The 72,089-nt window shown below is 36.9% G+C and overlaps 3 protein-coding genes across 3 annotated transcripts; 1 reads left to right on the top strand and 2 right to left on the bottom strand.

Moving 5' to 3' along the window:
* Positions 1-10,387: 10,387 nt before the first annotated feature.
* Positions 10,388-22,314, bottom strand: LOC120344562 (uncharacterized). The gene is made up of 7 exons (XM_039413884.2): positions 22,031-22,314; positions 21,244-21,456; positions 19,916-20,029; positions 19,082-19,118; positions 18,136-18,291; positions 17,575-17,621; positions 10,388-12,897 (listed from the first exon to the last, which is right to left on the bottom strand). The coding sequence occupies exons 1-6, from the start codon at positions 22,257-22,259 to the stop codon at positions 17,612-17,614; spliced, it is 759 nt and encodes a 252-aa protein (XP_039269818.2). The 5' UTR covers positions 22,260-22,314; the 3' UTR covers positions 10,388-12,897; positions 17,575-17,611.
* A 15,094-nt stretch (positions 22,315-37,408) lies between these two features.
* Positions 37,409-46,623, bottom strand: LOC120344735 (pyridoxal kinase-like). Its single transcript, XM_078116741.1, has 8 exons — positions 46,460-46,623; positions 45,474-45,633; positions 45,070-45,153; positions 44,116-44,259; positions 42,728-42,865; positions 41,784-41,972; positions 39,344-39,466; positions 37,409-38,693 (listed from the first exon to the last, which is right to left on the bottom strand). The coding sequence occupies exons 1-7, from the start codon at positions 46,541-46,543 to the stop codon at positions 39,348-39,350; spliced, it is 918 nt and encodes a 305-aa protein (XP_077972867.1). The 5' UTR covers positions 46,544-46,623; the 3' UTR covers positions 37,409-38,693; positions 39,344-39,347.
* A 4,574-nt stretch (positions 46,624-51,197) lies between these two features.
* LOC120337250 (uncharacterized) lies at positions 51,198-71,872 on the top strand. The gene is made up of 11 exons (XM_078116740.1): positions 51,198-51,508; positions 52,414-52,556; positions 53,073-53,176; positions 54,486-54,600; positions 55,497-55,660; positions 59,771-59,818; positions 61,158-61,261; positions 62,139-62,282; positions 63,149-63,252; positions 64,231-64,271; positions 65,462-71,872. The coding sequence occupies exons 1-11, from the start codon at positions 51,427-51,429 to the stop codon at positions 65,598-65,600; spliced, it is 1,188 nt and encodes a 395-aa protein (XP_077972866.1). The 5' UTR covers positions 51,198-51,426; the 3' UTR covers positions 65,601-71,872.
* The last annotated feature ends 217 nt before the right edge of the window (positions 71,873-72,089 follow it).

The raw sequence follows: 72,089 nt of genomic DNA, 5'->3' as shown, positions 1-72,089 counted from the left end.
TGAAAACAATTTAAAAAATGTAGCATGTTGTCTGGAGTGACAAACAACAGGTCAACAGGCATCATGACAGTCACGCACGCTTTTCCAAGAACTTACATAATTATGTTGAAATGTGGCAACGCCTTTTGATCACAAAGCAGTACATAGATTTAAACAAGATAAGGTTTTTCAACACAGAAGCATTAAGCAAATACGATCCTAGATGACAAAACATGTAAAAAAACGTTTCGGAATGTCAAGAACAAGCTTGTTCAATATTTAAAAGTTGAATATTCAGTGATGTGTAGATTGTAAAATTTAGTAAATGAAAGACAGATCTTTAAATACGGAATAGGAATGGCCTAATTCCCCAATCAAACCCGGAAACACTAAAGCACGCTCTCATTTCTGAATTATATTTTACCATCACAAACAATGTTCCAATCCCCAAATCAAGCTGCAGTATTTATTATGTATAGTTTCGGCGCGTGATGTTGCCCAATTCAGAAGCGGAGAGTGGCTTTGAAAACCTATGTTTTCCGGCCCGTTAACTGTTACGATCTAACCTGGCAATTAGAAATTAGAACCCCCCTTTGAAAACTACGCTCCTATTTTAGCAGTTAGATCTTCAATGTCAAAGAAGGGAAGTTGCTTTCGTATATATTGATGTGTTTGCACGTCACCCCATTTAGTGAAACGTAGTAAGTGAAAGATAGTGGACAAAAACAGGAAATAGCAGGAGAATCACTCTATTTTTCATTTTAACCTTTTCACATTATTCTCACAATCCAGACGGCTACCAGAGAAAGATGGGGATGAGTAAAAATATTTTTGGAATAAAACTTGTATTTTTTAAATTTGTTTCTAAACATTAAGGAACAGACTGCCGGAACATGTTTAAAAGTTTTTCCCAAAAGTCATTCATAAATTTTGGAAACCTTCTCTAAAATTGTCAAAAAATTGTTAAAAATATTTTTGTAAAAACGGAGCCTGTTGTTTAGATCATGAAATTTTGTCTGAAGGTCATAATGTCATTGAATTGTTTTTGTGCTTAGTCACGATGTCTACCTATTTAACCAAAATAAGGTACCGCCTTACTCTTAAACTATTTTATCATTCCTGATTGGCGTAAAAGTAATTGTAAAGAAATGTAGAAAAGTGCGGATGTTTGGATTGACTCTTATAAATGGCATGTTATTAATGTGACATCGAGTATCGGTTGCCAACCGATAGGAAAACGAAAAAATATAAGATGAAAAAGGGCGGTGTCTGGGCGTGGTTCAGAAAGCCTTCAATAAGACAAAAATCACGCTTGTAACTTTATTATCTGTACTAATCTGCTAAATTTGATCAGTGTTTTTGTGTCAATTTCTCAAGAAAATTTGTTTTTTTTCATCTAATAGTATTGCTAATCTCTGCTGCTTTAATTTTCTGTTTGATTAACGAAAACGTCTGCGTTTTGTGACCTTGAATTAACATTTGTGTCCAAACTTTCAATAATTGTTCATTCAGGGTTGTTTAAGATATTAAATCCTGCCATTTCCGCCGTCAGAATATTTTTTAGCGCTTGGCGATCGTCTGATTTATTATGTTCATATCACATATTAATTATTGCAACATAAAATAAGTCCCATGCAACAGCAGTTTCAAAACGAGGGGCCCGTGGCATCCTTAAGGAGGAGGGGGCTGAGCCACATTTGAAGGGGCCGCAATGCTAGGCGCAAAACTGAGGCATTACATTTTACTGCAGGAAGAAGAAAAAAACATTTTTCTAGTATCATTGCATGATAAGATTATTTTACAGGGTATTTTCTTTGATGAGCATGGATGTTTGCACATAATAGGATTTGGAATCTACCACTCAGTATAACACTATAAATACCACTGAAATGATAAACGGGGGGCCATGAGCCATAGAAGGGTGGAAACCACTGCTATACCACAATGCGGTATTCCTTTTACTTCTCTTTATATTCTGCAATGAAGTGTATATTGCAAATCCACGATTTGCCGTATTTACCAAACTGCCTTGATAACAATCAGAAGTTGCATTCAAATTTATGTCAGACAATCGAAACAGGTCGCAAGATTCGGTATCGATTGTGACGCAAATATGAGGTAACAATAGCGTTGACAGTAAACATTGTAAAAGAATTTTGTGACAAAAACAATTACACGCCTGTCGCCATCTAAATTTAATTCGGTTTTTAAAGCGAATTTTTGAAGAAAATTATTTTATTTATCAGACGTTATTGTTACGCTGAGTCATTTTGATTTCCTGCGCATGATGTGACCTTCAAATAACCTGTGTCAAAAATGCTGGAACGCGCTATTGTTTACCCGACTGTGGTTTGGATCTTTTTCATTGACTTGAGATATATTGAAACTAACTAGTGACGTTACAATTTTCATAAATCTATAGCGCCACCTATGTCGAATAAATAAAACCTAGTATTACGATTCCAGAAAAAACGATCTCCTAATTCTGGAATATCTGATCACCACACAGTTAAAACTAGCAGGTTACTAACACATTTAAAACTATTACTTTAGTCAGATTAAGAATAACCTTCTGACAAATCTTCCGTTTATTTATTTTATATATACAAATAATGTTTAGATAGAAAGCAGAAATTGACAGATCAAACGCTAAACCCAAATTATGTTCAATTAATAACAGTCATTCAAATATTTCATTATTGAATCAATTGCCACGTTGTATACTTATCCATTCACAGACTTTTTTGTTTCATTAAACACTGGGGCACCCCATCTATGGTGTATGCAAATATCTGTGACGCTGATCCGAAGAAGGAAAACATTGCCATGACGTGACAAAGTCTTTTATAGCGATTAAAAAATAAACTTCTGTTAAATCTTCCGCGATCACCTGTTTTCTATAAACAAGTGATGTTTAAATAGAAAGCAGAAAGTGTACCATCAACTTATCCATTCACAAACGAAACTTGAATACGATTTGTATATTTTTAACTTGAACGATTTAAGAAGTAGAATTGTTACCGGCTGTCAATCAAGATTATCTTCAGAAGTTCGTGAAAGTCGTTCATTTCAAAATGAAGTATTTACGAAGTTTTGCATCATTTTCAACATAGAACTGAGGGACCATTGAAGAAATTGTACAATTTCACAAATTGCAAAACATTACTACAAGTCGTACAAGTACTGCAAGTCAGGCATGTGACATTATAAATGATACAAAGAGGGTAAATGGTGTACAGTACACAGTAGTATTGGCACCAATGGAAAATCGTCTATGGAAATTGCTTTGACGCTAATCTCAAGATGAAAACATTGACATCCCGTGAAATAGGTATAAACTTATTTATACTGATTAAGAATGAACTTCTGACACTTCTTTCGTGTTCATCTATTTTATATAAACAAACGATATTTGAATAGAAACTAGAAAGCGGCAGATCACCGCTGGACCGAAATAATGCCCAATTAATTACAACTAATCGTAACTATGGTACCGGTTGCCAATCAAGATTATCTTCAGAAGTCCGTAACTAACTAAACTATTTGTAAAAAGTCGCGTTATCATTTAGAAGTGAGTCTTGATTGTCGAGAAAGCACTGAGGTTATGAGTAAAATGTAAATACAGAAGATGATGTCACAATAGTATGACGTCATATGAGTTACAGCTAATCGCGATGCCGTAAACACGTATCCAACTTATCCATTTATAAACGAAACATGAACACTAATTGTATATTTTCAATTTGAACGATTTAAAAGGTAGAATTGTTACTGGTTGTGACTCAAGATTATCCCAAGGAATCGGTGTGAGGTCGTTCATTTTAAACTATTTAGGAAATGTTACATCATCTTCGGAAGCGAATACAAACGATCACTTTTATGAGTTAACTAAGAGAGCATTGAAATAAAAGAGTGAAATTTAAAATCTTCAAAATGATGTCACAAAAAAGAACGTCATACAAATTTGTTTATAAAAAAGAGAAAGATCATATGTCTTTCAATTCCTACCACTATACACATGGTTTCGAGCCTGGCATTCATAGATTCTGTCGAAAATACCAGAAATACGGTTGAAAGCCACAAGCGGTCAAATAACTTGGATCGCATAATTATGACAATATTTGTACAAATAGTAAAACTTTGGGGAAAATGAATCTACTACAAGTGTAATCATATTACAAGTACAATGCAAATTTAAACCCAATATTAAAATAATGTGCTGTAAGTAAGGCTGGGGATTTCGAAATTTATTCGAATTGGTTCAGGCCGGAATTTCGATTCGGAGCCATCCTTGGTATTTGGATGCGCGCAGGTCGAGATGAATCCCTTTTTTTTTTTAATTCGTGTCAAATTTTTCAAATACAATTTTGACATATGGACGTTTTCTTCCTTGTAAGTTATTGATGAAACATGTTACTTACTGTATGAACACTGAGCAAACTGTCTAAGTGATAGATTACGTGTTTTCACTGAGTTATGTATCTGAAAGACCCATTACAATAAAACAGTCAATACAACTACAAATCTTCCAAGTCGAATATCTTCCGAGATTCGATTCAAAAAAATATTCGATTTGATTCTGGAATCATCAGATATTCGAATATAACCAGCCTTAACTGTAATATCGGAGAAAAATCATGAGTCTCCCAATAGATTAAATCACTTCATGCTTGCTTATTAACACATTGTTTCAACAGGTATTCATTGATTGGGTATCAGACATTCAGCGGTATATTTCCCAAATGATAAATATACACTTGTTTTATAATCAAAGTACGCTAATACCAATATGGTAAACATCACTACGACGTGTAATTAGTATCTTAATTATATACCTTCAAGGTGACTCGAAGGTCAAACTAAGCCTTAATATTGTGACGTAAAGAGGAAGGCATTGTTTGAAAACAATTAGAAAAATGTAACATGTTGTCTGGAGTGAGATATAACAGTTCAACAGGGATCACGCCAGTCACGCACGCTCTTCCAATAACTTACATAACTCTGTGTTAAAATGTGGCAACGCCTTTTGTCACAAAACAGTAAATAGATTAGAACGAGATAAGATTTTGAACACAGGAGCATTATGTAAGTATGGATTTAGACATTAGTGTTGCCAGTTTTGTATAAATAGTAAAACATTACGCATTACGGAAGCATACGTTCCATGTCCCCATCTTAAAATAATATATTTTTCACCACTCTGCAGTATTCAGTACCGTTAGTCACGCACTTAGAAGAATGATTGTCAAACTCTGTATATGATGAGTATAGTGGGAATGTTCTGGGTACTCCAGTAGTATTCGTACTAGGTTAGGGTTGGGCCATACTTTCCGAGTTTCCCTATTTTAGTTCTATTACGAGCTCGGGGACTGTCTGTGTTAACAAAGTGAATATACTCCCTGCCCATAGGTTTCAGTCTCTTTATAAAAATTGATGTAAAGTAGGCGAACAAAATTAGTTACCTCCGTGTTGGTACACACTTCTGGAGTGCCGTGTTCTGAATATAAAGATGGTTCCCGATTCCCAAATGAAATAAAAACGGACATCACAACGTTTCTTTTCTATGAATTAATTCACAGTATCATCCAAGGGCGTTAAAGAACAACGCTGCAAATTTGAGAATAAATGGGAAGCCAGAGTTTGGCAACTAGGTGTAAATAAAGATCCCGAATAATACTTGCAATAAATAAATAAAAAACGCCTCCAAGTGTCAAACATGTTTAAAAATTACTTGAGAAAGTTTCAAATAATATTGAAAAACTTTGTTGTTTTTTGAAAACGAAGCCTGTTGTTTAGATCATAAAAAGTCGCCGGACGTCATAAGGTCTAAAGTCATTGAAGTGTTTTCATGTTAGTCACAATGTCTACCTACATAACTGTACTATAATAAGGCACAGCCTCACTCCTAAACTATTTTATTATTCATAATTGGCGTAAAAGTAATTGTAAAGAAATGTAGAAACGTGGGATGTTTTTGAACGAGTCTCATAAATGGAATGTGTGTAATCTGGAAAACGAGTTTCGGTCTCAAACCGAGATATGAAAACGAGGAAAATATATAAGAGATGGAATAGGCGGAGTAATATAATCCGGCCCGCTATATTCACTGAATTATATTAAAAAAAAAAAAAGTTGTTCTGACGATTATATCTTTACGTAGCAGAGTTTATTGCGAGACACGTGTATACTAAATGATATTCTAATCTAAAGTATAAAGTTCACAATAACACGCGTTTAATGAGCCTATAGTTCAATAATAATTAGACAAATGGCAACAAAACGCAGAAAAGTTGATGTGTTGTGGGTTCAAAGTGCAAAGGGTTCAATGGCGCCCAAAATATTCAAATGGGATTTTTTTGAGATGCATTGTAATGAGGAAATGAATCTATATTCTATTCGAGAGATGTATCACTGCTCCATTTTTATTATGAACAGTATCATCCGTTCGGTTTTCAAATTTCTAAAAATATGTGCGGCCCGCCAATGACTTGCAAGTTGCAACCCTTAATTTTGGCCCGCGAGTGATAAAAAGTTGCCGACCACTGCATAGGATGAATGTACATACTCATCAAGGCTGGTCAATAAATGTGACTCATTCACTGTAATGGTTCCACCAGACACATCGGTTTTCGAAAACGTAGAATTAATCACTCTCTTAGTTTGCTGAGCATTCAAACACAATGAGCAACATGTTTCAACGATAACTAACTACGAAAAGCCTTGATAAGGAAAATTGTATAATTCACCTCGACCCTTGGCGGACAGTAAAAAAAAGATGGCGGCGATTCGAAATTTATTACTGAACCGATTTCAATAATTCACTATTCGATTCGAAATACCCACCCCTAATACCATGGCTACTCAACTGTTTTACCGAAGATCCGCATACAAAACTTCAAAACTATTTTGGGTCTGGTCTTTCCAGAAATTATATTTCGGCATCCTTAAACGCTAACTTCTTCGGCCGGATAATGATTGTTAGCAAATCAAGATTGTTTATTATGGTGTTATAGTTATTTTCATTTGAATTCGAAACTATAAAAGTCATTTTATAAAAAGAAACTTAAAAAGTGGGGCCATTGATCAAAAATAAAGAATTAGGTACGATCCGAATCCAACATTCGAAATTTCCGTATTCGGACCATGGTCTGACAATACATAGCCCTGCTATATACTATCATATGAAAACCTGACGAACTATCAAATTTTCTCTCCTCAGGAGAATAAAAATAGCTCCGAATCCGAATATTTGAAATTTTCGTATTCGGACCACGGTCTGACAATACATAGCCCTGCTATATACTATCATATGAAAACTAGACGAACTATCAAATATTCTCTCTTCAGGAGAATAAAAATAGATCGTATCCACCACTTCTGTGTTATTTTCTAAGTCTCTATATTCTCTGCCACATAAGAAAATATCCATATCCATTGCCGTATTTAGTGAACAGTACTGATCATTATCAGAAGTAGCATTCAAACCTATGTCACGCAATTAACACAGGTTACAAGATCCGGTGGTGAGATTGTGACGCAAGTATGAGGTAACAATAGCGTTGATAGTAAACATTGTAAAAGAATTTTTGTCAAAAACAATTACACGTGCGTCGCAATAAAGCCAACTAATTTGGATTTGTGTTTTTCAATCTAATTTATTAAAAAGGTCTTATCTGACATTATCGTCACGTCGTGTCATTTTAGTTTCCTGTTTACACAATGAATGCTTCCGCATGCTGTGACCTTCGAATAACCTATGTGTCAAGAATGTCTGTCCTACCACAGGATTGTTGTTTACCCGACTGTGGTTTGTAGCTTTTTAAAATAGCATGAGATATAAAAAAAAAGGCTAGGGGTAAGCTACAAGTGTTGTAGCCCAACAGTTTTATAGCTCTGTAGCGCCACATTGACTTTACGTCTTCGTAGTTTGTAAACGAAGTACAGCAATAGTTAAATTTATTGGATAGTGTTCGAAAAAGTCGAGTTAACTTGTACTTGTGACGTTATTGTGCTCTGATAACATTCTATATCGGACGAGGCTAGAATCCAACAGTTTTATAGCTCCGTAGCGCCATACTGGTTTTGAGTTGTCGTAGTTAGTAAACGAAATCGAGTAATGCTAAAATTTATTGAAATACCATTCCAGAAAGTCAAGTTAACTTGTACTCAGATGTTTTTGTGCTCTGATGACATGTTATGTCGGACAAGGCTGTAACTTTTGTTATTTACATTCGAAACAGTAATAACGTAATAAACAGTAATTTGGTAAATTGATCAAACGCAATTATGTTATTGGTGTGTGTTATCATCTTATCAGATCAAAATTCAGTTGCTAATCTACAGAGATTCTAAACTCCAATTATATTTTTATCTATTGTTGTTCTCATTGCGCAAACGGTATTGATAAGTTAAAACAATCACGTAAAAATAATGGCTTCATCCCGAAACTAATTCATATAAATAACTCAGTTATTCTGCAAGATTTTATTGCGAATGCAGAACAATAGCAAGATCTACAAACGAAATCCTACCGACATCCTTTCCAAGATCATCCGAATGCTCAATTTTAAGATTTAAAGAAAAAAATGACACAAGAAGAGGAAATTTCCATCAGATGTAAGTTCGGGTTTCATGAAAGCCGCAGTTGTAAAGAAAGAAACCCAAAATGCAAAATTCTCGACTCTTCGAAGAATTACGAACAAATGGCAAAAATTAGTAAACGACAAAAAAGACGAAAACTACTCGTTTTACGATGACGCATTACTGAAACATACGACCGAAAGTTCGAGTAAAAAGAGAAAACTTCAGCTGATCAGCCTCCGGGAGAAATATTCAGAACCGATGTTCAGAATTTTCTGGCAACCTAAAAAAGATGGCGTGTGTTCCAGCTCTGAGTAAAAATGATGAACATTGATTATCATTTCCACCATCAATTGCTATGGCACACTGTTTTCGTTACGCTATAACTTAATCAAACAGCGTATGTTAAAACCACGCAATGATCTATGCCTAACTATATATGAAAAAATGCTAGTTGATAATCTTAAAAGATTTTTTTTTAGATGAATCGAACAAAAGATTTCCAAGTAAAATTCATTCCCAAAAAAATACAAATGAGAGGATTGAATATTCCCATTCGACTGTGCGCTCTCATCCGTTTGCTGTCAATGTACCAAAGAACAAAAAAAACTTTCTCCAAAATCTCCAGTCTTATCAATTTATCACTTCGAGCTGGTTGCGAGTATTATCTCTCAGAGATCAATCAGAGTTTTAACAGTACTACCATTTCTCAAAAGTTTTATTTGTTAAAGCTACACTCTAGCCAAGTTCTATTTCCACTCGAATATTTCAGTAAATGCGGTCACGATAAGGTTTTAGCATGAAAGATACCAGCACACCGTTTCTAGTTCCAACGCTAAATTCATATTCCCAGTACCGGTACTGCCTTTCATTTTCTAATATGCAGGCCATAGGTTAGGTTTATCACAAGCATAACTAATTGACTTGTGATAAATTCTAGGCAAGAATATATAATAACTGAAGCAATTTCACTCACCTTCGAAATTATCTTCCTGTATGAAGAATACTTCTATACAACTCCATATTACACAGATGTCTTGGTCGCTAGTTCTTATCAACATTTTCTATTTAACTGAACCGCATGGAATAATTGATTTATGACGTCACACTCAATCCTATCTTTGTAGGTTACTGATGCCAGTAAAACGTCATTAGCAGTTCGTTCAGCAAAAACCGATTTCATCATAACAATGCAAAATTTAGGTTTTCAATAGAGTACGGTACGATGGTATCGAGCCGTGGCACTTTTACCAGTATCGATGCTCATCTGTGATTAAAATGTATCTTTGCATGGAAATATGAATTGGTTTCCGTGAACACCTAGAAATATCTACGGTGTTGCTTATTCTTCAATGCTGATGTTGGTGATCAGAGGCGTAGCCAGGTCAAGCTCATGAAAACCCAGAAACCCAGACTCACTAAGTGTTCGGGTCTAACTTTCCCTCTTGAAAATTCCTGGATACACCCAGAAATAGAAGGTAATTGGATTTATCATATTTATTCCAGCATTACATGAACGGTGTAAACAGCGACGCTATGGCAAGCGTATATTCTCGCTTCGGAGTCCTGCGCTGACGGCAGCAAAAAAATGATGTTAGGGTCATCGAAAAACGGTATATTCATGTCTAATTAAGGCCAGCTTATGGTTCTAGGAACAGAATCAATGCGGTTCTAGTTGAGCTGATGAAATTCAGTCGTTGTGTGTCCCATTAGGGCCCGTGAAATAGGGTCAAGGCGTGTCTAAGTAGGCTGGCGAAGTAGGTTCAGGGCGTGTATAATTAGGGCTGGCGGAATATGAGCGGGGCCTGTCTGATCAAAGGATCGAGAAATAAGTTCCATGTGTGTCTAATTGGGCTGGCGAAATAGGGCCAGAGCGTGTTCAGTTGGCCTTGCAAAATAGGGTCAGTGCGTGTCCAATTATGCTTTCATTTCTGGGAAATACTTCAAAGCTGAGCCCAGGTTCACCATACATTCTCTTCTGTTTTTTTAACACTACTGAAAGTCCTCACTGCAACATTTTCCGCAAATATGTTTCAGCAGACGAATTTTCGGAGTCGTGAGAAAAGATCTAAATTTTGGAATAGGGAGAGTAAGCTTTCTAATGAATGGTCTGGAGCCATCTTTTCATCGACTCTACATCCTGACCCCGATATTTCTAATGCTAAGAATGACCTTCACTGTACACTGTCACATACCATACTAAGCTGTAATACTGGAACAAGAACAAATATCTCATTTATTTGAGAATAGAAATAAAGTTATTGTTTGAATTAGTATAATTATATATTTTATTAGACGAGATGAAAGCATGATTTGATTTTTTCAACCAATATTAATTCGATCTGACAATAACTTAGGGTTATTCTAAATTATGGGCCGGCTACCCCTTTTACACTAAAAACCGACCGAAAACTTTGAAATCTAACGTTGAAAAATGTTTTAAAGCCTTTAGACTAGTGTTGCTCAAACAACGGGGCGCGCCCCACAAGAAGGGCGTAGACATTTGGGGGGTGGGGGTGCGTGAAGCTAATCAAAAATAAAAATATTTGTTAGACTTGATCTTTTTTTTTCGGATATTTACATTTCATTATTGTTTAGAGATTGCGATTTTATTCACGTATTTTCAAAGTGGGGACCTCATAAAGTATGCACACCAAGATGGCGCACAACCTGAATTCAAAACTGAAGGTTGTGTACCTGGTTAGGGTTCAGGTTAGGCGACATATTGGCGCGCATACTTCAGGAGTACTCGAAGTGGTTTCTGAATTGAACATACCTTTACCTTACCATCACTTCAGTTACCTTCACCTTAGTTATTTTTTAGGTGGGTTGCGAGACTTGACAAATTCTAAAAAATGGGCGCGGCTTAAAAATTCAAGAGCCACTGCTTTAGAGCGAAAATATACGGTCTCGTTATCAATCTTTTATGGGTCGGTTGTCACCGGCCACTGTTTTAAATAAGAGAAACCGTCCCAGAAATAGAAATACTGCTGGAAAATTTAGTGGTTGAACACGTATCGCAAACACAAGTCATCCACAAATGGGCTGGGCATTTCGAATCGAATAGTAAATTTCGAATCGCCGCCTTCTTGTTTTTTTTCTATTCCGCCGATTGTCGAGGTAAATTTATCAATTTTTTTTTATGAAAGTCATATTTTTTCAACGCAATTCTGACATATGACTCTTTTTTGTAGTGAATTATTGATGAAAACGTATTTTTCATTGTGTGTGAACGCTCAGCAATCTGTCTGAGTGCTGTATTTTACTTTTATAGTAATTTATGTGTCTGGAGGACAAATACAAGAAGAAAGTTCATACAATTATTTATCTCCCAAGTATTCGAGATTCAATTCGAAAAAAATATTCGATTCGATTCTGAAATCATCAGGTATTCGAAAATGCCCAGCCCAAGCAACGTAGCAGTAGGTATGAACTACCACCAAAGTGCCCAACTTCGGACGAATTGAATTTATTTTCAATGATAACTCAACCATTCATTGTCCAAATAGCTCAATAACACATGCATATGTACTTTACTTGTTAGTTTGGAGTCCATCGGAACATTTATACTATTAAAACAAACCGTTTTCCCAATTGCGCCCCTAATTATCAATTACTACAAAATATAACAATAATACACCCATTTAATTACACTCAAATGCACGTTGGTACCCATATTAATTCGGTTACAAAAAGTTCATAATCGTTTAGCATTAACAGCTAGAGAGAAATGGACGCCAAATGAATAGCTAATATGGCCTGTAATTCCAGCGTAAATTTAAAAAAAATGTATCGGATGTCATATGAATTGTGAAAAAAATTATGCCAGATTTCATATGATGGTGTGCCCTTGAGTTATAAATAAGGTAAAATTTGATTAAAAACACGATTCAAAGGTATGTTCAATTACCAAAACCTTCGCAATGGGAAGTCACATCAAACTGTTCCGGGTTCAAAGGTCAAGAAATATTGATAGCGGCATTCAGGGTCACTCTGACTTGGCAAATCAGAATACATTTGTGAAAAAAAACTTGGCACAGATTTCGAAATATTTTGCAGTTTTAATTAGTTATATGTAAATAAATATTGCGATTTTTTTTTTAAATATGTTTTCACAAGATTACGCACCAATTCGGTAAAAACAAATGAGATCTGGTCTCGATATTTCATGAATCAAAAATTACGGATTATTTAGAGCAAGTTTTAATTTGACTATATTTAAATATGGCGACTATACAATGCATTCTATCTCGATAGAAACAAATAAAATAATAACAATACGAATAAAATGAAACTTTATTATGAGGAAATTTCTTGACCACTGTCGACGATTTGAATCTGAAAACAAAAGGAGTTATTAAAGCTTTACTAGACACAAACGTTCAGTGCAACATTCCAATTTACAAATTTTCAGTTGTTGGCTATTGTAAAATCGATTAAAAAATGGCTCTTCTGCGTCATCTCGCGGATTAGAACCCAAGCATGCGTATAAATGATTTTTTTAAAACGGAGGTGTGCAACCTAGGAGAGCCAGATACAAATAACTGGGTGAAACCGCGGGCCGCACCGTCATTTAACATAGTCCTTCTAATAGTGGCAGGCACAAAACTTTTGTCATTAATCTTATAACATGCGTTGTTCGCATCCCAAGCTGGCTGTTGGGGCATTGTAACGTCATGGGCATAGATAAAAAAAAAATTAACTCAGGTATAAGCTTGGAAATACTCGCGCGTACCAGATTAAACTAAATTGAAAACCCGTTTTGCGGGCCGCGCAATGTTTCTTCGCGGGCTGCATTTAGCCTGCGGGCCGCAGGTCGCACACCCCTGTTTTAGGACATAATGAATAACGAGTAAAAAAAAACTTTTGAAAGTGACCAATACAAAATGGACTTGGTAAAGCGACCGAAGTGAAGTATTCTTGTTGTCTCCATTCCTCGCAACCAATAAACTAATCGATTTCAAATTCTCTGCCCTTATACAGTATATGGAAGAAGTAGCTATACGACAATTACGTCATTTTTTCAAATTTTTTTCTTTTTTAACGATCATTGTTCTATGGGACCCGATATTTTATTCATAATTCTGCTGTTATTTTAAATTCAGGCCAAGGCTTTTTCGTGACATCTGTTATTTGTATGATTTGTGCTGTTCTCTTATTGAATCGCCCCCCTAATTCCTGATCATATTAACCAGATCAAAATATTGGCACTGGACTACAAAAGGGTTACCCCATATGTAGGATTCTGTTCAATTTGTTTTTTGTTGTGGGGTTTAGAAAGGGGGACAGTAATAGCAGTATGGGGCAATTGTTTTCAACTCGCAAGTCAAGAAGGGGTAAACTAAAAGTTAAAACTGGCAGTTTAATACAGTATCTCAGTACCCTATGGTTAAAAACTCGTTTATACTTGCTAATGAGTTTAGCAAACTAAAGAGCACAAGTGTTACTACCGATGGCCGTTGCTTCATAACAAAAAATAAATAAACTAAAATTCCTTGGAAGCACGGAAATTTATTCTCATAAATTGTGAGGGCGAGGACAAGGCCATTATCTCAAATTACCACCTTATTACAAGACGACATTCTTTACCGCATCAAGACGTTATTTTTATACCTATTTAAAAGATATCAACCCTTTATATCGAGGCAATTTCCTCGTAATGAATAAAAAGATGGCGTAAAGAAGTGCCTGCTCTTGTTGAAACTTCACACCTGCGCATCCAAAAATTTCGCTGTTTCATTTCAGTTTACTGGAACATTTTTTGTGACATTCGGGAACACTTCCATATGGCATTTTGCCGTTTTGTCCGTATATACTAACATTTTTTTTCTTGTTTGTAAATAAATTATTAAGCATAAAGTTTCCCTAGCATGAAAAATTTAATGGGCCACAGGATTTTTGAGCAACAAAAATGGGCCACGAAACAGAAGGGTGAGAAACCACTGGGTTAGTATTTTCATGTTATTGCCCCACCGCCAATTCACGTTCCGTTTTTTTTGAACACGTTTTGGACACGTAGTGGTTTCAATATTATGTTGTTGTTCTTGTTCTTTGACACGTTTTTAAAAAGTCGCTTTTCTCTTCGAATACTGGACCAATTGCTTTGAAATTTTCAGTGGTTAAAGATTAATTTTTTCGCTAGAAGGCTATTACTTTTATTTATTTCAAAATTTTGCGTGAATTCTATGAAATTTGATATTTCGTCTAAAATTTTGCTGTATTATTTTTTATCCATGGGAACACGGATTTTAGTCAGTGTCATGACTGGCTGTACGTTTTGATTCTGCAAAATTCTTGCTACTGGAAATTCAGAACTTTTTTGAGGGTACCGGTAGCGTCAAAGGTACCGGTAAGGACTGATTCGCTCTAGTCTGACGTGTCCATATATTTGTGCGTAGCTCTCTTGTTATTGTTATTATTATTTGTCTCCATCAACACGTTTTGAAGAAATCGCTTTTCTCTTCGAATACTGGACCAATTGCTTTGAAATTTTCAGTGGTTAAAGATAAAAATTTTCTCCAGAAGACTATTACTTTTTTTTGTTGCTATGATGTCATCAAAATTATGTGACTCCCCGTGTCCATATATTTGAGCATAGCTCTCTTGTTTTTTAACTGATTATATTAGCTCATAATAAGTTCGAAACGTGTGGAAATAACCTTACCTAATTTTTTCAAGCCCAAAAAAAGCAAAAAACAAGGCGGTAATCTCAAATTACCACCTTATTACAAAACGACATTCTTTACCGCGTTAAGACGTTATCTTTATACCTATTTAGAAGCTATCAACCCTTCATATCGAGGCAATTTCCTAATAATAAATGAAAAGGTAGCGTCAAGCAGTGCCGGCTCTTATTAAAACTTGACACCCGCGCTCTGACCCCGGGCGCGCGAGGTACAGCGATAGCACAGTTCAAAGGGCTATTATGTTATTATATTGCTCTCTAAATATTCAAATTACTTTCCCAGATAGAAATACTACACGTGCACCCATAGATAGCGCGACCCGTGGATGTCCCCAACTCGCGTATTATTTTTAAATAAGTTCAAAATTATAATTTCTTAGGGGGTAAATAATATTTTAAAATTAAGGTGGGAAGACAAAATTTCTTGCGAGACAAAATGAAATCAAAATGTTACAGTATTGTTTATTATTTAGTTTCAGTTGTTATGTCATTCCAAAGCATTTGAAAATATAGCAAAATGAATAGGCTTTTTGGGAATCCAGCAATGGCGCACCATTTAAAATCACCAAAATAAATTCAAAATGTTTCAAAAATGTACATTATTTAGTATCAATTGTTATGTCATTTTAAGTACGTCAGTTTTAATGTATTCCAAAAATAAATGAGCATTTTTTGGTGCGTTGCACCATTATGGAGTTGTAATTTAGTAACAGTGCTTTAGATTTCAGACTGAACTAGAGAATATTGCAGGCTATGAGACTTGCTTTTTTATCTAAATTTTGCTGTTTTGTTTCAACTCACTTGAAAAAAAAACTTCTTGTGACATTTTATAGCATTTTTACGCGGGAAATAATATCTCGTTGATCCCCAAGTGACGTTATAGTTACTCGATGGCTTCCAACTAACGAATTGTACAAAAAACGTATTAAAATTTTCGGAAAAAAAAATTGGGAAAACGCCCACTCCTAATTCAATCTAACAATAAATATACTGAAATATTCGACAGCAATTTTCTAATTTATACATTAAATAAACCGTTTTCATAATATTTCAGTGACTAAAATTAGTTAACGCACGTCAATTCAGAAAAACAATAGTTTACTGAGAGACGCCTCAGCAGGTTTCTGACTATTTAAACTATGACCTACATTCTTTATTTTCACCATGAAAAGAATAATCTGTGATTCAAGCTGAGATATCTTTTTTTTCATATATTGAAAAACAACCAAATTATGGGTGAAACATCGCGCCACGTAAGACACAGAAAAAATATTAAAGAATGTCGAAAGATTTATGTTTACCAAAAAATTACGGTTAGAAAAGCACCCAGTTTTCTATTTTTCAAGATAAAAAATAATTCGTGATCCAGTCAGCAAATGATAATGTGCCCACACATTAAAAAAAAAAGATTTTCAGGAAATATCGCGCCACGCAGGGCACCAAAATTCAAATAAAAGTCGAATGATTAATGTTACCAAAGAATTACAGTTTGCAAAGCATCCTGATTTTTTCGGTGTTGCCCGTTTCAACGAAAATACTTTGACAGCTCACAAGCGAGGTAAAAGTAAAAAGAAATCAAATTAAATACACCAGAATTACCGAGCTTCAAAGCTGTTGATTTGGCCTATTTCTCAGCGTTGACGTAGTTTAAGTGTGATAAAGCGCTGTACCTGTCATTTTTTGTCTTATTCGGTTTCAATTTAAATATTCTACATTGAGTCCATGCATTTAAAACTTGGATAACTAATCCCATATCCGACATGGAGTGGTAACCAGACAAAGGGCCGCGGCTCGCCATGTAATAAAGCCGTCTTATCGAATTTCCTTTCCCCAAGATAAATATGAGATCTTATTCATTATCTCCGTAAAGAAAACAACAAAACTGTTTCCGAATGTCGCCTCAGATAGTCCAGAAATTGGTACTCTCGAAGTATGTGAACCAAGATTGCGGACACTGGAACTTAGTATGTGTACCAGGTTAGGGTTAGGCCATGATTTCAGGTATAAATACTACGGGAGTCACTTGGCTAGTCCCCGAACTCGTAATAGAACTAAAATAAGGAAAATTGGAATAAAATTATGGCCTAACCTGGTACACATATACTACGTTCCGGTGTCCGCCTTCTTGGTTCACATACTTCGGGGATACACAGAAATTATCTCAGATTGGCCCAGAAAATTTGCCTAGAACGGCACCCGGGTGTAATAAGTACGAGAAGACATAACATACCGATATTGCCGTACTTTAGATACGTGAAACTTATTTGGGAAAATCGAAATCAAAAAGTGAACACAGAGTATGACATCGTGTAAATATTCGTCCAACTTACCAAATATTTCGTAAAAGTGTGAGTTTCATTCTTGTTTTCACCAATTACTGTAAAAAAATAAAGAAAGCAAGTTAAAATTCCGAAACAGAAAATAAAAAACAACTTCACAATAATAAATAAATTTTAAGGAGGCTTTCGGACCCCTAAGACACAAAGACCGTTCACAATTTTAATGAACCATCATTAGCGAGTCTAATGCTGACATGAGCAAACCAGGGCCCGCGGGCCAAATGGGTAATTCGATCTGGCCGTCTGATGCTGCCACAACCACACTAAAACCAAATTTTGATGTTTTAGCTCAAAAAAATAGCTAAAGGAATTTGTTACGATTGCGATTAAATTTAGTTTTGTCACGAGGCTTATTGTTTTTCACTTTTGCTTTCGTAACACTGAAAATATTGTTCATAAAATGTAAATTTTTACGTCACAATTACATGGCCCGCCAGTCCAGGTGGGCAAAATGTTTGGCCCCTGGTCATAATAAATATTCAATGTTCTATCAAACGACGTATTTAAACCAAAGCTCTCACTCGGGGTTCGAACCCACGGCCTACAACTTACAAAATAGAAGCAAGTCCTGTATTATCTTCTTCCTTTTCATTTGCCTCCAGTTCTTTCAGTTCCACAAATCTCTTCTTTCTAGTAGAACCGTTTGTAGAATTGGTCTTGCATCGGTCAAGAAATGAGAATAAATCGCAAATGTCGAAATCTCCTCCGCTGTGATAAAACAAAGTTATTTTTATAAAAGTTGTACTGTGACACATCATTATTGTTAAACAAAAATATGGCGTTCAGAGAAACATTATGACCTAAACACAAAATCATGCAACGATTGATTTCCCTACATACCCCCATCTAAAATTCTCACCCCCAACCGCTCATATATATGCCGGTGAAGATGATCACTCAAATACATAAAATATTTTTATGAGTCACAAATAGTTTAATTACACTTAACAAAATATCTACAATCCCCTAAATTTGAAAACACTCCCACCCCCCCGTGATATAATACTCGTGACATCTAGTAAATAATGCAATACGACGTATATAGTCCAATACCACTTGACTATAATCAGAGATTACAACACAAAAGCGCGGCGGTGTGTCTCATCGTGCTAAGCGTTAGGAAAACGCTCGCCATCGCACCTCTAATTACTCTGCGTGGGTTCGCAGGTTCAAGTCCCATGCGGTGATGATTATGTGCGGGAGGATTGCTGAACTTCTCCCCGCCGTAGTGTGGTTCATGTAACCGCTGGTCGGTTACGGCTTTCTCCACCATCAAGTTCATGCTTCCGAAAACAAATACCTAACTAATCTCATACTCGACATGGAATGATAACCGGACGAGAGGCCGTGGTTTGCCATATAGTTAAGCTGTCTCGTTAGTCCTTCAGCACTTTGGACCGAATATGTAATGGCCAATCAAGCTAAGATACTTCTGATTCCGAGCTTTGTTCGGAGATAGAGAGAGATGAGTTTTATTGAAAATCTTCACGGTACTTACATGAGTCTCTGGAGCAGCAAGAGAGTGGCGATGTCAACTGTAAAAATATAGGGAAAATTTAAAAAAAGCGCGATGTTCAAATATATGTGCACGAAAGCCAAAACGAAGAAGTACGGGCAAGCAATCTTTCACAGTAGACTACCGATGTCACAGTCTTCACGTCTTCGCATAGCAGCAAACACGTAATCACCACAAGATGAACAAGATTTTTATTTCTGATGACGTTATCGCACGCAAATAAAAAGAAGTCCCGTAAAGCCCTCAGAAAATTTTAAAATAAATAAAATTAATAGCTTTCTAGTGAAAACTCTAATCTTTAAACACTGAAAATTTCAAAGCAATCGTTCCAGTAGTTAAAGAGAACATAGCAATATTGATAAAATACAAACAAAACAACAAAATAATAACCAAACGATCCATTGGTAGACTTCGTGTTCAGAAATAAGGAAAATTAGAAAAAAGGAATTTAGTAAGCATAAGTAACGCGTAAGAAGCATAAAATATTTTTAATTCTCAATGTATGGGAATGAAGTATCGGTTGAGGTCACACAAAACTGACTACGTTACTTGAACTTTCTGTATGCTTTTGCGCTTCTACTTCAAGTAGAAGAAGTTAGACCATGAATTAACGAAAGCTCACAAATATGCTTACTATTTCGTTGAAAGATATCATGTTATTTTTACTTAGCAGCCATATTCACCAAATTATTTCAAAGTTGGCGATGTCTTAAGAGTCAAAAAAAATTTTTATTTCTCATTTTCACAAAACTGTTTCCTTCCTTATTTTTAGGTAATAGCCCTCGATATCGAATTGTAGTAAATCCGTATACGTACTTTGATTGCTTGGTTGTGGTCGTGGCACCACTACTGGTTGCCGAATGATAGGTCTTTGCACTACAATAGGTCTATGTACAACCGGAGGTCTTTGAGTAGCAAGGAACTCCGGATCTGTGGAAAGAAAATAGAATAAACCAGAAGTTTTACCTTGTAAGTAGCAGGCAAGAGAGCTGCATAGGGTAGCCGCCTTGGGCAGTAAATTGTAGGCGCAGCAGATTCCGGATGTGAAGTTCGTGTTACTACACATGCTTTTTTTCGAAGTGTTTAATATTTCAAGTAAAAACTTACAATACGTGTATCGCAGGTGTGGGCAAGGTTTTTGAACCACGGGCCAAAATTTGGCCCACCTAGACTGGCGGGCCATGTAAGTATGAAGTAAAAAGTTACATTCTATACCAACATTTAAAGTGTTACAAACGCAAAACTGGGAAACAATAAGCCTCGTGCTAGAACTAAATTTAATCGCAATATCAACAAATTCCTTGAGCTATTTTTCCAGCTAAAACTTCAATTTTGGTTTTGCTTTGCCCAACGTGCCGGATTTAGCCCGCGGGCCGTAGTTTGCCCATATCAGATGGGCCATTGGCCCCCAGTTGGGAATCTGTGATTTATGTAATGCGTTTCATATTAGTAAAGTGTATGGTAGTAAATATGATATATTGTTGAAGGACTATAGGCTCGACATGGCTTTCTGAAACGAGGTAACTTGTTGTTAGTGAGTTTCATACAAAAAAGGGTACTCCCGTAGTATGTGTACCAGGTTAGGGTTAAGCCATAATTTTAATTCGATTTTCCTTATTCTAGTTCTATTACGAGTTCGGGGACTGTCTGTGTTAGCGAGGTAAATATACCTCCTGCCCATAGGTTTAAGTCCCTTTACACAACTTGATGTATGTAGGCGAACAAAATTAGTAACCTCCATATTGGTACACTGAAGCGCCAAAAAAGAACCTATTTTTTGTACTCTGAAGCCCTCCACTGGCTAACATGCAATACTAGACGTTCCAAACTCGCGACACATTCACTTAATTCCTGTGGCACTTGGCTTGCGAAGAATTTGAGAAAGTAATTATTTGGCTTCGTCACCTTTAATTTACAACAGGGAAAAGTTTTGTTTCGTCATAAAGTGTTCAAATTTGTTTGAATTTCAAAGAAAATTGGTCGATAGCTTGTTTACCATACAGGTGAATTAAATAATACTCAAATAAACACTGATTTAAATAAAACAAACCTCAAGACAAGAGCTGACCTAACCAAATTGAAATTGTAACAGGTCTTATGGCCACTCGGAAGAAACTCTAAAAAACATTTCACTAGGTATTTACCGCATCTAATAGTAGGCACCCATCGTGTTCCAGCCCTGATCTGAGTGCAAATATGAACGCCATCATATGCTGGCCCATATTTACAATTTCTGATAGTCAATCGCTTTCCAACACGAGCAGCAGTGGTTCGGACGTAATCGTAGTAAATGGGCGGAATATCGCAAGTCAAGAACGGTTGAGGTTGAGGCCGGGGCTTCTGTGGTTGAATTGGTGCTGTTAAAAAAAAAATAGAGTTGTTTTTCGTTAGTTGGTGATTTGATAACTGAGTTAAATAGGCACCAATGCTCAAATATATGCTCATAACAGAATTGTCAAGCAGTTATTTGCTCCATATGCACGAACCTGATTGCGAAGGAAACCTTGGATTAGATTGAAGACAAAACGTACTAAAATTGACTAGACGACGCCAGTAGTGTGGGGATCTGTGGAGCATGGCGGAGCAGAATAATTATATCCTAACTCTTGACTTGAGACTCGGATTACCCGTGACTCGTAACTTGAGACTCGGTCACCCGTGACTTTACACTAGGTGACTCTTGACTCGACCAGAATCTCGATGACCCGTGACTTGAAATTTGGTGACCCGTGACTAGAGACTCGTATTACCCGTAATTTAAGACTCGGATTACTCAGATTTTACGTGACTCGACTTGATACTCAATGAGCCGTGACTTGAGACTAGGAGACGCATGACTCCAATTGGCTCGCTAGACGGGATTCGAAGGGTTCTATCTAACACCGCTACTAAATGTAAAATAAAAGATAATTATCATATTAATACTCTTACCGCAGTTTATGGGCGGGTACCAGCCAACACTCCCGCCACTGATTTTGCATTCATGTTGACTCGGCTGTGTTATTGTGTAGTGCGGGCAAAAAGTTATCGTAAGAACTTGTGTTGGGATAGCGAATTTTGCTCCAGCCTTTTCACGAAATAACGGTGGAATGTCGCATCGTTGAGCACAAGAGAGTGAGACGCCGATAGCAAAAATGATGACTATTTTCATTGTTGCCATATCCCAGATTTTTAGTCCGCAATTTGATTAGAAAATACGGATATCAGAGTTAACTACGGCTAATCTTGACAATAAATAAAAAATTAAAATTCGATAAATAAACTATTTTTAGCGTTGCCATATCCCAGATTTTTAGTCCGCAATTTGATTAAAAAATACGGATATCAGAGTTAACTACGGCTAATCTTAATAATAATAAAAAAGTAACAATTCGTTGGAATAGTTTCAGAAAAATAAACATAAAAAATAGGATTCCAATGACCTCAATCATCTTCTAATACTGAAAATTAGAACCCACTGACGCCAGACGATTTTGTTTATAATCTGACGTCACCCGTGCAATTTATGTATTGCCGCTCCCGAAGTATGTGCATCAGGATGGCGCACAACCTCAACCTGGTACACATAATAGGGGTCAGGCTGTGAGCCATCTTGGTGCACATACTTCTGGAGGTCCGACGTATTAACGAAGTGAGGTATATTTATCTTTGAAAGAAATAAAACACTAGACATACAGGGTGTTCATAAATTCCTTTGACAATTTCATTTTTGTTATGAAGTCAGTTCTCAAAATATCTCAACCAGGTTTGTTGTTTTCAATCAGTAATTGTTCAAGTATTTTTTCTTCATTTAATACATCTGTGAGGGCCAAAACAATATATGGTATCGATGAATGAAAAAAAAACTTAATGAAACACTGGACATATATTGTTGTCCATTGATCCTATAGAGATAGGTTTTGAATCACAATTTGGCATTTTTGGACACCAGGTGGCCCAGTGAATCGTCTTGCTATATTGATGTTGTCAGGCCGCTCCAGAAATGTGTGTACCAATATGGAAGTAACTGATTTCGTTTGCCTACTTTGCATTAAGTTTTGTAAAGGGACTGAAACCTATAGGCAAGGAGTAAATTCACTTGGCTAACACAGACTGTCCCGAACTCGTAATAGAATTAATATAAGAAAAATCGGAATAAAATTATGGCCTAACCTGGTACACACACTATGGTTAAGTATCGTTGTTATTGGATAGAATAGGATTTTCAAATTTACCCTGGGGAAATGAAAAGACGATGAGATGATCTGATCATATGGCAAACCATGGCTTCTCGTCTGGCGATTTTCAACAATAGCGAGAATAAAAAAAAAACAAGAATCCAGCAAAACAATCCACTGGTACAATTTGTGCCAAGTAAAATAGCGATAATCAGATAAATCGAAGGAGTGCAACCTACGTCCCGCGGACCAAATGCCTACACAGGGAAAAATTGTGCGGCCCGCGAAACGAGTTAAATCTAGCACGTGCGAGTGATTCCAAAACCTTTGCGTTGGAAAGTCTATTACCTGAGACCTATAACTGAGATTATGCATTATCCAGGGGTGTGCGCAGTGGCGTATCTAAGTAAAATGGCGCCCATGGCAAAGTCTAAAAATGAGCCCTCTTGATAGTTGTTTGACAATTTATAATGAATATTATTGAATTGAGATACCTGTACGTTATTATTTACGTAAAAATAGGAGTTTCATTTATTCCCAATTGAAATTATTTTATTGAAACTTTCTTATGATTAATACTTTTCTCCCGTTTTGGGCCTCCGTTCGAACGGCGCCCATGGCACGAGCCATGGTTGCCACACCCTAGATACGCCACTGGGTGTGCGATAGGCGGCCCGCGGGCCGTCAAGTCATCTAGTGTGGCCCTTGTCACTCAAATGTTTTCCCATCAAGCATAAAACTCAAATCCGACGGTTTATGTTTGAAAAGACACTCACATGGGTAAAAATGCGTAATGTTTTCTGCTCTTGTCGTTGCGTTGAATCTTTTGCCGTTTTGCCTGTGCTATAAGACAAGATATAACCGCATTCTTTAGTTAACAAATTATGCAAAAAATCAAAACTTCAAATGTCCCAATGAAATATTAAATACATAAAATTTTTTACAGTGAGAATTTTTTAATTCGTTGTGTTCATGGAAAAACTAAATTTTTTGTGTGGCCCAGCTAGATGTCTGAAGTTATATGGCCCACCGACAAAAATGGCGCACAACCTGATAACCCTAACCTGGTACACATACTATATTCAGGTTGTGCGCTATTTTGGTGCACATACTTCGAGAGCACTCAAAAATGTTGCACACCCTAGCTATAGTGCCTTTTTTCGGAGTCGAAAATTCTCATAAAATATTTGACATCAGCTTAGTATTTTCATCATTAATGACTTCCTAATTTTACCGCATCTTTTACCTCAACAACTCATTTCTGACAAAATCCAAACTGACACCTTACAGATCCATTGTCATTAGCGAAATAGGATATGACCAGGGGCTAGCCTATGGGAGGGCCGTGAAGCAGCCGCCGGAACTAGCACGTCGTAGGGCCAGCAAATGTGAGTTTTCCGGTCTTTCCAAGTTACAGTAGGGACCTGCCAGGCGACTTGTACATCCCCTGTCAGAACGTCCTATACGTCGTATGAACGATTAATTACAATTGCGATAAGAGAAGAGTATATAATATATGTACACTAATCCATATGATAGATGAGATTCTTTGTGAATACATAAACGCTTTCAAGCCACTTTCGTCATTATCTCGTACAATAAGACCGACCGTCAAACCGTACTGTTAAATGCAGTTTGTAATTTAGAGACACATACCCTATATAGAGTAATATAATGATTAAAAATGGCAAACGCATAGCATAAGGTGCACTAACAATATTCAAATATAACACACACAGACATTTTTTCTGGCATTCGCAGATCGATCGAACACGAGTATATCCGCCGGTGACCGTTGGATTAAAAGCGGCAAGCGAACCACGAATAATCGATGCCTCGTACATTAGCGCACTTTTGAGAGAAACACAATTTGTAAGAGAAGATGACTTGAACCATAGCACTTGGGAGTGAATAAGAATGGATAATGTGTTCTAGGTCAATCACAAATACACAACGTTAATTAAACAGTACATTTGAAAATTTGTGGCAACATTTATAAATCACGCAAATGCTTCTCACTAAAGATGCCAATGGTTCAAAAATCGTAAGACAACATTAGCAATTCCATACCCACCACCTCACCGAGTGTGTAATAAATTGGGTCGGTAATGTCGAAACCTAAAATTTTATTCCCTGAAAAGAAATGGCTCATTGTGTGTTAGCAACTGCTTATAAATAGTCTTGTTCTGAACAAGCATGTAAAAAGCGCTTAACAATATAAATACAACCAAATTTTACTATATTTAACTGTATTTTTAATTCAGGGTTAAGACGCGCTGTATTATTATAAACAAAATCCGAACTATTGCGTCATAATATAAACTAAATCCAAGACGTATCGATACAGCTATTTAGAAAGCCATAAAGCAGCGATTCTCAACATGCATTATTTTTTCGGCATATTTTATAACTCTTTATTCCCATTAATTAAGCATTTTGAAAGATGCACTAAGGTATTTTCAATATGCTATTATGCCGTGAAAGTATTTTTCCGTTAGTTGTTCAACCCTTAATAAATCCAAGTGCTATGCGCAACTGGTACTGGCTTTAGTACAGTTAAAATGGTGCTTATGAAGTATGTGAACCAAGATGGTGGACACCGTAACGTCGTATGTGCACCAGGTTAGGGTTAGGCCATAATTTCATTCCCATTTTTCTTATTTCAGTTCTATTACGAGTTCGGGGACTAGCCAAGTGACTGCCGTAGTATTTGTAACTGAAATTATGGCATAACCCTAACCTGGTACACATTCTACGTTCCGGTGTACGCCATCTTGGTTCACACACTACGGGAGTACCGTTTAAATCATTATATTTGTTATATTTGATCTTTCCCGCCTTAATTTGGATATTTACATTTCTTTGTTGTTTATAGAGATTGCGATTCCACCACGTATTTTCAACGTGTTTTTTAAATAAATCATACTTTCGCCTTACCATCTGTTTTTTGTAGCTTATTATTAGCTAATTATTTTTGAAATGGGCGCGAGACTTGACAAATTTTAAATAGTTCATAATTTGTGCATAAGTATGTATTACATTACCATTAAAAATATTAGCAATACTATACTGAACGCAAAAACACAGTAAATTTACTCCTCAAAGACAATGAAAAATTCGAATTACTTTGCGGTTGAAAAACGCTGCTATGAAGGCAGACATTCAATGTCATACAACTAACTAACTGACGAACCCTTTCTTTCGTGGATTTTTAAACGGCAGTGAGTATCTGTAACCTGCGATACCAATACAATTAGGTTTAACGCAGGGGCGGCCAAAGTACGGTCCGCCAGCCGGATGCGGCCAACCGAAGTGTTGCATCCGGCTCACATGTGTCTTCTGAAATTGCGACTATTCTTTTAAAGGATATAAATTTCGGTTGAAAATATCGATGAAAATAACTTCTGAATGACCCTGATTGTCACGCTGTGCTTCCTAATATTCTATAAACGTTAGGGGCTCCCGAAGTATGCGAACCAAGATGGCGGACATCGGAATGTAATATGTGTATTAGGTTAGGGTTAGGCCATAATGTTAGGTATAAATACTACGGGAGGCTCTTGGCTAGTCTTCGAACTGATAATACGACTAAAATAAAGAAAATTGGAAAAAAATTATCGCCTAACCCTAACCTGTTACCCATGTTACGTTCCAATGTCCGCCATCTTGGTTCGCATACTTCGGAAGCACCGCCCAGTGACTACTATCTGTAACTAACCCGCTCAGAAAAGCAGTTGCCCACCACTGGTTCAACGTTTTACTCAAATTTCCAAAATTCCACTAATAGAATTTGTGGACCTCCAGAAGTACGCGTACCAAGATGGCGCACAACCTGAACATAGTATGTGTGTGCCGGTTAAGATTCAGGCTGTGCGACATCTTGGTGCGCATACTTCTGGAGCCCCGAATTTGCTCTAAACAACGCCATGCGCAGTCGCAATTAAAAGAGAGTCATCTCTGAGGAAAGTTACTGGCGGCCAGTGAGTGTAAAAACCTATTAAAATTACATAGAATGACACCAGCGAGGACTCAAACTACATAAATAATATAAATACGTATCAATAGCTGTTGAATAATATAGAACGCAAACGAAAAAAAAAAAATTACAAGTGTTACCATCACATTTTGTTAGCGATATTTTTCATTCGTAAAAAACGTGTCAGGCTTCTTTTAATCCATATAAAATATTTAGTACTCAGAGTATTTTCTACAGTTTTCTCATCCATACATGATCGATTCCGTAGTTCGTTTTTCATTACGACTCATCCGGTGCATCCGGAATATTACCTCCTTCGAAATTAGAGATGTATTAAATAAAAAGAAATCATATTACAGTTTCCCAACCTTGTTTGATTGTCGTAACTCGGCTTATTATTATTTATTATTGAGACTTCACAAGCACTGTGTCTGTACTCCCTTTGGAAAATCGCACTCATTTGCTCTAAGACTGGTACAATAATTGAGAAGGTCTGTACAATAAAGATAGGATTTACATATTTATCCCGGGGGAGAGGAAAGCGATAATATAGCTTAATCATATAGCGAACCACGCTTTTCAACCGTTATAGTTTTAATAATTGCGTTTCGAATCAAAAGTCTAAAAAAGTACAATAAATATACAATACAATGAAATTTTGTGTGAAATAGGGTTTATTTTCTCCCTGTCCCTGAAAGTCGCGACCCCCAGTTTGGGAAACCCTGCTCTGCCTAACCCTACTTTATTACAAGCAGTTTCCTGTCGTCTCGCTGTGAAGGATCAGCTATCTAACTCGAATGCGGTTAAGGGCGCGGTGTTCTTCGATTTTGTATCAATTCAGTAAAGCTTTAAAAGTCGTCTTTGATGTTCAACCAAGAAAAAATGCCTTTTTCTCTCTCTCTATTGTGAAATAGGCAGGCTCAAACATGCATGATACGAGATTGGTAAGAAATAAAAGTTTTGGCGCAAATACCACTCGATATCTCTCACGAATTGGATTCTTTGTTTTTCCCCATAACGAAACTGTAATTATCATTTGCTCCTAATTTGTAAACGATTGTTTTCTTCACCGACTAAAAAATAAACAAACTTGATTTCATTTATCAGGGGTTATAGTACCTTGTCTACTGTGTTGTTCACAACGAAGGAACATATAATAAAAATATATATTCCTATATATAACAACAAAAATGACACATAGAATTACAAATCTTCGAAATATTCGAGGTTCGAATGAAGTTATGATTCGATTCTGAAATCATCGGGTATCCGAAAATGCCCAGCCCTAGTGTCGCTTCTCGATAACCATTTTTTTCTGACCTCTGGTATTATAATATAGGGATTTCAATGGCCTTTTTTTTTCAAATGTTCGAAAGCGCATCGAATCATACATTACTCTTTTTTATTTCTATTTCTCTCTCTTTGTCAAATAGATTGGCTTATTCATGCATGAAACAAGATGAGTCGGAAATGGTAAATTTTTCCCGTAAAACGCGTGACGATGTGCTCATTCCACGATATACGCAAAATTTTGGATACCGGTCCTCTGAAGCTGGAAGAGTTGGGCTTCGTACCAGTCTGTTTTTGCGGATATTTCAAATAAATCATTCACAAATTGATCACAGATTTTATTTATTTTTTTGCGAAATTGATCTGCATATCATAATAATAACAAGATTATTCGAAATTGGAATGTCGGGCATGAGGTTTTGACACCAGTTTTTTACCTCTGGCGACAATCGTACGTTGAGTGAAGGACGCTCCGCAAATATGTGTACCAAGATGACGCACAACCTGAACCCTAACCGGGTACGCATACTATGTTCAGGTTGTGCGCTATCTTGGTACACATACCTCGGGAGCACCGAGTCAAGCGCTATAACTAACCACGGAGCCATCGCGTCCTCTCTTTGCGAAATAATTTCTATTTTCTATGTGTACACGTAGCGCCATTACGAAAAACATTGCATTGACGGAAGATATCTTCTTAATTTCAAAAATAATTAATCGGAAATATCCTGCCATTGCTCACTCATTTATTCGCCTGTTTACCTAAGATTGAGTAACAATAAGTTAGGTCAGGTTGTGGTACAATTCTTTTTAGCGTCCCACCACCAATTTACTTCGTATAAGTCAGATTACTATTTTTCAATTTGTTTTTGAACACGAAATCTACATATATGGATCGTTTTGTTTATTACTTTGCTGTTGTTCTTGCTGATATTTTTCTTCTGTTGTTATAAAAAAATATCGCTGAACTTGTTCACTAATGGACCAATTGCTTTGAAATTCTCAGTGGTTAAAAATTGAATATTTTGCTAGAAGGCTATTACTTTTATTTATTTCAAAAATTTCTGTCGGCGCTATGTTTCGTTTTTCACTTCGGAATTTTATGTGATGACTTCTTTAAGAATTGAGGCTGTATTCAATCTGCTGTGTCGCTGCTATGCTCTTACCCATGGTTACCGCTACTTTCCGGTGCACGGAGTCTCTTTTTTTGTAACAGATCAGGTACTTTGACATAAATCTTTTTATTATATATTTGTTTAACCTTTTTCTATTCCTCCTGTATCAAAGTTAGGCTTTTAATAACGGTGTCGCTGCTCGATAACCAACATTGGTTTTTCGTGTCTCTCTTCGCCGTGAAACGCTATTTTAATGTTTTTTCCTGTTTAGTGTTCATATCAAGTGTATCTTCAGTTTGGTGCAAAAATAAACGACTGACTGACTGACTAGCTCATCCTAACTTAACCAAGAATCAAAAAAGAATCGTATAAAACGAATCAGAAAATAAATGAAAATAATGACGAAGCAATAACAATATAGTACCGAGTATCCTATTGTACCTAACACCGGTATTCTGAACCACAATATGTCATTGGAAACTCAATATGAAAAGAAGTCCCTGGGCCGTATATGGTACATACTTGTCACGTTATCTTATCCCTACTTGTAATTTTGGCTTCAAGATACGAATCGTTCCATTCGCCAGATATCCGTGCCTTACGCCGCCATGTCACTTAAGAAATTGGATACTTTCCGTGGTTTCGGATATTTCCACGTAATATTTTTCTGAATTTTTGAAATCCGTAATACTTATGTGACCAACTTATAAGTTCATTATATAACTAACGACTTAAGTCACAAATCGGTACCGGTATAGTCTCCATGTGGGCGCTCCTCTCTTCTGCCCGCGAATATCCCTCCGCGTCTAATTTTGGCCCCGTCGAGCACCATTGGGCACCACTGTTTCGAGCCCTTCTTCAGAGTGAAAATGTAAAAACGTCTAATAAAAAGTAACACGTATATCCCGTATATATACCACACAATACTTACTGCCAGTAGCAGAAATTACGAAGCTCTAAAATTCGCAATTTTTTAATTTGATATTAGAACCTAGAGTGTCGCTTAGGGTTGGGCATTTTACATCGAATCAAATAGTAAACGAGAATATCGGTCGGAGACCGAAGACTTATCGATCGAAACTGCGGTTTCGATTTATGACTCTATAGTGACACCGCGTGTCCCATCACTAATTAATTAATAACTCGCTAATTATACGACATAATTCATCCAAAATCAATAGGCTTCTGGCCCGAGATATGATGAATGCACATGCAAAAATTTGGAGCAGCTTCAACCTTCTTGATATACCGCGTTCATCTAACAGACAAACAAACAGATAGACAAATACCTATCAACATACTTACCGATCTTAAGATCGATAAGTAATTACTCGAATCGGTTCAGGCGAAAATTTCGAATCGTGTTCATCATGTTTTTTATTTTGCCCGCCGAAGGTCGAGATAAATCCCTCAATTTTATTTTTAATTGAAGTTTGTTTTTTAAAACGCTACTCTGACATATGACTCTTTTCTTCCTAGTTAAATATTGTTGAAACACGTTTTCAATGGAGAACCCAGTACAACAAAAATGACACATACAATTACATATCTTCCAAGTATTCGAGATTTTTCGATTCGATTCTGAAATCATCGGGTATTTGAAAATGCCCAGCCCTAGTGTCGCTGCTCGATAACTAGTTTTAGTTGTGTTCGAGTTATTTTTCACTGGTTAGAAAAAATAATCTTGACATGACTTTTAAAGAGCTATGATACCTTGTCTACTGCCTTGTTTACAGCGAAGTCGTGTAACATCACATAAACTAAAAATAAAAATATCATATACAACACTATATCTAAAACAATTCATTACCCATACATTAACAAGTCTGGCCCTAACGTAAACCAGTCTTCCATGCTTTAAACTATTGAGTTCTTAGTGACACTCCGGCACCTTACCGCGCACTCGAACAAGTCTGGTCCAAACATACATCAATCATTCATGCTTGGTCCATACATTAAACTATTAAATTCTTAGTGACACTCGGCGCCTTCCCGCACATCTGGATTAGAAATTTGATACTGATTGAGAAACAGCGAATCCTTGATGGACAAGTTCAAAGAACCACAGAAATCGAAACCTGGTACATTTTAATGACGATGAAATCACGGTTGTAAAAAAATGGATAAAGTTATTCATGATCTCCCGTGCAAAGCTCCCGCCAGTAATGAAGAAAAATGTGAGATTTACTAAAAACCTGCCCTGTTTTAAAATACCAAATAGGTAATTTTCCAGTAAGCGTTCGGGTTTGGATGATTTGAAAATTAGAATTTGAAGCGCAATATGCAATCCTAACCCTAACTGGATAGATGACGGATCATTCCGTCCTTCACAGCACCTGTCATTTTAATATTTATTCATTACAGATTTTTTGTTGTTGAATATTTGTTTTTTAAAGTGACAAATAAAATAACTCTGACTGACTTATTCAATAAATGTAGGTTTCATTATTCCAATCAAAAACACCGTTCGATTCGATTTTTTCCGTTTATTCATGTTAGGCTTGTTCAACGGTGACGCAACATGATAATCCACATTGGATATTTTGTGTTTTCATTTACCTTCAAATACAATTCTCGATTCGAGTTCTGTTTTGTTTTTCATTCTGTATGTATAGTCTATGTCAGTTTTGCACAGCGTGTGGGTCGCATGTGGTTTTGAGAACTCAAAGTTCAAAGGCGCGAACCGTTGGTAACAAGAATTACTTTATGCATATATATTAATTCTCGACAAATAATGGTGTTGCATATCAGGTAGTGTCTGGAGATATAACATGCGATAGACTTAATGGAAAATATTATTGCAAAGTATTGAAAGGCAAGGATCGGCCTCGCGTCACGTTACTAGTCAATTTCAGGCATGAGAATAGTTAGCCAGTTATTTGTTTCAGATGCGTCAGACATAGCAATCACATTTTTTCAATTTGAATATTATTCCCGCCGTAATACTTGTACTGCACAACACTTTTACTTACTGTTAATAACGCACTAAATGGCGTAAAACAAACAATATTGGCTAAGGTTTTTCGTAATAAACCCCCGAAGAGCCTACTGATATGACATCCGAATGCATCAATTGGAATATACACTGGAATATTTTTAATGCAAATCAGGTAGGGTCGGGCAAAATATCATGCCATGGACGTAATTAACGGAAATATTATTGAGAAGCAAATCACAGACTCTCGTTTGGTTACCAGTCATGTCGAGTATGAGATAGTATTTATATTAATTCTCGCTGGAATATTGCTGATGCACATCAGGTAGTTTCTGATATATATATATCATGCAACAGACAGAATTATGGGAAAAATTATGACCGGTGATTGAGAAATGTGGCAACTGTCTTTCACCCTGTTTACCGTTAACAGATTCAGATGTTTATTTTTGATGCAAAACCAGTATACGATAGGAAAAAATAAAAAAAGCATATAACAAATTTCAATGACGGATATCGGCTTGTTGCAGTAGACGAGGGGTCGCAAAAGACTCAAAAAGTCATCCAGTCAACGACTCTTGTATCTAGCACACTAGATAGCACCACCCAAATAGAATTGTTGGGTATGGTTTTTCGTCTTAATTCCTAATAACAGCTTACTAACCGCAATTTGAATATACCCTGGGATATTTTGAATGCCTATAATGTTGTGTCTAGTGATATATCATGCCATAGACTGAATTAATGGAAGGCATTATCACAGATTATTTAGAAGCAAAGAACGACTTTCGTCCGGTTACCAGTTCATATCGGGTACAGGGTCAGATTATCCGAAATATCAATTTGAGTATTCTCCTCGCTGTAACACTTCTGGTGCATAGAAGGTGATTTGCAATGATATTTCATGCCACAGACGAAATAAATTGAAAAATTATGGCCGATGATTAAGAAATGTGGCAACGGTCTTTCTTTCACCTTGTTTACCGTTCGTTCCGTTGTCATACGAGATGAAACAGACTAGAGAACGATGCTCAAATGTATGAAAATGCAATCCAAAGTACTTTTTGTATCGTACTTACCAGTATCAATTAATCTCCGAGTGTCGCGTAGCATCGCGTCAAATTGGAAAAGCAGTCACGCTTGGCGATTTAAAACCGTGTTCCGGTGAAAAAGAAAAGTAGCGAAATTTTTGTTAGAATATTAGATCCAGTGGTGGGATTCGGCCGGTTCGCACCGGTTCTATAGAACCGTCTCACGTAATTTTATGAAATCAGCGAACCGGTTAGCATTATTGAAAAAAAAAACATGTAACAGAACCGCCCGAAAAATATGACTTTAGTGATGGAACCGGCTGACGAAAAATTTGAATCCCACCACTGATCAGATCCCATTGGTTTCATATATTCAGAGATAAATAAAAGTATTAGCATTCTAGCAAAAAATACAATCGTCAACCACTGAAACTTTCAAAGCAATTGATCCAGTAGTGAATGAGAAAAGCGATGTTTTTCACAACAAGAAGAAAAATACCAACAAGGACAACATAACAGCAAAACGATACAGTACATTCCGTGTTCAATAAATATTATTGGTTTTTCGTGTTCAGACAACTTGATAATATGGCGGGCGTCGTCCTATCGTGCTGTTACTGTAGTACATAATAATCAACTATAATCAGCTTGGCAACATATTTTCTATAGAACTTCATCTTTACTGTTCACTCCCAATTAGAAAATTGATTAATTTGGCAGTGGCAACCATTACAAAATTATTAATATGGTGTGGCAAATAATTTTTTACTTTTTTTATTAGTTTTTTATGTAATTTACCATAAGTTTATCGCATTTTCCTTCTTTACTTGAATATTTTTCTCTGGGGTTGTGTGTGTGTTGTATATTATATGATGTAATACCGCTAGGTGACGCTATTGACCCATACTTATTTGACCTTGTATATCCGAGGCTGTCATTGTTGTTCTATCTGTGCACGTGTTAAGTGTTGACTTGCTGTTTAGTCTGTTACTGCTACTTTTAAAAATACGTGGTCGTTGAAATCTAATAATTTATTATTACAACTTACAATTATATTCTCAAATAATATTTCTGAATATGGATATTATTAAATATATTCAAAACTAGGTCGTGTTCAACATGAAAATTCAGAAATCAGTGAAATTCATACAGATTGAAATTAGTAATGAAAAATAATAGTCTTTTGCCTATATTTTATTTTTTGGAGTCGGAAATAATTGAAGTCTATATATCAGATGCTCAAAATGATAAACTTTTATAAGAGATACAACGTTTTTGATTAGTTTTAAACAACCCTACAAAGGTATAATGATAGATAAATTCATATCAGCAGATAAAGATCTATAAAGATATCTGATAAAGATCTAAAGGCAGAATAAATACACTACAGTATTCTGCACTTTGGTACCGACCGCCGTCGCATGCGGACGTAGCTACCTCGAGACGAAGATATGCATTCGTGAAATGAATCTCAGACTTAGTGACATCAATAAACAAATAACAGAAATAGCAAATTTTTGAATGATTGACTGGAAGATTTTTAAAGATATTGTGAAGATAAGTTCGGACGAAATTATGCTCTGCTCAAATATGTAACCAGATATACAAAAGTTTAAACTGCAAGAACTGATATTTGAAAATGCACAATCGATTTTTACATTGATGTGTTAACGTTTCTGTAGATTTTACTAGATATATGTTTGAGCATGGAACGGAAAAATGCATTCGCACCTCATTCTAGGATATTTTGGATTGTTTGTTCACATGCCGCATCACACGCACAGCGGATATTTAATTCACACTATTAATTCACCCAACCTGATTACAAAGTGAAACGTCTGAGTAATGACCGCCGTCAATATTCATGTTTATTTGGTTGTGTTTGTGACTTGTTTTCTTTCTTCTTTGGTAAGTGAACGCGTTTTATTGGGTTTTGTTCACTTTCCAGATTCTTCGCCATAATCTTTTGTGTATATATGTTTATTTTATTTTAACGAATGAATCGAAATAAAATTTTTTCTTATCTACAGTGTGTGTGGGTGCGTGTGAGCGTGTGTGAAATATTTCACTGATTTTAGGTGAGTGAACACGTACCACTTCTTCCTCGCAAAACCTTCCATCTTATATCCTGTACGTTTTAAATCACAGAAGGTTTTTTTGCTCTCCTGATTTCATGATCAGTTTTTATTTATTTGTTTTTATTGCTATACCGATTACGAACCAAAATAAACTTATACGTGTCACTGAAATAGCTTACCAGTTATTTGCTTCCAATACTGGTATGAGGCCGTTACTGACTAGTTATTATGTTAACCAAGTGGGAACGGAGGGTCTGGTATAGTTTAGTACCACATTCACTTCTAGTTGGCCTGCCTCAACAATTTCAAAATATGCGGATGCTCGTCCAAAACGCGCAGATGATCACCCGAAATCCAGCAAGCTATTTCTCTCGTTTTCCCGTCATAACGATCACGATAGGAGAGAGATCGCCGGCGTTAGCGAGTTCGTAATCGGCGGCGCAGATGCCATTTCGGGCGATCGTAATTATACTTTGTCAAGCCCTATGACGTGCTTGTGACGTCGTATTGACGTATTTTTTGAATGGCATAGTCAGGTGGGGGTTGGGAATAACATATGCAAAATTCGTTTTGATACGCCAACTGGAAGTACTTGTGGTACTAAACTATACTAGACCCGGAACGGAGACCATTCGCGTGATTTGAACCGTGCAAAGACGGCAGTCAGTGAGCTTGTTTCTGATGTCTCGGAGAACTAGCTAGGTGTGGGGTAAATCCGGCCTATTGACTCACTCTTACAATCTGTCGAGGTCCCTCTCGCCCGATCTACAAACGCCCGAAAGTTTAATACATTCACGTATTTTTTGTTTGTTCCTTTTTGGCCCAAGCCTTGCCATGAAGTTGAGCACATGAAGTTTCTTACGTTCTAAACTTTCATAAAAGTTTTGTCTCGCTCTCCGGAATTCTCTATTTCATTCAGTGTATATTATGTAGTATTCAAACTAAACTATATATCTATTCCCATACCCGATCTGGATTTCGTCGTCTTTCGTGTTTTTCCACGCGCCACTGAGCACCAATCACGAGCGACGTAGGGTAGATTTAAACTTCAGGTGGTAACATAAAAACAAATGTCGCCTTGACGTACCTATTGCTTTTTTCATGGAATAACATATTTAGTTCGGCTTTATTCTATTTATCACGGTTCTGTTAGACTTCCCCAAGGGTGCCGCCGATCGATAACCAGTAATATTTTTTATACCGATTACCTCGTTATTATTTTTACTTCTCCATGTATTTGAGACGTACATGTCCAGTGAATATTTTATCACAGAAACTATAATAAATAATTGTAAAAACTAATCTTGACATTTATTCTGATTCTCTGTACCTGTCCGCACTCAAAAACTTCATGTGACGCATTGAACACCACGACTTGCATTATTAACGTTAGAATATTAAATTGTCGACTCGCACATATACATTTTATCTGTATTTTTATCCATATTTTATCGTCAATATATGCTTTATCTGACTAATTTCTTACATACAGCATGGATCAGGAGCCTCGGTGACCTAACCGGTCTTGTATACTGACCCTCGCAGATATTGACCACCACTTTTTTAATTATTATTTTTTGTCTCCGTTGCTTCAAATGTTTTAGTGTTATCATTATTTGTGAAATAAAATCTCTCTCTGTATATACTTTAATTTGCGTATGTATAGTTCGTATTTTGGTGAAGAAATAAATTACTGACTGATTACAAATGGACGAGATGACTTCAAACTGTTTTTACACAATTTATTGCATTAAAATCACAATTGAGAATCATTTCATAATTCACCATAAATAGTAGCCTATTTAAAATGGTAATGCATATTAATTAAACCCTAAGTCTCCGCTCCTCCCAGTAAGACGTCTATTGCGTTCTTAAATTGAAGGCACTTGAACTATAGGCAAAATCACAGTCGAATGGGTCGAAATATTGCAGCATTTCAAATATAAGTTGTAATGAGATAGTCAGTGTCACAGACTCACAGCATCTCACATGAAAGGAATCTTTTCATGGGGAAAGAGTTTAATTGAAGTCTAGATCTGTGGAATCAGGGCAAAATGGCACATTTCCCCTTCGTCTACGGAGTTCTTGAACTTGTAGGCAAGATCACAGTCAATGGAACCCAATATTGCAACACTACGGATACAATACATTAAAGCCTAGAAATAGTTAGTGTAATAGTATTTGTTCAAGATATTTTTATTATGGGGGAAAGTTTGTCGAAAAGGCGGCATATTTTAAGTTATCAGGTTAAGACGAGGGTAGTGCAGGGTGCTGGTAGCTGTGGTAGGTACTTCCGTAGTATGTGTACCAGATTAGGGTTAGGCCATAATTTTCTTCAGATTTTCAATATTTTAGTTCTATTACGAGTTCGGGGACTGTCTGTTTTAAACCAGGTGAACATACCCCCTGCCCATAGGTTTTAGTCCCTTTACACAACTTGATGTAAAATAGGTAACGAAATTATTTATCTCCATATTGGTACACACACTTATGGAGCGCCGTGATTCTTTCGTTAGTGTAAAAATGTTCATAGGATGGACGAGGTGTATCAGATTTTGAGTAAAGTTTAAAAGGTCGATACTCCCGTAGTATGTGAACCAAGATGGTAGACACTGCAACATAGTATGTGTATCAGGTTAGGGTTAGATCATAATTTAAGGTGCGAATACTACTGGAGTCACTTGGCTAGTCCCGTAACTCGTAATATTATTACATAACCCTAACCTGGTACACATACTACGACTGATGTCCGCCATCTTGGTTCACATACTACAAGAGTACCAAAGGGTGTACCATTTCAAAAAAGGTTGATGAACACTGATTCAGAACTTTTCCAATGATAAATAAATTAAAATTTTAAAATATAATTCTTCTGTGTAATAGTAAGACTAATGAATTGGTCATAACAAACAACTAGCATATATATATGATGAATATTTGGTAAAACACTCAATTTTATTTCTTGACATAGAAAAGCTCGTAACTTTCACTCTGTTTAGTCAACATGGATAGCTGAAATATAAAAATTAGGGGTTACTAGTACTTATTTCTAACAAGGTTCATTTTAGGGCAGTGTTTTTCAAACGGTGGGGCACGCCTAACAATTTTTTGAGGAGGCGTGAAACTAATTAAAAATAAAAATATTCATTTGATTTGGTCTTGCCTGCCTTTTTTTGGATATTTACACTCCATCTCTGTATTTTTAATGTGTTTTTGGAATAAAAACTTCTTTCTTACTATCTCTTATTTTCGAGGCGAGGCGCGAGACTTGACAAATTCTAAAAAGGGAGGAGCGCTGGATAAAAAGTTTGAGAACCACTGCTTTAGAATAGGGAATAGAATCAGGGTGGTCCAAACCCTGGCACTCGGCAAACAGATACCGTGCGACCGGCAGAACAATTTCAGCCTACACTAAACCATTGCCAGATGTTTGTATTTATCGAAAGAACTCTTTTTTCAACTATTTCAACTTGGGTTGGGATCCCGAGATTTAAAGCCTTTTCCTAATCCCGATATCGAGAATGAAAATATTTAAGTAAACTCGCAGTATTTTGATCACTTTTGGATTATCCCGACTGTGGCCCGCATGTCTTCTCAAAATATTTTACAACCCTTTAGTCTCGAATCTTGGACCACCCTGTTCTATATTTTTTAAAACCCACCATATCAAGACTTGATTTCTTCTGCTTTGATACAAATGGTTGGATCTTCGATGTCTCTTTTACTTTGTATAAGTTTCAGTTCTAGTTGTGGCAACGTTGGCTTTTTCCCTGGGCCTGCCAGCGCTGTAAAAAAATAAGTAAAGTGTTTGATACTATGAAGCAGAGGTTCCCAAATTACTGTGCCACAAATGGCATGACGTATTGGACGCTGTAAAAATAGTGTTCGAGTGTTTGATACAATAAAGCAGACCATACTTCTATATCACAAACCACGCACCATTAGCGGAAAAATTTCAATTTATTAACATTCGAGAAGAATTTTTGGACCTCCTGAAGTATGCGCACCAAGATGACGCACAACTTGAACTCATGTTGTGTACAAGGTTAGGTTTCAGGTTGTGCGACATCTTAGTATGCATATTTCAGAAGTACCAAATTTTTTAATTCGGTGATACCTCGGTGGTCAAACCATGTGATACTCGAAAAATTCGGTTGTCAACCAATAAATTCTAATCAAAAATGCTGCGGTACGTGAATGGCCAACACAAAGTAAGAGTATGCAATCTGTCACTATGCGTACGGCAATCTTCACAACTAACACAAATCGCTGAACCAAATATCCCCAATTTTCAACAGCTTTCGAATATTTGACTCATTTGAACAACTTAATTCAATGTTATGAGAAAGACTTCCAACTTCGCTCAGAGACGAGTCTCTTAACCGAAGTGAAAGATCAACTTCCCAGTGAGTCACTGAACAATGAGAATTCGTAATGTGCCACCAGAATTTTATATAGTTCTAGTAAATCTTAGAGTTTCAGTGGCCACACTTTAAATTGTTCCGAGATAAGTTCATTTGCATCTGATTGAGTGACCGAACTTTGCTCCCAGATGAATCTTCTTTAATTCTGAGTAAGTGTGAGAATCAGTAATGCACAACCATAATTCTGTTTCTGTTTAAATCTTATAATTTCAGTGTTGTTCAGAGTTGAGTCTACTTTACATCAGAGTGAGTGTACGGAACCTTCTGAATTCAGTAACACTTGGCGTATAAAGTGGCCGTATGTAACTCTGCTGAAAGATAAGTCTTATTTAATTCTGACAGAGACTGTATCCTGCCCTATAATCTTTTACATGGATCTTAAGTCATGTTGCAAAATGCAAAGGCGCGAAACAGGAAATAAAGTATGACAAATTTCTGACGCACAGGAATTGATTGATCTTCTGTTGGAAGGAAATTGTACAAGTGAAGTTTGTTTTCAACGTTCTAGACTGGACTGGGAAATATTATCTGCCTTTGGTGTCATATTTTGCAAGCAAAAATTCCCATTTTGGACTATAAGCCCAAAAAAAAAAGACGGAACACGGGCCATTTGGAACATATTTTTTGTGGGTTCGTTTTTTTTTTGGGTCGCTTTGCACTACAAGAATAGGCTAACACTTTCAATATTAATTCATTATATGTATTTACAAGAGTGGACGTTTCACTTTCGAAATTTTACACGAGTGCGATAGCATTGTCTTTTAGGCATCAGACATAACTGTGTTGGAATCACAGATTACACTTCTTGCACATAATCAGGGCGGTAGCCAGGTTTTTCAAAGGATAGGATGGGTAAATTTTCTAATTGCCAAGTTGGATCATCTCAGTGAGTGGGCCCTCCGGTGCCCAGAAAATGTGCGTTTCTGCGAGTCTTGATGGCATTCCAAGCTACGAAAAATTGCTAAGTGTGGTACAGAAAAAACTTTTTTTTACATTTCAAAAAGAGGGGGGAGGGGGGTTCCAACCCTCAAATTCCTCCCCTGGCTTCACCCCTTCACATAACATAAAATATCAGTGGCTGCTTGTGCAGTGCCTTGTTTAAAGAAAATGTCATAATTAAGCAATGTAGAAACCCTGAATTAAAAAGGCGGTGGGGAAGCTGTAATCGACTCAAACCACCCTACGGCTACGAGAAGTTCAGCAATCCTCTTATACATAATAACCGTCTGGCTGTTTCAAACCTGCGACCCAACACAAGTCAGTCTAGTGCAGGGTTTCTCAACCTGGGGTTCGCGAACCCCCAGGGGTCCACGAGAAGATTTCCAGGGGTACTTGGATGACAGTTGAGTTTTTGTGTGTTGCTTTTTTTAATATTCTTTAACAAAGAAAGTAACTACAAGAGAAAAATATGTGCCAATTGAAACTCAGCGTACATTTCCCTGATCTCGCTTTGTTGTGATTGTGACGCAACATTGTGAAATGCATGGCTTGGCAGTCGTTGCAGCAGATTGCCAGTCAATACATGACAATTTAGTTTGGTGTCTGATTACTGGGTGTTCGCGTTGATTATTTCAATACTCTGGGGATTCGCGTTGATTGTTTCGTGACTCGGGGGGTACTTAACAGAGAAAAGGAAAGAAACCCCTCGTCTAGTGAATCACTCCAGCCTAGCACCCACCTTCAGCTGCCGTTTGCGTTCTCTTTAATACATGTTGCATAGTAGAAAGAACTTTTTCACAAACGGTTTTCATGTCGTTAGGATGTCGATGAGACCAGGCTAGGAATGTTGCAGCAAATAAATCTCCAGAGCCTACAAATGCTTCTCCAATAACTGGAATTGAAACTCGCAGTTGTTGGTTTTTCTCTCCTGGTGGAAAAATTTTGAAAATGTCAAGCCTATCGAGCTAAGCGTTAGGAATACGCTCATTCACACCTCTAATTATCCTCCCATACCCAAAATGGACTGGTAATCGGACGAGAGGTCGTTGTTCGCCATGGAATAAAATACGTAAATCATAAATCCTATAAGTCTAAGTAATTTCAAGACATCAGGTTTTATGAAATGGCTTTGTGTTATAAATATACATTACCTAATTTGGTTAAGTTCCACATCAACACTCATTAATGAATAAAAAAAAATTACAAAAAAAGAATAAACATGAAGGCACATTCATGCCAAGTACGATTATTAAAAGTCTAAAAGAATTCGATTTATAGGGTTATATAAAATTGGAAGACATCATTTGTGAAAAAAAAACTTTTTTAGTGAATCCCACTTCATATGCTTTACCTCAGGGGTGTGCAACATTTTTTGGTGGGCCTTATAAACAACAGACATCTAGCTGGACCACACATAAGCGGGAAAGGCAAGAAAAGAGAATGGGCTATCGCTTAACCTTACAGTAATAAATGCACCGGGCAAAACGGCAAAAGATTTTTTAACACAGCGACAAGAGCAAAAATACATGTATTTTTTATTCCATGTGAGCGCCTTCTCAAACACGTCAAATTAGGATTTTATGCTTGATGGGGAAAAGTCTGAGTGTTGATTAGGGCCACACTTAGTGGCGTAGTGGGCCGCGGGCCGCCTATTCCACACCCTTGCTTCACCTAATTCTTTACCTTTTTTACTGCAATAACACATCATGTGTTTTCCGCTTTCACCAAGCTCTGTACTGCTCAATACAACAGTATTTGGTCCTCTTTCATGTAATGCTTGCATACATTTCAGTGCATCAGATTCGTTTTTAATCTTCATGCCTGAAAAAATAGTTTTATAATATCAGTCTGCAGATATGGAAAATTGCAATTCCTGTTATTTCTGAGTGAATTTAATGAGCCACTGTGGCCAATTGAATAAAGTGAATTTGCGCTCCAGAAGTGTGTGTACCAATATTGAGGTGACTAATTTTGTTCGCATATTTTACATCAATTGTGTAAAAGGACTAAAACCTATGGGCAGGGGGTATATCCACTTGGCTAACACAGACAGTCCCTGAACTCGTAATCGAACTAAAATAAGGGAAACCGGAATAAAATTTTGGCTCAACCCTAACCTGGTACACATACTTTGGGAGTGCCATCAAAATCCGCACTTGTGATCTTTTCCATCTACTATATACATAACTTGATACAACTAGCCAACAAGGATTTACATATTTCATCACAGGGAGAGGAGAGACAATAAGACAGATCAATCAAATTTTAAACCAGGGGTCGGCAACCTACGACCAGCACTATAATCTGGCTCGCGATGCTTCACTAAATTATAGTAACAAAACATCTGTTTTGACGAATATATTCTTTAGACTAAATTATATTATAACTTAACAATTATATATTCCACAATTACTCGTTTAATGAGCATATAATTTAATTAAGCAAATGAATGCTAAGTGCAAAGAGTTCAATAGCGCTGAAAATATGCAAATGGAATTTTATGATATGCAATGAGGAAATAAATCTATATTCTATTCGAGAGAAGTATCACTGCTTGATTTTTATTATAAAAAGTACCATTCGTTCGGTTTTTCAACTTTCTAAAAATATGTGTGGCCCGCCAATGACTTGCAACCTTAATTGTGGCCCGCGAGCGACAAAATGTTGCCGACCCCTGTTCTGAATCGTGACCTCTCATTCGGTTACCAGTTCATGTTGAGTATGGTATTAGTTAGCCAGTTATCTGTCTCCAGATGCATGGAATTGACTTAGCCACAAAAATGTTAAAGGCGATTACATTTAGAAACCTTGAAATTTTCATGTTTTGGTATAATTCATCAAAAATGGTCACTCAGCGATGGTCTTCTCTAAACCCATATAAAAATAGTTGAACATCAATCGGAAAATTTACAAAAAGTTTGAGCCCTTTAGATATATCAGATAAATAGTAAATGAAAAAACGGGGAACATTGATTCACAGCAATTACGGGGGTCGCAAAAGACTCAAAATGAGTCATACAGTCAGCAACACCTTGTTGCTAGATTACAGCAGCGAATATAGCAATGCATACCTGTTAATAACTCGGCCTCAAATTGATTGGGAGTCAGGATGTCTGCTATAGGTACGACTTGGTCTCTGAACACTGGCATTATGTTTTCAGGTACGTACATTTTCCCTTTACCATTCCACGTATCTCCCATTACTGGATCACAAACTAGAAACAAAAACATGTTTGAAATCAATACATAGAAATTTCTGGCTTTGAATTGCATAGTTTACTAGTCTAATTTCATTGACAATAGGATTTTTCCTATAAAACGTGTGAAATTAAGACAGTTGCAGGTCACATCAGGATCTTAGGTTCAAAACCCATTTCAACACCCACCCATATCAGTAGCGGGGGTCGGGATGTAAAGAAAACATTTTTCTGTATCATACATCGCAATCTGACGCATCTGATGTCATGCTCTCAGAGACAAATTGAGTTTTTGATTTATTAAACCAAATGTGGGGACATCATGGAATCGGAGAACTGTGCCATTGCTACCAGATGTACGTCTTGGCTGTTGGCTAATCGGCATAATTTTAAGATTTAAAGCTAGCGCCAACCAAAGTGTATTCGTCCGAGTTTTGCGATAATTCTATTTGTTTCGCGATGATTAAAGCTATTCAGCTCTGACGGTGAATTCTCTCGTGATTTTGCACACAATTAATATGTTGTTACTGCCTATAATGAATACTTTTGAACTTTGCACGAAGGTCCTAAAATGAATATAGTGCCACATAATATGCTACCATATCGCGTTTCTTGTGCCCTTGTTCCCCACACAAATTTTTTTTTTTGGTAGTACGCAGCCAGAGTGAAACACACAAAAGTGGGGGTTGGAGTTAAAAAGGAAAAAGTAAAAGGTGGAGAACCACTGCCATAGTGGAACAGTCTAAGCAATTAGCTTGTACCAGAAATAGTTCATTAATCAGAATATAATATAAACTTGTATGAAATATTAATGATGAAAGTCCTCACCATAAATAAGATTTGGATTTCTCTCTTTTAATTCCTTGATTATGTGAACTAACTTCAGCAGCATATCTTTATCATAGCAATAACCTGGAAAAAATCATTGAAGCGTAACTGGGCAGAATAACTTCATAAGCAGGTGTCATTGCTTCTATTTTTTACTACTTACTGAATACAGCGCAGAAGAGTGCGAAACAGCGAAGAAGAACTGCTCTGTTCCCCTCACTCTTCTGCGCTGTTTCCTTCTCTGCTGTGCTGTTTCCCTCTCTTCCGCGCTCTTTCGCGCTGTATTCAGTAAGTAGTAAGACCCATTTTAACTTCAGCAGCATATCTTTGTCAGAGCAATATAAATACCTAACGCTTTAACCGCTGAAACGAACTACAAAGATCCCAAATATCAAAAAAGTTACCTGTAAGCACATAGTCATATTTAATAACATCATTTGCCTTCAGAGTTTCATAAAGTTCTTCAATTTCTGTGCAGGAGAGAACGGGACCTTTCCAAACTGGATACCCAGTATGGTTTGAAAATTGCACTGAATTTATAAAGTCAACTTCAAATCCAAGAATCTGGAACAAAAAATATTTTTATGTGAGACCGAGTTCATTATTTTCTCAATCAGAAATGGGATAGGGATAGGATTTACATATTTATCCCGGGGGAGAGGAAAGTCGATAAAACAGCTTATCCATATGGCGAACCACGGCCTCTCGTCCGGTTACCATTCCAAGTCTGGTATGGGATTAATTATATTGTTTGTTTTCGGAAGCATGGACTTGGTGGTGGACCAAGCCTTAACCGACCAGCGGTTACGTGAACCACCCAATGACGGCGAGGAGTCCAGCAATCCTCTCGCACATAACCATCCCCGCATGGGATTCGAACCTGCGAACCCACGCATAGTAATTAGAGGTGCGGTGGCGAGCGTATTCCTAACGCTTAGCCCGTTGAGCCACACCGCCGCGCGTTATATGCATTCAAAATTTGTCAAGTCTCGCGCCCCGCCTCAAAAATAACTAGCTTAGCATTTTATGATTTACCTATTTATCCCATGTCGGGAATGGGATTAGCTAACAATAAGCTACGGTACAAAAATCATAGAGTAAGGCGAATATGTAAGGTGTAAGTTTTTTTTATTAATAAAACACGTTTAAAATACGTAGATGGAACATAAATAATGAAATCAATAAAACGTTTTGAAATGTAATTATCCAAAATAAGGCGGAGGGGGGCAAGATCAAATCGAACAAATATTTTTATTTTTAATTAGCTTCATGCCCCCTTAATAAAAGGAAAGGAATTTCAGGGAAGCGTTTCTGCCTATTAAATTTAGTAAAGGGACTAATATTCTTCAACATCAGTTCACAGTCAGACAGTAGAAGAAAAACGACTCACCTGGAGTGGAAAAACAGCTGATCGGTTCCCAACGTATCCACGAACAACATGGCTTTGTATTGACAAGACCCGACACTCATCCATACTATTGAAATTAAATTATTATACTAAGCTATTGAAGTATGTTTCGTCAATTCTTTCAACTTTATCCAAAGAGTTGCAACACGAAGACTACAAAGCCTGAATTATGGATTATGGCAAGAGCCGCACTTCAACGCATGGGCCGATTCTCGAAAACAAACAACATCAAGATATCCGAATAGTGTTCGGATCACGCTAGCCACCACATCCAAGTGTTTGAGTTTGCGATGCGCCGAAAAGTTGGGTTTTATATTTTTTTGCAAACAAAAAATATATAAATTCATGCATCTGAAACAGAATGCCTGGCTAACCAATCCCATTATCGACATTGACTAGCAACCGGACGAGAGGCCTTGGTTCGCCACATGATTAAGCCGCCTTATTGGCTCTCCGCTTCCCCGAGATAAACAAATCCTTCCTTATCCTACAGTATTGATCACCTGAAAAAAACATATATACGTTACGTTTCGTGACCAACATGAGATCAATGCTCAAATACATGGAGACGAAAGTCACATATCGGTATTGATCCGGTAAGGCCTTAGTTGTCCAGTTAAGCACCGCGTTTGCTGTAATGATCCACGGACAAGCGTTACAGGGGCAAATAGGTGTGACGAAATAAAGCGTATTTCAAAAAAGTGATTCCATCAAATGAAACAATAAACTTTTAGGTGTACTATCGGCTACCGACAGCACCAGGGCCCGGGGTCCGCCATGATTGGTCGGTATAAAAAACCTCAATGGTTATATTTTCACTTCCACTAACAAACGCTTTCTGCTTCAGACAGCCTAAATGGATAGGATAGGATTTACATATTTATCCCGGGGAGAGGAAAGCCCATAAGACGGCTCGACCACATGGCGAACCACGGCCTGATGTGTGGGATATGGGATTGGTTTGTTATTTGTTTTCGGAAGCATTGATGGTGGAGGAAGCCATAAATGAATTTTCTATTTTATTTCATTTTAATCCTTCCTTGGCCCTTCTTCTTAAACTAACTCTACATGCCTAAGTAATCCAAAAAGCTACGAGTTTTTTCTTTCGTTGGTGTGTCTGACTTTATTATGTTGGTTCATGAGCCACGGAGTGGATTCCATATTAAGAGGGTATACACCATCGCGGCGGTGTGGCTCAACGTGCTAAGCGTTAGGAATACGCTCGCCACCGCACCTCTAATTACTCCGCGTGGGTTCGCTGGTTCGAATCCCATGCAGGGATGGTTATGTGCGAGAGGATTGCTGGACTCCTCGCCGTCGTTGGGGGGTTCACGTAACCGCTGGGCGGTTACGGCTTCCTCCACCACCAAGTCCATGCTTCCGAAAACGAACAATATAACTAATCCCATACCCGACTTGGAATGGTAAATGGACGAGTGGCCGTGGTTCGCCATGGATAAGCCGTCTTATCGGCTTTCCTCTCCCTCGGGATAAATATGTAAATCCTATCCTATTCTTCTTATTCATTTATTTTCTCATCGATGATTTTTTTTCTATTCTCATTCCTATCTCGCTGCTGATTTCACCTCATAACTTGCTTGAATGTCTTTTACTTTTTATTTTTCTTGACTTATTTTTGCCTCGCTGTTTTCCCTATTTTTACCTACTTCCCATGAACTTGCTTCTGATTTGTTTAATATTTCTCGCTGCTTCATTTCACAACTTGCTTGGTTGAATAGCCTATATATTTTTTCTCGACTTTATTTTGCATTTCAATATTTACCGCTCTACCCCGGCCAGCTGTGATATCTTATTATTTTTTTTTCTTTCTCTGTCGTCACATTTCCACACCCTAATTTATTTTCCTTGGGCCTCGCTGATTTCCATTATCACTCCCAGCCTTTCCTCATTTTTCATCCTAATTCTCTTGGGTGTGCCTCATCAATGATTTAATTTAGTTTAATAATAATAATCAGTATCTTCATCTTCTTTATTTTTTGATTGCACTGACAGGTGTCATCACTGCTTTGTAATTTTCTCTCTCACTCGCATTTTTGATACCAGATTGCCCCTCCAGCAAGCCTCACTGATTTATTTATAACATTTTATATTTCCACCCTCACTCGTTTTTACTCCACCCTGATCACTGGATGTTTTTGGACTGGATGGAGCGCCCTGTCCCTAATTTATTTTTGCTCAGTCCATCTTCCCTGACTGGCAACGCTGGCCTACATTTGCTTGGGGGCTACCCCTCTGTGGGTTTTTCGTTATCGCTCTCGTTGGCTGCTGCTCTCTCTTGCTCTTCGGCTCTCTCTCTCTCTCTCTTCGGGGGAGAGGAAAGCCGATAAGACGGCTTATCCATATGGCGAACCACGGCCTCTCGTCCGGTTACCATTCCAAGTCGGGTATGGGATTAGTTTTACTGTATTGTTTGTTTTCGAAAGCATGGACTTGGTGGTGGAGGAAGCCGTAACCGACCAGCGGTTACGTGAACCACCCAACGACGGCGAGGAGTCCAGCAATCCTCTCGCACATAACCATCCCTGCATGGGATTCGAACCTGCGAACCCACGCAGAATGATTAGAGGTGCGGTGGCGAGCGTATTCCTAACGCTTAGCCCGTTGAGCCACACCGCCGCGCCGCGCATTCCTTGCAAGTGCAGTTTTAAGTATTCTGTGGCATCTGCAGCTGCCGCAAAACCATGGCGTTATTTCCATACCATGGCCGCTACGGCCAAACTCATGGCAACTGAATTTTTAGCTGTCACAAACCAATGTCGAGCTGCCGTTACCGCGGCAGCAAATTGAAAACCAATGGCAGATAAAAATTTGCTGCCGTAACCGCGGCAGGTGGGCCGTAAAGACAGGGCTGTCTATTATGGTGACAAATATTGGGTAAGTTGGAACGTTTTTCTTATGGATACAGTTTTGATTGATTTGGGGTTAGGGTTAGGGTTTAAGTAGATATAATTCCACATGATCAATTAAAATCTGGTACATTAATTTGTGAGTATACCGGTAATACTGATTACTGAATAGCGCTATAAAACCATGGCAAGAGCTGCCGCGGTTCGTTCGTGGCAGGAGCTGCCATGAAGTGGTAAGAACTGCGCCTCATTCCTTGGGATTGATCCTATTGCAGGTCGTCAATGGAATTTTTGTGGTGCTCCTTTTGCTTGGTGCCCTGAGCACGTGTTTAATTGGTCGACTATTCCAATACCCGACATAGAGTGGTAACCGGGCGAGATGCCATGGTTCGACAAAAGTGCAAGTCGTCTTAACGGCTGTCCTCCTCCCAGTGATACATGTTAAAATCTTTCATGATACGCAGTCAGACAGTCAGTCAATCGTTTATTTGTCGTCATAAAAAAACAAATGCACAAAAATTGGAACAGAAAACAAATATAATATTTAACGTTGAGCCACGAGTCTGTACCAGGCCTCCTTTAACAAGGTTTGTGTGCTGGTGAGCGGACACGTATGATATTCATCATATTTAATAAACTTCCTAAAGTTTCGCTCGATCTCCAGAATTCTCCAATTTTAAGATGTGTGTATCAGTAATTTATTTTTCCATCAATACTGAAAATACGCAACTTACATATACGAGTAGAAAAAAAATAGGGATAGTATTCACAGGGTGTATAGAGACGCTGGAAACCAGTACTGGTTATCGAGCAACGATACCTAGATGGGGTCTAACACAGCAAAAAAAAAACGAAATAAAAATACAGAGCTTAAATTAAATTTTATTATGAAATTCCTAAAATAAAATATCTATCTATCCGGTTGTTGGACAGGAGTAGCGAGGGACATCGTTTGGTCTTCAGCTGTTCCAGGTTTAGTGTAAGAATAGCTAAATTTGCCAAAAATATTGACCATGGTTACAGCAAAGGTGTTTGGTAAATATCGCATACAAGAAAGAGGGAAGTTAATAATCTTTAGGAAAACTCATAACAAGGACTAATTCTAAAACAATATTACGTTCATATGTATACATGATACGTTGCACAGAAAACGGTCCTTTCATTTGTAAAAAGACAGTAAACATAGGCTTGGGCAATAAATTATCAACTATCGGGCTTGGCCAAATTCAGCGTTGCGGGTATTTAAGAGCGGATATTATAACATTTAAATGAGAGCCAATGTAAATTCTAATAGCCTAATTGGCAGCTGGACGAAAATTCTAAATCAGTTTGAGATGAATGAAAAGTATAAAAGCTATAATACATCAGAAATAGAAACGATTTCGCATCGTGAACGCAGTAAGTGCATGGGCGTTGTCAGTCCATTTCCAACAAATCCCGTAAATACCAGTCTTATCTTAACGCACTCTAATCGTGGATAAATTGCGTCATTTTTAAAAGGCAAGGCGCTACTTTTTTGACGTTGCGTAACGAACCAACGCGTAAGTAAACAGATTCCGGAAAAATGCTAGCACGCGATGCGATATTTTTGGACAAAATGCGTCAAAGCTTTTGTTTTCACCAAATTATATCAAGCGTGAAAATACGTGCTTTTCTATTTACAGTTGCCACATTTTCGCTTGTAATAAAGCAAAGTAACTATCTGAATTCTAGTAAAATTGGATACCAGTACATATTAAAAAACTTAAGTGAAGTGTTTTTATTCGAAGATTATTTAGTAAAATGCCGTTCTTGGGGTAAGAAACAGCGATATCGACTGTTGCAGACACCGACTGATTGACGTCTTATAAGCGCGTGTGTTGTTTTTGTTTTCCTCCGCCAGTTGAAAGTTCACAGTTCAGCGTTGGACTGTTTACAGGTTTAGGAGAAAAGTGGACATTATTTTGAACTTAGTCAGCAAAATTGAGATACTTTGTATCGATGTTTGCTTTTGTAGGCCAGTTCATTTATTGAAATTTAATAGACACGGAAACAGTTGGAGGAATAGCAGCAGAAAACAGGAAAATATATCAAACTTTAAGCATGGATTCGACGATGTCAGCTCTAAATCGAATGTCACAATCCCTGAAAAATCCGGCCAAAGCGAAGAAGTTGAAGCATAAAAGTAATTGTTTTCTCTAAATTTATTTCAGTGTCATAGCTCTAAAGTATTTTGTTTAGTCACTCTGAACAAGGCTCCAGGCAAGCATTCTTAATTGGCTTTCTGTTTTTTCGCAGTTTAAATGAAATAGTTTATAATGTCAGAATGCTGGAATGTGTGCTAAAATCTGAAAATACGTATTACAATATTACAGTACTGAATACAGGAATGAGTAAACAATATTCAGATATTTGTAACGCTACTTGCAATTACAGAGTGGTACTTTCTTTTTTAAAACTATTAAATAGTCTCTCGACTGGGAAACTATGGGTCTGGTATAGTTTAGTACCACATGCACTTCTAGTTGGCCTGGCTCAACAATTTTTGCATATGTCAATCCTAACCCTCACCTGACTACGTCACCCAAAAAATACGTCATTTCGACATCACAGTGGCGTAATAATGCCCACCAAAGTATGCGAATGGTCGTCCAAAACGCGCAGACGAGCACCCGAAATCGAGCAAGCTATCTCTCTCGTTTTCTCGTCACAACGATCACGATAGGAGAGAGATCGCAGGCTTTAGCGAGTTCGTTATCGGCGGCGCAGATGTCATTTCGGGCGATCGTAATTATACTTTGGCATGACCTATGACTTGATGGCGACGTCGTAGTGACGTAATTTTTGGATGGCATAGTCAGGTGAGGGTTAGGAATAACATACGCAAAATTCGTTATGCTACGCCCACTGGAAGTACCTGTGGTACTAAACTATACTAGACCCGAAACTATGTCCCATTTCATAGTCATCACAGCATCACTGCTCAAAAAATAGTGCATTACACAATTTTATTGACCCCAATATGACCCCACGTCAAGTCAGCTTTCTTGATATCATGTTTAAGTCCCATTTGTCCTTTGAACTTTTTAGAACTTGATGAAGATTGGTTCGATAATCAGGAACCAATAAAGGATGGGATGATGTTCAGTGCAAAATATCTTGGTCTAACGATCGTTACTGAACCCAAAGGAGAGGATGTTTCCTCTGTTGCCGTACAAAGGATTATTAATACTGTAAGTTACTTGTTCTTGCCTCTTATTTTTTTCAAAATTCGAGTCCTGGCCATCAATTGAGTTACATTATTGGAAGAGGCAAATTTAAAACAAATTGCATATTAATAGGAATAGGAAAGTCGATAAGATGACTTAACCATATGGCGAACCATGGTCTCTCACTCGGTTACCAGTCCATGTCAAGTCTGGGATTAGTTGGTCAGTTATTCGTTTCAGATGCATGAACTTTATGGTTCAGGAAGCCATAACCTGCCAGCGTTAACGTGACACCCTACGGCGGCGACGAGCCCAGCGATCCTCTCGCACATAATTATTAATTTTTGCCATATATTGAGTCAAATATTTGTATACAAACTTTTTGCCTCACAACTCCTAAGGCAACTGAAAATCAAAGGCATAGCGCAAATTGTCCTATCCACCAAGTGGTCAGAAAAGTCCAAGGGGTCGCTTGAGTTAAAGTCTGTAAATTGCATATTTTACCTGCAGTCATTGAGCTTCCTGATAATAATTTTTTAGGCAAAAGGCAAGAAAAGACCAGTACAATTACTAGTTTCGCCAAATGGAATCAAAATCTATGATTTAACTTCACTCCAATTGATCAATGATGTTTCCATAAGCAGGTAATCAATAGCTAATTAGTCTATCAGGCCTAGATAATGATATGTTTACAATAATTCAATATCTTGTGCGAGTTCGCTCAAATCAAGTTTATTAGTCCACAACTGAAATTCAAAATGTACTGATAGATGAGTTGTAAGTGAACACTTATGCACCGATAGCTCAATATGACCTCGTTAATATACCATATGGCAATTGAATATTTCATGGGTTTTTTCAAGGCAAGGTACTGAGCCCTGAACCAAAAATATTGTGGTTGGCGGCTTATCCACGCCCTGGGTTGACTAGTCACAACTCTTGCAATATTCTTTAATCTATGTTTTTTAGTATATAGAATAATTGGGGCTCCCGAAGTATGCGAACCAAGATGGCGGACATCAAAGTGTAATATGTGTACTAGGTTAGGGTTAGGCCATAATTTTAGGTATAAATACTACGGGAGGCTCTTGGCTAGTCTTCGAACTGATAATAGGACTAAGATAAGGAAAATTGGAAAAAAATTATCGCCTAACCCTAACCTGTTCCCATGTTACGTTCCGATGTCCGCCATCTTGGTTCGCATACTTCGGGAGCACCGAATAATTTATATCTTATTTACGGCTGGTTACCAACCTTTTATATCTTGTGGCTTCATTATGGGGAGTGTTAGCACTCATGAACCCCTTGTTTTATCATTCCAGTGGTATTTATAATATTACTTTGATGGTAGATTCCAAATCCCATTATGTTCAAACAGTCCATGACCAACCAAGGAAAAACACCCTGTAAGCGTCAATACTTTTTTACGCAATCTTATCAAGCAATGAAAATAGAGAGCATGGGAAGTTTTTTCGTAGAAAGAAAAGTAAAATCAGTTTGTGTCTGGCATGGCATGGTTGGCCACAGGCCCCCAGTTGGAAACCACCTATCTACGGTAACTAATGAAAAACGAAAATCAAAACACTATGTATCTCAACTATTCTGCATTACTGAATTTGATTATCTTCTTCGACTTGGCAAATACAAATTTTATAGAAATTTCTCTGTTAAATCAATTAAAAATACATTTGGGTAGTGTTTATTTATTATTCATTAATAAAGCAAGCACGCAAATTATAAAAATTTATTGAAAAATCTATTAGTATATCAGTGAGAGACAAGTTGGCGTGATAGTTTCACTTTTCGAATGTTCTTCAAGAATGTGTGCAGCGCAACGTGCTTGACAATGATGCCATAGCTCTTAATCAACATATAGCGGCAATTCACCAACACAACAATTTGCTATTTCATATTTGGATGTAATATATATTTCCGTCATCTATTATTTTTCAGAATATCTTTCTGTGCAGCTCTGAAACAACACCTAAAAATCTTTGCTTTCGTTGCTCAAAATGCTGAAAACGAGATGATGGAATGTCATGCGTATTTATGCAATACAGTTAAAGAGGTCTGTATAGTCTTTAGGGTTGGGCCTTTCTGAATATCTTATACTCTCAAGATCGAATATTTTCTTGAATCGAATATCTAATTGGATAAGATAGGACTTATATTTATCCTGGGGGAGAGAAAAATTGATAAAACGGCTTGATCATATGTCGAACCACGGCCTCTTGTCTGTTACCAGTCCATGTCAAATATGGGATTAGTTAGCCAGTTATTTGTTTTCGGAAGCATGGACTTAATGGTGAAGGAAGCCGCAACCGACCAGAGATTACGTGAACCACCGTGCGGCAGCGAGGAGTCCAGCAATCTTCTCACACATAAGTGACATAACTATTTATGCATGGCATTCGAACCCGGGAACCCACGCTGGGCTATCAAAGGTTCTGTGGCAGGCGTATTCCTAAAGCTTAATACGATGCGCCACACGGCCGCATCAGTAATAATAATACTTTTAATCACATGTGAGTCAGACATATAAATTACTGAAAACCTAGAATTCATCACCCAGTTAGTTTGTTGAGCGTACAAACACAATGAGAAACATGTTTCAGCTATAACTAACAAGGAAAAACGAGTCATATGTCCAAATTGAATTGTAAAAATATGGCTAAATTTGTATAATTATTCTCGACCTCAGACAGGAAAAATAGAGGGCGTTGATTTGAAATTGCGTCTGAACGAGTCTAATAATTTACTATTCGTCTTTATATGCCCAGCCCTTGCAGTCATATAGACTTTTTGGAAAACTTTTAATACCTCAATATTGCCAGATCCTTATAGATATAGACACCCAATTTATTATAGTTTTTTTTATAGCGTAAATACAGGGTAAACAAAAACAGCTATAAATTCTCAACAACCAGCTACAAGTCTAAATGTAATATACAAATCTATTTTCAGGCCCAATCTCTCACAGTTACAGTCGCACAGTCATTCAAGATAGCTTTTGAAATGAGCACTGAAGAATCTACGGCCGATGATAATACGGACAATAGCAACGTGGAGAACGAAGAACCAGATTCGGATCTGAGAGTCATAAGTAACGGAGAAAAAAACGGAAAAAAGTAAGTAAATAACTAAATTTTTTTAAATTAGGTTACTGTGGGACTAACTACGTAATCTTTTTTCTATCACTGCGTGTGTCGCGGCGATTTGTTAAGTGCACCCCGAACATTAACAGAATTCTGTTGAGCATAACTAATTTTTGATTGAATAATTTTTACCTATTGTGTTTATTATAAATGTTTTTTTTTTTTTTTTAAATGCTGTGTATATGAATTCATTTTACCTTTCTATGTTGTTTACTTACTTTCTGTTACTTAGTGTTCTGTTTTACGACTAAGGATGGGCAATGTAGAATAATTTACTATTCTAGAATAGTTAAATCGTTCCAGAATACCGAATCCTATTCTATTTTCATACTTATTCAAATAGTGGGGATTTCCCCGTTGCTGGATTTAGATGTTAAAAAATTGTAATGTATTACTATAAATGTATCATTTATTTGGAAATGTCCTGGATTTCATTCGATACTAAACAGACATTTCCCAGGACAATAAAATTTAAGATAATTTGGATAACTGATAATTTGGGACACTGTTCTATGATAACTGGGTTTTCAGAGCCACAGAGCGGTTCTTGGGGTCATGAGGCACCATTCGTAATAACTACATTTGTTTAAAGTGGATCGAATGTGATTTGTTCAAATTTTGACTAAATTTCTAAATTGTAAAAGACTTTATAAACACCCTGTATGTCTGATTCAATCTCGTGAATTAAAGTATATTTTATAGGTAAAACCCATCTTTGAAGATAAATTATTTGTGGAAATCACCCTTTTTCATAATTTCATATTTAGTCATCACATTTTATCCTGTGGCCGATCCTCACCATTATACATGGGTGTATTATTTGCTATTATTTCCGCTAGCTTCCTCGGACTTTTAGAACTGTTATTTGGATCAAATGTGGCTTTGGTAAACACAGGAAATTGCCTTTTGATAAAGATTGTCCTTGAAATTGGTCTTTATCATACTGGAATAATACAATGGATGTTCAGATTTGTACAGGGTGTCCATGAAGTCCCTTTACAATTTCAATTTTGTTATGAAGTCAGTTCTTAATACATCTTAACCAGGTTTGTTGTTTTATAATCAGTAATTGTTCAAGTGGTCAAACATGGCCCCGATAAATTTCTTTTGCAATTTTAAAATTTTTTAAGACTGTATGAACATTTTGTATAACTCAGAAATGAAGGACTAAAACTGCACATTTTTTTGAAATATAAATCACTCTTACTAAGGATACAGAAATATGTTTTGTATGTCGTTTGGGCTTTTAAAAAAGGAATATCCATGAAATTAGTTTTTACGTTCCTGAAATAATACAATGTCAGATTGTATGACCCACAAATAGCCAAAACTACATCACATTTTCTTGAAATATAAATCATCCTTACTTAGGATGATGTTTTTGTATGTCATTCTGGTTATAAGACAGAGGCAGAAAACCAAACTGAAAGATATTTTTCCAAGAATTTAACTTAAGATATACTGAGAACTGACTTCATAACAAAATTGAAATTATAAGAGGACTTTGTCTTCAACATATTCGGCCACGCATGCTTTAACTGTGTTAACGCTTCGATCTTATATCAGCATTTCTTTACTAAAGCATTTTGAAACATAAAACGGTCGATTGGTTACGAATAGACGGAATAACTTTTAAATATATTTATAGATGCATTAGAGTTTCTGGGATTAGTTCTACACTTCAATTAGTATGAATTTGATTTCTATTCTCAATTTGATTTGTTAATGCACCACATTACATTCATATATTTTTAATTCTTCTTGGCATTATAACGGAGTTATATAACTTTGCTCAGTGACGAGTCTTTAGTATCCCTGAATTATTGTGTAGATTTCTTCTACAAAATTACAGAAAATTTTCTGTTCTTATTCAGAACACAGTCACAAATAAATAAAATTTTCAAATCAAATCAGTCACCTCCTGCTGTTTTATTGCTTTTATGATATGATTTGATGACTTTTGAACCCAATTTCAATTTCAATTGGAACCGTTTACCCACAATTCGCAACGCGAATAGTTTTGTATATCTTGACATTACAAAAATCTTTAACATAACAAAGCTCGATTGACCTGAACATTTCTGTGGCAAATTCTCAGATATTGTGATTCTTGTGGCAATGTGGAATTTCATTTTTAAATAGCTTGGATTGGATTTTAGGTACTCCCGAAGTATGTGAACCAAGATGGTGGACACCGGAACGTAGTATGTATATGGGCTATTCCAAGTGACACTACAGGACAATTCCAGAAATTTTGCAAGTTGTTAGATGCAATATATTTTTACATTTTCAGCTACATGTTTTGTTTCATTGTCCAATCAGTTGCTTTATTGAATAAGCAAAAAATTGCACAAAAGTTACACCCAAGACTTACTTAGTAGATAAAAAAATATAGTAAAATATAGCGTGACACTACAGGACGGCAAATCCACCATGCACTAACAGTACGTTGTGTTGTTCTGTAAATTTTTGCGATGGTACAGTAGGAACCCATAATATTTTCTGGTGCAGTAGCTGAACTATCCCTCTATGTGTTGCTCAAGTTACTTAATGTAACACTGTAAATCCATACCAATAAAGTGCATATTGTATGACACTACAGGACATTTTTCCACTTCGAAATAGCGCCCTCTATCATCTCTTAAAATTCTGGTAATAAATCGTTAAATGGGTGAAGAAATGTCCTACAGCACTGCAAACATTTAAACTTTATTAACTTAAATCCAGTGCGTCAATTCCATATGAAATAACTGTACCAGATAATCAAACACTTTGTGTCAGGAATCATCACAAAATATGTCAATTATACCAAAATTTCTACATTTCAGGCCATTTTTTATAAACCATCAAAAACCTGGGTGAAATTTTAAATTGTTCGATGAAATGAATACAATCTAATAAACTTCCAATGTCTTTTGATATCAGAAATAAAAAAAAATTACTTTCACTACACTTTTTAAAAAATTTATAGAATTCAACTTTTGCTTGGAACGGCCCATATCAGGTTAGAGTTAGGCCATAATTTCAGGTACAAATACTACGAGAGTCACTTGGCTAGTCCCCGAACTCAAAATAGAACTAAAATAAGGAAAATTGGGGGCTCCCGAAGTATGCGAACCAAGATGGCGGACATCGGAATGTAATATGTGTACTAGGTTAGGGTTAGGCCATAATTTTAGGTATAAATACTACGGGAGGCTCTTGGCTAGTCTTCGAACTGATAATAGGACTAAAATAAGGAAAATTGGAAAAAAATTATCGCCTAACCCTAACCTGTTACCCATGTTACGTTCCGATGTCCGCCATCTTGGTTCGCATACTTCGGGAGCACCGAAAATTGTAATAAAATTACGGCCTAACCTGGTACACATATTACGTTCCGGTGTTCACCATCTTGGCTCACATACTTCGGGGATACCGCATTTTATTTATGGATTGTAGAGGTATATAAATAGTGTGGTATTTTACATTTTTGTTTTCGATTAAAGCTTATCTACGCCTTTCTTGATTCCTGAATTCCCAGTATTTTTCTCTTTATTCCAATCAAACTGGCCGATTACTCAAAACTAATAAAGAATACCTCACCTCTGACATGTAACTCATTACATGTCAAAATCTAAACGAGAATATCGGTCAGAGACCGGAGACTTATCGATCGATAGTTCAAGGGGATCCCCCAAAACAGCGCTCTTACTCCATAGTGACACCTTGTGTTCCATCACTAATTAAGTAATAACTCGCTAATTATACGACATAATTCATCGAAAATCAATAGGCTTCTTTTCCGTACTATGATGAATGCACATGCAAAATTTGGAGCAGATTCAACCTCGCTTTCGTGAGATATCGCGTGTATCTAACAGACAAACAAACAAACAGACAAATACCTATCAACATACTTACCGATCTTAAGATCGATAAGTAATGAATTGTCGAAAATGTAAACCTCAGTCGTGACCCAATCTTATCGATCAGTAATCATATTATTTTCAATTAATTGGTGCCCCGTGGTAACTTCATGGGGAGTCACTACCACACTTAAAAAAGACTTGTGTAACAAAATGCATCTTTTTTCTGTTACAGGACAGCACAACTGATCATTCCAAATGTCATGGAAAAGAGATATCAAAGGTAAGGTACTCAAAGATCACATAACATACATGTTTAAAGCCGATTTTCGGGATTCAATTTTTTGGCCTGATTTTCTGGCTTCGGCGGTATTTTCTTTTTCTGGGCTTATTAGCTTTGGAGCCGAAAATACTGAAAAAATACTGTGAACACGTCGAAGAGAGACCGCATTGGCACGTAACTGAGGACAAAATGAGTAAAATAGAATTAGTAAAAAATTTGATGCGCAGAGGTGCTTAACTGACGGACAGAGACAAAAGTGAAGCAATTTTTCTGCAATAATATGGAAGAAACATCATTTTTAGTGCGAAAATTTGGCCTCAGCTTATTGGCCTGAAAATACAGTATTCCCAACAGGATTCGAAGCTGTGAGCCTATTCCTAGCATGATGCGTCAACCATCGGGCAAATCTACAGGGTGACCAATAAAAAACAGAAGCCCAAAATTTTTTGATTACTTTCTATAAAATGTTAACTTATTTAACACTTGAACTTTTATCTGTGTATGGTTGTATGTTCTCTCTAGAACAGGGGTGCACAACTCAAATGAGGACACGTGGCAAATTTTCCGAAATAATCTTGTCACGTGCCACGCACAATTGTTGGTATGGAGTATGGACCTTTCCCCGACTTCTGACCCCCGTAAAAAACGCTCTTTTTGCATCTTGCTGATTGGCCAATGTCACGAAGTAAACAAGGAAGTCGATGTTTGGGGAAAGAACCTTTGTAAATGAACTCCCCTAAAACACACATCAAAAAATTTCAATAATAATACATAATAACGAATATCTATTTATTGAAACAATTTAATGTCCCGAAAAACTTTTGATATAAACGTGATATTTTAATGTATATCATAAATTTTTTTTTTTACAAACCGTTCGCGTGCCACGTTTGAGCGTATGGCGTGACAAATTTGGCGCTCGTGCCCCGTGTTGTGCACCCCTGCTCTAGAACAGTGGTTCTCAAACGAAGGAGGGTAGCGCAGACAATTTTCTGATGGGGATGAAGCTATTAAAAATGAAATATTTGTTAAATTTGATCTTGTCTGCCTTATTTTGTATATTTACGTTTCTTCATTGTTTAGAGATTGCAGAGAGCTGTTGTGAACAATTTTGCTTGTTTTGAACCGAACATACTTCCGCATTTTTATCTGTTGTTTGTAGCTTATTGTTAGCTAGTTATTTTCAAAGAGGCGCGCAAGACGTTACAAATTTTAAAAAGGGTGCGTGACCTTAAAAATGCTGCTCTAGAATATGTTCTAAATGACCTGGGTTTTTAAGGGGTAACATTGTATAAATTTTGATATTTCAGTATTTTAACAACCTCATTTTATCACACAGATTGTCATCTGGTTCCAATCCTTTCGATACTTCAGAACATGAAGTACCTGAAGTCCACACGCCCGAGGGTAAGAAGATTTTGAAGAGAGAAGAGAAACAAGGAGGTAGGTTTTCTATAAAGCAGTGGTTCTCAACCTTTTATAGTTCGTCGCTGCTTTCTGGAGGCTTTTAGCACTGTTTATTTATTATTTATTTTTATTATTATTTTTTATTTATTTATATATTTATTTATTATTATATTTATTTATTATCCTGTTTATTATTCCAGTGGAATTTATAGTGTTGTTTTTATTGGTAGATTCCAACTGTCTTTAGGTTCACACAATTCATGCTCAACAGGTGAAAACACCCTGTGAAATAACCTTATTAAGCAATGAAACTAGAAAAAATGTTTTATTTTGTGAAGGGAAATGCAACATCAGTTGTGTGTCTAGCATTGTGGTCCTTTCTGACTGCTCTGTGGCCACAGGTAATAACAGCTAATATTGCACTTTCCAATCAGACTTTAGGATGCTAAACTTCTGCTAGCGCAGCATTTTAGCCGGCAATATGTACGGTGAAGTATTGTTCGTATGTCCCTACTAACCCTGTGCCTAGTTGACTAGGCTGGGGCTGGTAGGCCCATTGACTAGATGCGAGCATTGAATGTCCAAATTTTTCGCAGACTAGTCAAATGTACAGGGATTTGTAAAACAATGAACGTATTCTCTGAAAATTGTCAAATTACTGGGGGTCCCAACTTTATTGGGGCAATTTCCCCCAGATTGGAAACCACTCTTTTAGGTCTTCAGTAGTCTCTGGATCTTTTGATTCAACTTAGTTTTCCGGCGTCCAATATTTAATCCGAAATTTTGTAATTCACATGCATACCCTCGTATGGTATTCACTACAATTTTTTAAACTTTGTGTTGAAGTTTGCTGACATTTGACTTTCATATTGCTCTTACTTGTTAAATTTGAGCTTTTTAAAATTCTTTTCAGAAACAAACAGAATTGAGGATGTTGAAAATAATGTCTTTATATTTTCTTCGTCTCCTAATTCAAAGACATCGCAACCTTTGACCCCAAAGTCTAACCAACCAATCACACCAATACGTCCGCCACCAGCAAACACAAGACAAACCGGTAAGCTACTGCTTCTTATTTGTATGACAGGAATTTCAAATCGAATGTTTAATCAGCGCTTCTAAAGTATGTGTACCAATATGGAGGTAAAAATTGTGCCTACTTTACATCAAGTTGTGTGAAGAGACTGAAATCTATGGGCAGGGGGTATATTCACTTGGCTAACAGAGACAGTCTCCGAACTCGTAACAGTCCCCGAACTCGTGATAGAACTAAAATAAGGAAAATCGGAATCAAATTATGGCCTAATCTGGTACACACACTACGGGGGTACCGTTCAATCTGTGAAGATTGCGCCTCACATTCAGCTCAGCGACGGGTGCATAAAACATTGTTTGTGGAAAAGACCAAGATTTTCTTAGGCTCTAAGATCTGATATAAGTATAAGTTTATTTTGACTCCACAATCAGCATAAAAAAGATAAAATAACTGATAAAAACAAAATAAAATGAAACTGATTACTTATATGTCTGTATGTCTGTTTGTTTGTCTGTTAGATGCACACGATATCTCACGAAAGCGAGATTGAATCTGCTCCAGATTTTGTATGTGCATTTATCTTATCTCGGACCAGAAGCCTATTGATTTTGGGCGAATTATGTCGTATAATTAGCGAGTTATCAATTAATTAGTGATGGGACACAAGGTGTCACTATGGAGTAAGAGTGCTGTTTTGGGGGATCCCCTAACTTTCGATCGATAAGTCTTCGGTCTCTGACCGATATTCTCGTTACAATATCAGTAAATCCAAAAAGGCTATTTTCCGCATATAGAAGTAGGTCCAGACTCCTAACCCCCCTGGCTGTGCTCTTGCCCCATATACTATTAGTCCCCCAATTATTTGAGCATGGCTTTCTTGTTACCAGATAAACAATCAACTCGAAGATCAGTTCCAAGGCCGACCTCGTTTGGAAGTTTACCAAACTATACCATTCTTCATCAGTCGGTCACGACTCCTTCACCAAACAAGGTATTGTGTTATTACTTATCGATCTCTCGATAAGGTATTTGTCTGTTTGTTACTTATCGTTCTTAAGATTGGTAAGTATGTTGATTGTTGATAGGTATTTGTCTGTTAGATTAACGCGATATCTCACCAAGGCGATGTTGAATCTCCCCCAAATTTTGCATGTGCATTCATCATATCTCGGACCAGAAGCCTATTGATTTTGGATGAATTATGTCGTATAATTAGCAAGTTATTAATTAATTAGTGATGGGACACGTGGTGTCGCTATTGAGTCAGAGTGAAGGAATCGAAACCACAGTTTCGATCAATAAGTCTCTGGTCTCCGACCGATATTCTCGTTTTTTTGTTAGACACTTTTGTATGTTACGCGTTATCTCACGAAGGCGAGGTTGAATCTGCTCCAGATTTTGCATGTGCATTCATCATATCTCAGACCAGAAGCCTATTGATTTTGGATGAATTATGTCGTATAATTAGCAAGTTATTAATTAATTAGTGATGGGACACGTGGTGTCGCTATTGAGTCAGAGTGAAGGAATCGAAACCACAGTTTCGATCAATAAGTCTCTGGTCTCCGACCGATATTCTCGTTTTTTTGTTAGACACTTTTGTATGTTACGCGTTATCTCACGAAGGCGAGGTTTAATCTGCTCCAAATTTTGCATGTGCATTCATCATATCTCGGACCAGAAGCCTATTGATTTTGGATGAATTGTGCCATATAATCAGCAATTATTAATTTATTAATTTTTTTTTGCGAAAGATCGATAAGTTGGCGGTCTCCGATTGCTATCTCGTTCATTATCTAGCTTATTTAGTTTGAAGGGCCTTTTTTGAGTGAAAGCGTTGCTTGTTGTAGTACACTGAATCTGCTTCCTTCTCCAATGTCATACATCTGGAACTGTAATCCTAATGTTTGCTCTGCTCCCTAATTTTATTTGTAATCATTATTAATTCAAAATATTTTTTATTTTCCAGTCAACACCAGATATAGAAGACTGGGACCAAGGATTTGCTGAGTAAGTAAATACTTCCTTTTGTGATGATGCCACAATACATTTATTTTAGTGAACAGAGCATTGGTCATGAACTTATGCCAACACAGGTTGTGCATTGGCTGCCGGTGAATAGTATAGCACATTGTGGTCCGAATCCAGGCCCGTGGGCCACATGTGGCCCGCCGCTTTATTATTGGTGGCCCGTGTCACATTCGGAGAGTAATCAAAAAATCGCATTTCGTGTTGTTTTATAATAAAATTAATCAGAAAAATCGTTTGACATAATGTTACCTCAATAATGTCACTGAATTGACTAGTGTTATGGCTAGCTGAGGCAACTAGCGAAGTGTAATGATGTGCTTGGCTAGTCTAAATTGTTATCTGGTTTTCTATCTTTCGGGAATATACGCTAACAATATAGGCATCATAGAAAACTAAAAATCGAATGCGGATTCTATTAGCATGGGATGGCTATGTCTGATAACTATGTGTTTGCACAATAAAAGTGTTTGTTTTGTATTGCACTGTTTACTTATTCTTAGCACTATTGTGGCCCGCGAACAATGCAAAAATAATTTTGTGGCCCGCGAAGCCGACAACCTTGGACCACCCTGGTATAGCACTTCAAGTGAAATAGCTATTGAGCTCACTTTATTGTTGATTGATGGTAGGGTTCGACCAGGGGTGTGCAAAAAACGGCCCGGGGGCCAAAGCTTGGCCCCAAGCTATATAGTGTGGCTCTTCCCACATATGCAATTATAATCGATCAACATTTTTATATTACAATATAAAATCATGCTAAAACTAGAGATGTACCGATACCACTTTCGTCGCCGATACCGATCCGATACCAGTTAAAAACGCCCAATACCGATACGCCGATACTGCAAAAAGACCGATATTCCGATACCGATACTATGTAATTATTACTTAATTAGGTGTGCTGTGTAGGGCAGACGGGTTAAAACAATGGTCTCCATTAACTTTTATGATTTTATTGAAAAAACAAGTGGCCTGTCTAATTTCTATCCATCTTTTTTTCATTTTTAATTACAAACTTATTGGATGTACATTGGTTTTTAGGTTTAGAATATATTCGATATTTCATATTCGAAAAATAGTATTTTATGATGTATTCAGAATAGTGAATTATTGGGTTGGGGTCATTTCTGTTTTGAATCATTATTTACAAAGGTTTCCTTTTTTTTCAGTCTTGCCTTGTCCAGAACACAAGATGAGCAACGATCAGTTTCAGAATTAAAGTCTCCAAAACAGGAACCCACGGATCAACTGAGTTCTTCATTTCCAGCTTCAAACCCTTTCTTCAGTCCGTTTAACCCATTTAATTAAAAGAAACATCTGACGTTATAGAACAGTAGTTCCCAAACCGCAGCATGTGTAACGAGTTAATATGGCTTGCCGAACTTAAGTGTTCTTACATAGTTTAATAACACTTTATGTTTTTTTTTTGTGTGTGTATAATTGTTACATCATCATCATTATTAAGCACGTGTAACAATTCAATTATACCGATATCTTAATTATACAGACTGGTGTTGGACGCTTGTGGGTGCTATCCTCTCCTGGCCCGCAAATATTTTCCGCTTCTAATTTTGGCCCCCGATTGATCAACTTTAGGAAGCACTGTTATAGACGAAACGTTACAGAAACAAACTTGTGAGCACCCTGTTTAATTACAGAGAGACTGCACAGAAATGACATGTTACAAAAATTGTGAAACTGCCCAATTGCGGGTAATTATTGCATTTATTAGTGATGTTAATTTCAAATGTGTTTGATATAGTCAATGTTGTTTAAATTTGCATTCATTCGCTACAGCATGAATGAGTTACAAATAAATATTTAACCAAATGCGGGTTGAAAAAACTTAAATTCATCGTACAAATGGATTATACCTATTATATTGTGTGTATTTTCACAAACTTATTTTAAAGAACTGACCTCCACGAAACAATTATCATCAATTACGCCAATGAGGTACATTTTAGAATTAGTAAATATTTGTTTTAGTATGTTCTTCCCAAGATTTTCTTACCGAAGGTTCTAAAACATTTTCCTTGTTTCAATTTTTTAAGTCTTACAGAAATTAGTTTAAAAGTGCTATTCAGTGTTCCCACTAAGGAAATTTCCTTTGCGCACCTTAGAAGGAATCTTGGTGCTATCTATACATTTTTGGTGCTATAATTTTTCTTCTACTTGAAGAAATGCCAAATTGAGGAGGTAGCTATTTGTTTTGAAGATATTTGTGCAAAAAACTATTGCATTTCTGTAATCAAAGCCTTCCCCACTGCTGTTTATCATTCGCGTTTTATCGCCTATCTATCAACTGTAAATATTTTCATTTGTCGCAACCTAATTGAAATTTCGGTCGGTTGCTTTTTCGTGATAAAACTTAATGTCTAAACCACCAATGTTGAGTTGAATTTGTGCCTGATATACTCAAACATTTGTCAAAGATTTACACTTTCGTTGTGATTATTCTGAAGTATGTGAACCAAGATGGCGGACACCGGAATGTAGTATGTTTACCAGGTTAGGGTTAGGTCGTAATTTCAGGTAGAAATACTGCGGGAGTCACTTGGCTAGTCCCCGAACTCTTATAAGAACTAAAATAAGGAAAATTGAGATAAAATTATGGCCTAACCCTAACCTGGTACACATACTACGTTCTGTTGTCCGCCATCTTGGTTCACATACTTCGGGAATACCTTTCGTGTCCATATATTAAGGGCGTTGCCTTTTCGTTTTCCGTATTTTATTGCCTTTTTCATGAGAAAACTTGAATTTAACATTGTTTTTCTGTATTTTATTGCCTACTTCACTGACATATCCTTTCTGTAAACACTTCATTTCCATTCCATTATAAAAGACGTAGTCAGACGTGTTTACGTTTTCATATTTTTGTTTATCTAAGTTGCAACTTATTTGTAAATATGTTTTTATTTCTTTTACTGTTGTATTATTTGCAATCATGCTTTTCACATTTATTTTCTTTATTTTATGAATCACGTTACTAAGGTTATATTGCATTCCCGCAATTTTAAAGAATGGTATTTTTGCGAGGGAAATGAATTATTTTTGTGTTGGTGCGTAGCAAGACTCTTGAATGTCGAAGAATAGTTTGTTTTGCCCTTCGCTAGCTTCAATAACATGAGCAGTGGTTCTCGAACTTTTAAGCCGGGCCCCTATTTTAGAAATTGTCACGTATGTTTTATTCAAAAAACAAGCTTAAAATACCTGGAAGAGACGTAAATGATGAAATGAAGAAAAAGTTTTAAAACGAACAAATTTGTCACAACATCTCTTTAAACAATAAAGAAATGTAAATATCCAAAATAAGGTGGGCAAGATGAAGTTTAACAAATATTTTTAATTAGCCTCACGACCCCTCTAAAAATTGTCTTCGCCCCCTCGTGTGGCGCCCCACCGTTCGATAACTAATGAAGTTCCTGGTACATATTTGTGGTATAGTGAGCAACGAGACTCACCAATTTTGAAATTGTGGCTTTTACTATTACTCTGCATTCTTGTTTTACTTATGTATTTGCACTTTGTTTTAATACTCAATAATATTACTAATAGTGGTTACTTTTTTTTATACATATACTCATATCTGTGTGTGTTTTATGTGAATGCAATGATACCTTGGTAACTCGGTAGTCAAACAACTCGATACTCGAACAATTCTGTATTGACCAAAAAATGCTGCGGCCTTGAACGAGAATTCTGTACTCAAACACCTGAGGGTGCCACCGTGTGAAATAACGCCACCCGAACCAAGCATCTTTGCTACTGTTTCGGCACTAGAACAAATCGTTAGTCAAACGCTAATCCTGACGAATTATGTCCGACTACCGAGGTCCAACTGTATGTGCTTTATTTATGTGTTTGTATGTGAGCGATAATTAACAACGGTGCTTTTACTAGGAGGGTGAGAGATCAAGAGTACAAATCTTATTCAGTCCCTTGCTCATCCAAGTCTCACCTCCTCACTCTGTTTGTGAAACATCAAAATTGTAAATATAATAAATTTTCGCATTGCAAGGTCTGTACTCCCGAATGTGAACCATGATGGCGGACACCGGAAAGTAGTATGTGCACCAGGTTAGGGTTAGGCCATAACTTCAGGTACAAATACTAAGGGAGTCACTTGGCTAGTCTCCAAACTTGTAATACAACTAAAATTGGAATAACATTATGGCCTAACCATAGCCTGGTACACATACTACGTTCCTGTGTCCGCTATCTTGGTACACATACTACGTTCCTGTGTCTGCCATCTTGGTTCACATACTTCGGGAGTACCGCAAGAGCTACATAGTATAACACCATTTTATGCCATCAGACTTGTTGCCACAACATCATGCAAACTATAACAGCAAATCTGAACAAATGGAAATTTAGTCCAAATTCATGAAAAGATTTTGAATGAATAATTTTCACATCTCTAGTATACACTTCCAAAAATCTTTCAGTATTTTAACTGTTTTATCTGTATAAAGACTCTCAGCATTATACAGCCTTTTAGTTGCCACTTATGGATTATTCCGACTCTGAAAAACTTGCCTAATGGGGTATTAATTTGGGCGCTCCTGAAGTATGTGCACCAAGATGGTGCACAACCTGAACTCTAACCTGGTACACATACTATGTTGAGAATATGCGCTATCTTTGTGTACATACTTCTGGAGCTCCTTAATTTGTTCCAAAATCAATAATAACCATAATATACACTCCAATATTTCCAAAGTATTTAACCATTTTTTATAATAACGACATGTTACTGCAGCATTGCACATTCCTCCTATACTTAACACAAATCAAATATTCACAGTCATATTGCATTAGCTCCCTTAGCACTTGTATATTCTCAACGGTAAAGTCATTTCAAAGTATCTGGAGAGGATCTGACTCCATTTTGAGTCCAATCAAACCCTTTTTAGTTGATATATTCAAGTTCAGAATAGTTTCATCTAAATAAAATATAATTGTTTAAGTTGATTTCTTCCTGAATGGCCAGTAAAGTTGTCATTAATTTCTAGCAACTTAAGTCATATCAAGATTTTCTGAAGAGAATCGGACTCCATTTTAGGTCCAATCAAATCTTCACAATTTCAAAGAACTGCCTTTTTACTTGTTCTGTTTAAGCCCGTTCATGATAGGTTCATTCAGAAATAATATATCATTTTATTTTGTCCAATCGATTTCTTCCAGAATGTCTTCATTGAATTTCTAGCAATTAAAAAAAAAGACGAATACCTAAATCATTATTTAGTGTTATCATGTTGACTTCTATGTGCTCTGTGTTTGCCTTTAATTTAAAAAATATTCAATATTCGAAAATATTATTTCAAAACGTATAATAACCACGGGTCGGCGTATTATTCAATTTGGACCATAAAATACCTTGGGCGATAGCATCCCCATAACGTCCTGACCAGGTCAGTTTAAATAAATCGACAATCTCGCGTTGTGAATCTGGAATTTCAACATGTGATTATCATATTTGAAGTTTGTGCACCGCATTTGTGTGTGCATCACAAGTGAAGTGCTATTATCGATACCTTACCTTGGGCACAATTAGATTAAAATTGAAAACATTTTGCATTCCCGTAGCTGTCACGGACTGAATATTACGCTACATGAAAACGTCTTTATGGGATATTTTAACGAATGCGCAAACGTGGGGAATGATCAGAAGCCGTTGCATAGTAATCTGAGACTCCGATTTTGATGCGATTTTACTGCCCGTCTTATTGGGAGGTTATGTGCCATTGGAGGTATATGTGAGGAAAACCCATTTTTAGGCTTAAAAGCAGGGCTCGTCTTATTCGCCGGGAAATACGGTAGTTGATTATTTTGACTTTGACACTACTATATTTTCCTGGTGCTCCCGAAGTATGCGAACCAAGATGGCGGACATCGGAACTTAACATGGGTAACAGGTTAGGCGATAATTTCTTTCCAATTTTCCTTATTTTAGTCCTATTATTAGTTCGAAGACTAGCCAAGAGCCTCCCGTAGTTTTTATACCTAAAATTATGGCCTAACCCTAACCTAGTACACATATTACATTCCGATGTCCGCCATCTTGGTTCGCATACTTCGGGAGCCCCATTTTCCTGGCAGTGAAGTCATATCTAGGCCAATCAAACCTACATTGCTTTGGAAACCCTTACTGTGTTGAGCAACTTAGCTACTTAACACAATATGTATCTTCAAGTTTTCAGCATTTTTAAATTCAAACTTCTTGAATATTGACTTACTCAATTTAGACAAAATATTAATCGAAAATATTATTTCAAAACAAATTCAAAATATTTGATTATTTCGGTTTTGGTCGTCCCGGACCGTTCGTACACAATTTATGGCTTAATCTCAACTCATTGTGTGTTGCATTAGAGTTTGCTTTTTGCTTGCTTTTGCTGCCTTTATGTAATTAGCCATTTATAGAATGCACTTGTCAAAAACATTTCCATGTCCAGTGTAATGTTTTACTTTGGTCAGAGCTGGCATTAGGCGAGTGTCATCTATGCCATCAACTTGGTCCCGATTTTCCATATCTGCCGCTTTGGGTGTAAATCATTAAATTTAACCTTCATGAATTATATTTGTGTATATGTAGATGTTTATTCTGTACTTGCAAGACTTATAAAGTGAAATTACTTTAATCCTGATTTTATACCAATTTTAAAGTAATAAAATACGAAGACCAAATTTATTTTCATTATAAAATCTGAATTTCCCGTTTCTCATAAAGCCAAGAATATTTCGGGCCGGCCCTTATTCTGCGACTTAAATTCCACTTTTAACTCATGGTGCGTATCGCAGTTAAAATTTGCCTTTTGCTGCATTTTTTTATGTAGCCATCTATAGAATGCACTTGTCAAAATAATTTTCATAGTAGGAGTGTTTATTTTAGTAGGAAAGACTTGTGAATTGATGCTGTTTCAATCACGGTCCTGTACTCATATAAAAAAGGGGACAAAATTATTTTCAGTATAAAATCTAATGTTTCTGGACCCCTGCACAATCGCACAGGTCCATGAATATTTAAGGCTGGTCCTAATTCCCCACATCAACTCATTGTGTGTATTGTCGTTAGAATTTTCTTTTGCTTGCTTCGCTGCCTTTTTATATTTAGCCGTTTAGGACCGGGCATATCACTGGCGTTCAGCACTCTAATGGCCTATCCTAGAATTCTACACAAAAATGAAATAATTATTACCATTTATTGCATGCACAGAACCTTCCAGAATGAAATAAAATGACCTTAAGGAGTTTAGACTACGAAATTTCGACCCAACTACCCAGAAGTTTTGAAAATTGGCTCCAAAATTTATATGGTTCGCTTTATCATTATAAATTATGGCTCCAACTCCGTGAACTTTGACTCCAACACCCGGAAGCAGCTGCCCCTGCCGTAAAGCATCGCTATTTTAGTTATTACTCTCTGTTATTTACCTTCATGCCTTTTAATAGCAATGTACATATTATTACTTGCCATTAACGTTACTCATTAATATTATTCATTGAATTCATCCATTTGCTGTTTTTACATCTTGTCAACGTGTATAATAAATATATATTGAGTAGCGAAATTGCTTGGAATTATTGGATGAGATGTGTACATAGGAATTGTTGTTGTTTTTTATTGCTTTCTCTTTGAATAAGGCGTTGCATAGGCAGCTAGCTACTGATTAGGAGGTATTTTTTGGGACCTCCAGAAGTATGCGCACCAAGATGTCGCACAACCTGAACATAGCATGTGTGTACCAGTCGTGATTCAGGTTGTGCGACATCTTGGTGCGCATACTT

This window comes from Styela clava, chromosome 10 (assembly GCF_964204865.1).
Source record: "Styela clava chromosome 10, kaStyClav1.hap1.2, whole genome shotgun sequence".
In the NCBI taxonomy this organism is placed as follows: Eukaryota; Metazoa; Chordata; class Ascidiacea; order Stolidobranchia; family Styelidae; genus Styela; species Styela clava.
This window is presented reverse-complemented; position numbering and strand designations above follow the sequence as displayed.

What these genes read in the sequence shown, in the direction of transcription:
- LOC120344562 (XM_039413884.2), bottom strand. Translation starts at nt 22,259, where the DNA reads ATGGCAACAATGAAAATAGTCATCATTTTTGCTATCGGCGTCTCACTC. An exon ending in GTACCCGCCCATAAACTGCG is followed by an intron (nt 21,457 to 22,030) that starts GTAAGAGTATTA and finishes TTTTTTTAACAG; the next exon opens with CACCAATTCAACCACAGAAG. An exon ending in GGTGCCTACTATTAGATGCG is followed by an intron (nt 20,030 to 21,243) that starts GTAAATACCTAG and finishes TTCTTTCCACAG; the next exon opens with ATCCGGAGTTCCTTGCTACT.
- LOC120344735 (XM_078116741.1), bottom strand. Translation starts at nt 46,543, where the DNA reads ATGGATGAGTGTCGGGTCTTGTCAATACAAAGCCATGTTGTTCGTGGA. An exon ending in AAATCCAAATCTTATTTATG is followed by an intron (nt 44,260 to 45,069) that starts GTGAGGACTTTC and finishes TTTTGTTTCTAG; the next exon opens with TTTGTGATCCAGTAATGGGA. An exon ending in TGAGGCCGAGTTATTAACAG is followed by an intron (nt 42,866 to 44,115) that starts GTATGCATTGCT and finishes CTATTTTTTCAG; the next exon opens with GCATGAAGATTAAAAACGAA.
- LOC120337250 (XM_078116740.1), top strand. Translation starts at nt 51,427, where the DNA reads ATGGATTCGACGATGTCAGCTCTAAATCGAATGTCACAATCCCTGAAA. An exon ending in TATGCAATACAGTTAAAGAG is followed by an intron (nt 54,601 to 55,496) that starts GTCTGTATAGTC and finishes ATCTATTTTCAG; the next exon opens with GCCCAATCTCTCACAGTTAC. An exon ending in ATGGAAAAGAGATATCAAAG is followed by an intron (nt 59,819 to 61,157) that starts GTAAGGTACTCA and finishes TTTATCACACAG; the next exon opens with ATTGTCATCTGGTTCCAATC.